The 72089-nt window shown below is 45.1% G+C and overlaps 3 protein-coding genes across 4 annotated transcripts in view; 1 reads left to right on the forward strand and 2 right to left on the reverse strand.

Annotated features, from left to right (window-relative positions):
- Positions 1-12799: 12799 nt before the first annotated feature.
- Positions 12800-27120, forward strand: ZKSCAN2 (zinc finger with KRAB and SCAN domains 2; the record flags this gene model as incomplete). Its single annotated transcript, XM_080830442.1, has 7 exons — positions 12800-13204; positions 14206-14392; positions 16738-16832; positions 17165-17291; positions 20242-20928; positions 23361-23852; positions 26198-27120. The coding sequence occupies 7 exons, from the start codon at positions 12800-12802 to the stop codon at positions 27118-27120; spliced, it is 2916 nt and encodes a 971-aa protein (XP_080686568.1).
- Positions 27121-33683: 6563 nt separating this feature from the next.
- On the reverse strand, positions 33684-39662 carry AQP8 (aquaporin 8; the record flags this gene model as incomplete). The annotated part of the gene is made up of 5 exons (XM_080831044.1): positions 33684-33732; positions 34947-35081; positions 36522-36736; positions 38387-38513; positions 39421-39662. 5 exons carry the CDS (start codon positions 39660-39662, stop codon positions 33684-33686), a joined length of 768 nt encoding a protein of 255 aa, XP_080687170.1.
- A 22949-nt stretch (positions 39663-62611) lies between these two features.
- LCMT1 (leucine carboxyl methyltransferase 1) overlaps positions 62612-72089 on the reverse strand; it is a 50286-nt gene continuing 40808 nt past the window's right edge. The window contains exons 8-11 of one of the 2 annotated variants that reach the window (XM_080830519.1): positions 69905-70006; positions 68677-68768; positions 64653-64750; positions 62612-62835 (exon numbers count right to left, since the gene is read on the reverse strand). In XM_080830519.1, the coding sequence (XP_080686645.1) occupies positions 62813-62835; positions 64653-64750; positions 68677-68768; positions 69905-70006 (315 nt within the window). In that variant the 3' untranslated portion in view covers positions 62612-62812. The remainder of the gene's footprint in view (positions 62836-64652; positions 64751-68676; positions 68769-69904; positions 70007-72089) is intronic. The other variant, XR_013968429.1, reaches the window with a different exon arrangement.

Consider the following 72089-nt stretch of genomic DNA (forward strand, 5'->3'; position numbering starts at 1 on the left):
TCACAGACTGTATAAACAACAATTCGAGTCAGTCAGACAACTCGCTGAGTCAATCCTGGAACGGAGCAGCAGGCACGGAGCATCTCCAAAGGAGATTTGGAATCATAGGTGCTTGTGTTTCTTGGAGAAACCAAAATTGAAAACCTTTTCAAGGGTTTCTGGTAAAAAACGTTCTCTTTGCTTTCAAGATCAGCCTTGTACCGAATCCTCAGTCTTCCACTGATTACCCATAAGATCTCTACAAAGTACCTGAATCTTCAAGCTGCCCTTTCATCATCTGCCAAATGGAGATAATTTCCAAGTCATCTGAGATAACATGTAAAATACTCATTTTGCATATTAGTCAGAATTGTTTGGGTTGTTAGTGCAGAAATTTAATTTAAAACGGCTTAAGCAAAGCGAGAAATGGAGTAGCTCAAAAAATAAAGACCAGGGCCTCTGACTTCAGGTGCTGTTGGATCTAGATGCTCAAATAATGATTTTGGAACTCTAGGACACACTCCCCATTTGGGGGCCCTGTCTTCCTCCGTGTGGGCCTTTTTCTCAAGCAGACTCTATTTATGGCGATCTGCTATACTAACCAAGAGCCTCACACATACATTGTACCTTCCCAGCAACTGCAGAGAACTGGTATGGACAGCACCTCCCCTGGGAAATGACCCACTAGCCCACTCTCAGATCACATAGTTCAGGTGTGGTCAGGGCGTACTTACTTAGACCCTACTTGAATTCCAGAGACAGGCACAGAACCAGACACATGTCTGGTACATGAAGATGCAGCTAGACCTCCGGCCTCAAAACCAAACAAGACAGTTTGAAGGACAGCCAGCCCTACTTGACAGTATTTGAAAGGGAAAAATCAAGGGTTCCGACATCAGGATCTGAGTTCTGGGATTGATACTCAGTCTTCCATATAAGCAGGTGTACTGGGTGATGAGAGAGAGAAGTTTGCTTAACTCAGAGAGAGGAGTTGGTCAGCCCTTCCTACACATACTCACAGAAGATGAGTCCATTTCAGTGCTAGGCCAACAGGGTAAAGTAGGCAGTCCACGGACCCAAAGCCAGATACATTTGGCTAAGGTAACAGTTTGCCATTCTCTGTTTGTAAGCCTCTCTGAAGGCTTATGGCACTTCCTACAAGAAATTCTCATAATATCCCCACCAGCAGTTCTGGTCTTCAAAGTATAGGACTCATTACTCATTATCCTACCTAATCACTTAGCCTTTTTATCCTGTTCTATCCACCAGTGGGGCAAGATGGGATCCTCTGCCCCTTCATTTCCACTGTCCCTCTTTGATTTCTCCTCTGATAGGAAGAGGGTCCTTTAGTGTGATAATACATCAGGTATCCTATAAGAGTTGATCAATATGAGCCATATGGGTTTGATGTCTTTGGGTGCCTCGCTCTAAAAAATGGGAGAATTCAAAGAAAATGGGTCTTATCAGGACAGATGAAGGGAGCAGGTGCGAAAGAAAGCTAGCAGCTCTTGTTGGAAAAGGATGGAAGGATAGAGATCAAGATAAAGGGGACTTGCTGGTGCCCATGAAAGGCAAACTTAGCCTGCCTGAAAGGTAATGCACATAAAACAGAAAGGAAGTGTTGGTAGCAGCCTTTGGACTCTGAATCTCTTCCTGACTGGCTGGAGGAGCATTAAAGTCCTTTCTATAATGAACTGAGCTTATTCACCTTTCCAGTCACTGTGGGTTAAAGAAACAGAGCTAGACACAGCACAGAGTGATGGTGAAGAGCACGGACTCTGGATTCAGACCATCTGGATTTGAATCTAGGATCCTACACTCTGTAAATAGGACACCCTGGGCATGCTATTTAACTTCTCTGAGCCTCAGTTGGTGAGGCTGGTGAATAAATATAATAATGGTATCTACCTCCCAAGGTTGGCATGAGAAGGAAATTAGTTAATATGTGCATAAATTATTTAAAACGGAACCTGGTTCATGATAAATACTGAATTTACATATTAGCTTTATACAGACAGCAATCTGGACTCCCTTCCTTCAGGGAACCCCCTTGTTTGCATGTACATGGTTGACTGGGTGAATACCCCAGGACAAGTGTTAAGTCTCTCTACAGATTCATAGAGGCAAAGTGGGGGTTCCCAAGAGCGGTGTGGCTGGCACCCAAGGAACTTTGATTTGTTCACAAACTGTTACTTGCTTTTGCTGTACTTGATTTTGATGAGAAGGTCTTTTCTTCTGTTTGGCAGTGTTGGAGCAAGCTCTTCCATAGGCTTACTCTGAAAATAAGAAAAGGTCTGCAGTGAAATTTTCTTGCTCTAGGCTGAAAAGACTCGGCATAATCAATTACAAGGGTGAGCTGGGTTGGTCACAGGAGGACTTAAGTGACATCAGCCTTTGCTAACAACTGGGAAGCAGCATCACAGGCAGGCACTGGGGCCAATAACAGGTGTTCCCAGAACTCCAGATGCAAAGGCTGGTTAGAACCCTGAAGGGTTATTACCCGGGTTTCAGAGAATCAGAGATGAGAGTAGAGATTGCACTACAGGCTGGCTCCAGCATGTTTTTCCTAAAGTGTGCTTGCAGCCATGGTAGCCCACTGTATCTTGTCAAGGTCTTTATATTCTTTAATCTTTATATTCTGGCATCCCCAATCTCCCTCCTTCCCCTTTCACCAGTTACCCACTCAAGTCATTTTGCGTTACTGCATATATTCTATTCCCACTCATCTCTAGAATACCTTTTCCTTACCAACCCAACTCCTGCTCACTCCTCAAGATAACTGAATTTCACTCCCTCTTGAAGTGTTGCTTTGACCACTTCCAAACCCTCTGAACTGATACTCATTACCTGATACAATCATGTGGAATTCTATATTGCCTTATGACACCTCTTCAACTAGGGCCTTGTAGGGTAGTAAACATCCATTAGTTTTACCTGTATAGCATCCTTCATTCGTTCTGCTGGTAGTAACACCTACCCAATTTTTCTCTGGGGGAATTAAAAAAGCCCTTCCAAATTCTTGGTCCCTGGGACTCAAAAGGCTCAGCCTCAGGGACACATGTGTGACTAAGACCTGACCAATATTGTATTCCATCCCCCTGGTCACAGTGACTGGTTCAGGGATGGGCACATGACCCAAACCAACTCCAGGAGTTTCGGCTCCAGGAATTTTGCTGAAACCACTGAAAAAAAGAGGAGGGAGGACTCTCTCGCAAAAGACCAGCAGCCTTTTGGAGAGAAACCTCCTGAAAATTAGACCACTTAAGAAAAAAGCAGAGCTGATGAAAGGAGGGAATAAGGTGCTAAGTCATGATCTGGATCTCTGGATATAGCTATGTCTGAACCTAAACATCTCCTAGACCTTTCAGTTACATGAGACAATAAAATCCTTCATTCATTCATTCACTCATTCGTTCATTTGACAAATATTAACAGAAGACCTACTGTGTGCTGGGAACTGCTCTAGACACTAGAATACACGAGTTTTTTGTTTGTTTGTTTGTTTTGGTTTTTTTTTTGTTTTTACTTAATACAATATAAGCTATATTTCTTTGCTTGCAACTGAAATCACCCTGGTCAATGAAGTCTTCATGTTACTTCAGTCATGCAATGTTACATAACCTCCTTCATGTGAATGCCTTTTTCCCAAGTAGATCATACATTCACTGAGAATAGAAACCACACATCATATTGCTCTATATTATCAACTGTGTTATACACAGTAAATAATTAGCAAATTAGTTGTTAAGTCCATAAAGAAAGGCTACATTTATTGGGAGCTACCACTCGTGGTATTGATTCAAATAGCACAATTCAGAAGACATGTCTAAGGAGATTTGCCAGCGAGTTCTGATTAGACCCTGGCAGCCAAAAGATATCTGTGCTCCATGAGCACACACATGGCATGATGATGGGATCAATATTAATCCACAAAAAAGGAATATATCAGAGGACTGACTTATGATGTCAGAACATATGCCAGTACCTATCTCTGCTCCTAGTCCAAATTCCCTGAAGTGGCCCAAGAAAAGATGTTGTTAAATAATAAATATATAACAATGATGAAGATCAGGAAAAGATACACAATGGACCATAAGTTCTGAACAGAAGAAGAAATGAAAACATGTGCAAAAGGGGACTGGTTGTGAAGATGGGAGTGGTTCTAGGGGAAGTCCAAATTCAGAATGGCAAGCAGTGGGCAGTGAACGGTAAAGTAATTGGAGAACTGAGTTCAGAGCAACGGAATGGTCAATTCAGCCATTGACACTGTATGGCCATGGGGAAGGAGGCAGCAACTACCTTTTCCTACAGAATAAAGCAGTGACTATGGACACAAAGGAGGAAGGCACAGGACACTGCCACAAGCATCTTGCAACTCCTAGGAAAGGAAAGATTCAAACCAGAAGAAAAGCTATCAGCTCGCTCTAACTGGCAGCATACCTACTCCCTTCTAGCAGCTGAATATAATCAAAATCACAAAGAGGTAAATATCTGTCTCAAATATGAAGAGTGGGAGGAACAAGAATCCCTAAATACATTGTAAAATCTAATCTAATGGTCCTTTCTTTATTCTCCTCTTTTTAAAAGATCTATTTAATTTAGAGATAGAGCAAGGGTGGGGAGGGACAGGGAGAGAGGGAGAGAATCTCGAGCAGACTCTCCACTGAGCACAGAGCCCAATGTGGGGCTTGATCTCACGACCCTGAGATCATGAACTGAGCAGAAATCAAAGGTCTAACACCTAACTGACTGAGCCGCCCAGGTGCCCTATTCTCCTCTTATTTAATCTCTTAACGGCCTTTAATAAAAATGACTACGCCCTTCTTCTTGCAACACCTGCTTTCCTTGGCTGCCATGAGTTCACATTCTAGTGGTCTATCCTTTTACACCCTCATTATCTCTACTCAGTCTTCTACGTGTTTTCTAGAGCTGCCATAACAAAACACCACAAACTCAGTGGCTTAACAGAAGTTTATCAAGCTGCCAGCAGGTCCATGCTCCTTCTGAAGGCTTTAGGAAAGGATCTCTCCCAGCTTCCTGTAGTTCTTTGGCTTGTGATAGCATAACTCCTATCTTCACATGGCGTTTTCCCTATGTGCATGTGTCTATTTCCAAATTTCCCCTTTTTATAAGGACACAAATCATACTGAATTAGGTGTCCTACTCCAGTATGGCCTCATCTTAACTAACTACATTTGCAAAGAGCACATTTCCAAATAAGGTCTGAGGTACTGAGGGTTAACACTTCAATATATGAATGGGGGGCACAATTCAACCTAAAACAATTCTCTTCCTTTACTGTCTACTCAACAATGGGGTAGTGTTCTTGCGGCATGGGCCTTCCTTCTCCTCCCTTGTGTATCTGTGCTCCTTCCCTATATGTTTTCATCAAATCTGATGGCTTTAAATATATGCTAACAACTTTCAGATTTATATCTTCACTTCTGACTTCTTCCTTGAGGTATACCCAACTGTCCATTTGACTCTTACATATCTAATAGAGACCTCAACATTATGGAATCCAAAACAGAATTAATAACTTTCACCACTTCTCCACTCCAACAAACAGGACCCCACTAGATCTCCCCATATCAAAAACTGTAGTGCCATCAACCAAGATTCTCAGATAAAAAACAGAGGATCCTCCCTTTCTCTTGAGCTCCATAACCAAGCTATGACAAGTCCTAACAGTTCTGCATTCAAAATATGTCGAATGCATCCATTTCTCTCCACCTCTGTTGTCATACCCAAGTCCAAGCCATTACTAACCTTTGCCAAAAGTAAATCCACAGGCCTCTATCTGGCCACTCATCTTTACTCTTAACCCCCTCTAACCCACCCTCAATATCAGTGTGATTTTGATAAAGTATACATTCGGTCATGTCACTCAGTAGTTTTAAATCCCTAAATGCCAATATTTTAGAATCAATTACATACTCCTTACCATAGCCCATAAGGCTCTTTGAATGTTGTCTGGCCCTTGCCTACCTTTATCCTTCCTCTGGACCCTTCCCTCCTCTTGCTCATTATGCTCCAGCCACACTGGTCCCTTTTGGTTTGTAGAACACTTCATGCTATTTCCCACCTCCAGGCCTTTCCATACTCTTGCTGTTCCCCTTTCCAGGAGGGCTCTTCCATATATTCTGCACATATATCGATCTTTCTCATGCTTGAGACTCCAGCTCAAGTATCAAACATTAGAATCTCTTCCGTGATCAAATTTCCTAAGGTAACCCCTGCCTAGTTACTGTCTGCTTTATTACCCTATTCATTTTACTTCTAGTATTTCCAACGATCTGAAATTATCCTGTTTATTTATATGTGTACTTGTGTATTATTTGTCTTCTCCAATCTCCACTAGAATGTAAGCTTCTTAAGGGCAGGAATCAAGACTATCTTTTACCACTGTGTCTTCAGTACTTAATACTTCACCTGAAACATAATTAACTTCTATATAAATATTTAACGGATGGGTGCATGAATTTAAAAAAAAAAAAAAAAAACGGCCCTAGAAACCCTCTTACTCAAATCCCTGTAGGCTGAGTGTTCTCTTAGCACACTATTTCCAGGAGTCTACACGAGAGAGAATTTTTTTTCCTAGAGACAGAGAGATGCCTCCACTTTCTTGTAGCAATACTTTGTTTGCATCGCATTTTCTTTGCACTGCCTTCATCATAAAGTCCAAATTCCTTCCAACCTGTCTGCACAACTTCATCTTCCACTACTTCCTTCCCTTATAAGTTCATGGCCCACTCAACTTCCTATCATTACATAAAAACACCACTCAAGCCTATATTACCTCTCTTTGGAATGCCTTTCTTGCCCCTCCTGCTAAACATGCTTCATGATTGACTCCAAGAAGCTTTTCCTGGTAGCCAAAGAGGCTATTACTCTGTCATGTCAGAGGACTTCATACATACCTCTACCACATTGACTTTAATATATGACAACCCAACACCTCAACATAGTGAAGCTTACAAATTACAAAGATAAAATCCTGAAAGCAGCTTGGGACAACTGGTCCTTAACCTACAGACACATAAGGCTAGCAGCAGACCTGTCCACAGAGATGCGGCAGGCCAGAAAGGACTGGCATGATATATTTGACATGGGAAAAATATGCAGCCAAGAATGCTTTATCCAAGAAGGTTGTCTTTCTCTAAGATAAAACAAAAATTAAAGGAATTTGTGAACACTAAACTAGCCCTGCAAGAAATATTAAAGGGGGCCCTTTGAACAGACAGAGAGAGAGAGACTAAAAGTAACAAAGACAAGAAAGGGACAGAAAAAATCTACAGGAAGAGTGACTTTATAGGTAATACAATGGCACTAATTTCACATCTTTCTGTAATTACTCTGAATGTAAATGGACTAAGTGCTCCAGTCAAAAGACACAGGGTATCAGAGTGGATAAAAAAACAAGACCCATCAATATGCTGTTTATAAGACTCATTTTAGACCCAAAGACAATTCCAGGTGAAAGTGAAGGGGTGGAGAACCATTTATCATGTTAATGAACATTAAAAGAAAGCTGGAGTAGCCATCCTTGTATCAAACTAGATTTTCTTTTTATTCTACTTTTTTTAGAGATTTTATTTATTTATTTGAGAGAGAGAAAGAGAGAGAGAAAACATTATAGGGGGGAGGGGCAGAGGGACAAGCAGACTTCCTGCTGAGCAGGGAGCCTGATGTGGGGCTCAATCCCAGGACCCTGACTCATGACCTGAGTCAAAGGCAGAAGCTTAATAGACTGAGCTACCCAGGCGTCCCAGATAAACTAGATTTTAAACCAAAGACTGTAATAAGAGTTGAAGGATACTAGATCTAATACATGACAATTCTATGATTGATTTTCCCCATTTTACTCTTAATACTTTGAGTAAAAGGGTTATGTCTTATACATCTCCCACTAGTACCTAGCATGGTGCCTCATAGATATACAGAAAAAAAAAATTGTTGACTACTATATATGCATATATAGTTGAAATTTTTTCATTATTGTTTTGCTTAGTGGAGTGAAAGGAACTGGAACATTTTAACAGTTGTTATTCTGTCAGCTATTTGACCATCATTAATGAACCAGTGGGACAGGTGATTTTAATTTGTGAAAATGAAAACTATTTCAATTAATTATGGCTTGCTTAATAAATCATATTTGATAATATCGTATCTAAAATAGGTACACCAATATACAGACTCAGCCTTTTCATGTCCACTTTTCAATTTTTAAAGAAATGGATAAAAAATTCAGGGCACTAAAGAAAGAAATGAGAGGTAACTGGCATTACTAGGAAATTCTCTAGGTCAGATTTTTAAAAGAAACTTAGCGAAAGCATAGATAGCACTTCTTAGATCTATTTAATGTATAGTTAATGTTTACTTTTGTGGTAACCTTACTTTTTGGTCAATGGGATTTAAAGCAAGGTATAACCCCTATGGTTGCCAGCCAAAGGGCTTGTGGATCAGCACCTTGGACAGAGGAATGGTCTGTAAAGGTCACTCTAAAACGGCTTATACAAAGACAGCTGCGATGTCAGATATACTATTAAGAAAAGACTGTTGTGAACATTCCTCTAGGGATCATTTGAAGACAGTGGTCCTGGATGTGGGTAAACTCAGGGAACAAAGTCTTATGAAAATAACCACTCTTCTTTACTTGTCCTCAAATAGTATGATCTGCTTCATACTTCAGATTTTTTGACCTATATTGATTCACTATTTTTTCAACAATCTGATCTTCTCAAGTCACCAACATTTTCACTCCAAAGTAAATGTAAACACCTAATTAGAAAACATGGAGGACATCTGTTCTTTTTACCCATCCAGCATCTATGACCCCTTTTTTTTGGTAAACAACCTTTCAAAAAAATAACTGTTTTTAAAAGATGGTATTAAGGAATTCTTGATGTTAACAAGCATTTGATGGTACTGAAGTTATGTTTAAACCAAGAGTCCCTATCTTTTAGCGATACACTCTGATAGTTACCAATGAATAATGTGATGTCTGGGATTTGCTTCAAATTATCCAGGATTGTGGGTGGGTGGGTAGAGACATAGGGAAGACAAAATTGGCCATGGGTTGCTAATTGTTAAAACTGGAAGATAAGAATATGAGAGTTAATTCTACGTTTTTATATTTGATGGGGCACCTGGGTGGCTTAGTCAGCTAAGCCTCAGACTCTTTATCTCAGCTCAGATCTTCTTTATCTCATGGTGGTGAATTTAAGCCTCATACTGGGCTCCACACTAAGCATGGAACCTACTTTAAAAAAAAAAATACTGGTGTGTGTTATTGAGAGACCACCAAACCAAACCAAACCAAACCAAAAAGACAACAAACTACTCCTAAAGATCTTATGATCCTACATCTGCGAGATAATGAACAAGGCCCAGTATCCTCTGCTCCAAGAGGAAAGTGAGGAGGTTAGGCTTTAACTTTCCCAGTTAATCATCCGCAGATCAGATTTTGTCTTTTGGAAGTCCACGTTATGGAATAGAAAGTTCAGATGTCTACAGATGATCACTTTCTTGAGGAGCGAGATGTTTCAGGAAAGCAGTTTCTAAGAAATGAAACTTTTCATGCACCACCCCTGACAAGAAGCAGCTGGGTGGCCTAGAATTGCAGGACCTGAGGCTGAGTGTGGGAGGTGGTTGTGATGGTGGGCTGAAGGTCAATGCACTAAAGTCCTAAGTCAGAACAAAAACAAAACAAAAAACAGTTTAAATATAAAATGGGCTAAATAAGTAGAGGGAACCAAGATACAATGCCAAGTGCATTAGGATGGAGAGGAGCTAAAATATGCAGAGCGTGGAGAGGTACAAAAGGAAGACATACCTAAATATTTGGGGAGGGGGCATTAAGGAGCCAAAAGAGAGGGTGGGTGATAAAATGAGAAAAGGAATGTAAGTGCTTCAAAATTTGTGAAAGTGTGCACACATGGCAAGAACTACTCAGAAGCTGTGGGCAGCAGATGAGGTCAAGTGCCTACTCTGTGAAGCACTGCTCTAAGCACCTGGCACATACGGCTTAAAAAAAAAAAAAAAAAAAAAAGTCCTGTTGAGCTAACATTCTGGTGGGGGGAAACAAATAAATGTATTTGCTAAGTGTGTGGATCCCACCTGGCTGTTTCACTTAGGCAGAAAATGTGGCCTCTAGCTTGCTGCAGTCCCCACCATTCCCCACTGTCTTATATTGTGCCTACTTCACTCATTAATGTTACCTGCCTGAGCTCTGCAGGCTTGTGAGTTTGCGACCCGTGCTCTCCGATGTCCCTGAGCTGCTTGTGATGCTTGCCTCTCCTAAAACCACCAAATGGCCCAATGAGTACATAAAGGACCATTTTCTTATCTGAATCTGAATCCTGAGTTGCCACTAACCTGAAGTTACCTTGGGTGGTTACATCACCACACTGATATCTCAGTGTTCTCAAATGTAAGGTGGAGACATATATCTGCCTTATAGGGCTATATGAGGACTAGACATTGCCTAACCAGCCCTTACTCCTCCTTGGGATCTCATCCTTAGCAACACTTAAAGAAACTTACCCAGACCTCCTGACTATGTCAAATCCCTCTAATATACATAGATCCTTCCACCATGTTCCTCTTCTGGGTAGTACCTGTTGCAGTTACAATTGTACCTTAGTTTATTTTGATTATTTGATTAATGCGGGCATTCCCAACAGACTGGAAGTGCAACAGTGGCATGGATCCTGCTTTTGCTCACCCCCTTCATCATGCCTGGCACAAAACAGATGCTCAAAAAGTACAAAAGAGAAAGAAAAAAAAAAGTAAACTGTGCAAAGACAACCCCTGGCATATACCAGGTGTCCCATAGATTCTCTCTGACCCTCCCTCACCTAATGCCTGTCACATAAACGCTACTCCTAGCTTCTGAGCTGCTGGAATTTGTAGACCGAGTTTTAACTAAGACTTCTGCTAAGAAAGGAAAGTCACTAAGCTTTCTCTTCTAATAGGCCACCTACTCCTAGAACGGGGATTTCTGTTTTGCCCACTGATGTATGCTAAGTGCCTAAAACACTGCCTGGCACCTCATCAATAAAGGGATGGATGGGTGGGCGGCAGGCGTTGCTCTGAGTTTCACAGAAGTTGGGAGGCGAGGACAGCTCCTCTTAGCAACCACAATGGCCGGTGGGAGGGAGGAGCGGGGACTCTGGGCCAAGACCCCCTCCGTTCACGTTCAGCCACATCAACTTCCCCAGAGCTAGGGCAGTAGGACCCCCAGACAACGGGGTGTCCCCACGCCCGCCCAGGAGTACAACATGGAGCCAACACAAGCGCTCCCGCGGAGGAGGGCGGGGAACAGATGGGGCGCCCTTGCACTGCCTCTGGGGATCTGGATGGGGCTGCCCCAGGTGCTCCCACATGGGGGGACAGACGGGACGCCCCCGCGCCGCCCCTGAGGGACGGAACGGGGCCACCCAGATCCTCTCGCAGCGGGGGACAGATGGAGCGTCCCTGCGCCGCCCTTGAGGGCCTGGGTGGCACCGCCCCAGACGATCCCCTCCGGGAACCAACAGGGAACCCCCACGCTGCCCCAGGTGCTCTCCCCTGGGGGACGGATGGGGTGGCCTCGCGCCGCCCCTAGGGGACGGGACTGGGTCGCTAAAGTGCTCCTGCAGGGGGACACCAGGGACCGAGCCCCTTAGCGAGGGCAGCAGTCCGCGACAGTCGCCGGCCTCAGAGGATGCCTCAAGCCTGCGTGAGCCCTCTGCGACAGACCCCTCCGCCAAGCAAAGGAGTCCCCTCTCCCTCTCCCGCTGCAGAAAGGCCTTTGCGCCGCCTCCCCAATAGTGTCCTTCACCTCAGAGACGTCTCCCCGCCTCCCAGACTTCACTGCTGAGGGAAGCCTCCCACTCTCCTTTTCCACACTGTTCCATCTTCTCCCGCAAAATGTCTGCTCGGCCTCGGACTGTGTCCCTCCGCCCCGCGAAGCTTCTCCGCGCCCCTCCTCATTCTTAAAGTCCCTCAGCGGCGAGGCGCTGCGCCGCGCGCTCTCGCGAGAGTCCACCACGCCGCCCTCTCCCTCAGCCCCTCGCCCGCGAGGAAGCCTCCCCGGACCCCGCGGCGCGCGGTCGCGGGCGGCGCATGCGTGGCCACGGCTCCCAGCGCCCCCCGCGCAGTCCGCGGGCGGAGCGGACCAGGCCGCGCGCGGGGCCGACGGTCGTCCCCTCTGAGGTCTCGCTGGGTCCCGCGGTTTCTTTCCCCTCAGGGGCCGAACCGCCTTGCGACCTTTCCTTGGCGTGCTGAGGGTTCGTGAGGACGGTCGGGACCGCCTTGGGCCCAAAAGAGCCCGGCGCTTGCCCTCGGACACGGCCGGCCCCACAGGCCACCCGCAGCGGCCTGGGCGCGCCGCCCGGGCCGAGCCTCGCTCCTCGAACCCCGAACCCCCGGCCGGGCGGGGCCTGCACATCCGGCCCCTCCCACCCGGGGCCTCGCCTCCCCGGAGCCCAGCCCCCTCCCGGCCTGCCGTCCGCCCCCGCCCACCCCTCCTTCTGTCCCCCTGATTTTCTCCCGGTTCCCTGGCCTTGCTCTTTCGGACATTGCATTAAGAGAGATGCATCCTGGAAAACCACATCTTGTTTGGAGAAGAGGCCGGGTTTGGGACCTTAGGGTACACATTCTCCTTTTCAAGCGTCTAGGATGGATTTGATTAATGAACCCCGAGTACCCTGTTGCGGCTGACTCTACCGTTTTTCACTTCCTTACCGTCCCACTTTCAAAATCGTTAAGCAGAGAACTCTCGGAGGTTTATGAGTCTACTTTGAGCTAGATGTGAGGTTGACCACCTGGTTGGAGCATGGCTGCATCCCTGGACCCTCAGATCGATGCTCCCTTGGAGGTTGAGGGATGCTTAATAATGAAGGTGGAAAAGGACTCCGAGTGGACAGCGGAACCCACTCTGGAAGGATCGGAGGGCTCTGAGGCCGAGACCTTTCGCAAATGCTTCAGGCAATTCTGTTACGAGGATGTGACTGGACCCCATGAAGCTTTCAGTAAACTCTGGGAACTTTGCTGCCGGTGGCTGAAGCCCGAAATGCGTTCCAAGGAGCAGATCCTTGAGCTGCTGGTGATTGAACAGTTTCTCACCATTTTACCGAAGAAGATTCAGGCGTGGGCACAGAAGCAGTGTCCGGAAAGCGGAGAGGAGGCGGTGGCCCTGGTAATACATTTGGAGAAAGAGACTGGAAGACTAAGACAGCAGGTGAGAGAGGATTTTCCAAATAGTTGTATTTAGAAGGAGATGGGTAAGTGCAGGGGGGGTGGGGGCCAGGGATGCCTTGCAGATAGGGCTTATGGAGGGAGAAATGGTACTAATGAGATACCTTTAAAGTGAATCAAAAGAGGATCGGAATTTCATATTAAATCGGGAGGAAAAAAAAAAAAAAACCTTGCTTGAAATAGTGTTTTGCAAATGAAGTTAAACATTATGCATCTAAGTGTTTGTTCACGTCTTTGGTGTAATGTTTCCTCAAAATTATATGAGAGAACAATACATTATGCTTTGCAGGGTTGGACTTTTGCAGCCTGATTTTCAAGAGGGCTGTTTTTGCAAGGAAAGCAAGCACAAACTTCATCAGTTATCCCAGGGTCCTCTCTAGTCCTTTAATATTCCAATGCGTGTCTCCTGAGGTGCCCTTGATGCCATCATCCTTGTCACTCTTCTCTAGTTTAACCAGCAGATCTTCGTTTGTCAGTGGTATTTTATGGTCTTCTAGTTGTTTTCAACAGCCCTTTCATTAACCTCATGAAATCCTGCAAGATTTGCAGTTTCACCTTGTTCAGGATTTGCATTCTTATAAAGACTTATCAGCAGGCTGCTGTGTTGGTCAGGGATATACACTACATGTGGAAATTAATTTTATATTTTCAGTTCACTAGTGAATTTATTTCGTTGCTCTGTGAACCTAATGGATGCAAGGACTTAGTATCTATTCTAATAATAAGGAGGCTGTGTATTTTACTCTTGACAGATGTTTCCCCCCTCTGTGTACTAATAAAGAGCACTCTCCTGTTGCCTTATCCCTAGACTTCTGGACAGTACTGTTCACCTAATGCCCTTGGACACACCTTTGGGAATGGAGTGAAATTTTCATTCCTTCTCACATCTTCTAGCCTTATTTGATATCTTTCTGGGGGAAGTTTGGCCCTCTCTGGCCCTGTTTTCCTCCCTCTTTCCATTATGGCATTGGCTTTATTTCCCAGGTTAGCAGTCCTGTGCACTCGGAGAAGCAGGTCCCACTGGGAGCAGCATGGGAGGTAACAGACTTTCAGCCAGAGCAGGTGGAGACCCAACCCAGAGTGGTGTCTCTGGAGGAAGCTAGAAGCCTCCACTCAGGACATGAAGAGCAGCTGAACCGAAAGAGAGAGCATCGGCCCATACCCAAGAATGGTAAGAAGAACTCGGAGCATTCCCAGTGCAGAGACCATGGCAGATGTATATTATAACCCTAACACCATGACTTGCTTAGAGTAGGATCTCCTTAATATATACTTGAAAATAAATTGAATATTTGGGGAGCAAGGGTTCATTCACTTCAAGAGTTGGTAATATGTATAACATAAGTAAGAGACATCTTAAAGATGGACTCTGGGAAAACTTAGCTTTCCCAGACTGGCCTCAGGGTCTTGCTGTGAAATTTAAGAATCTCCATTCCATAACCAGCTTGTGTTTTTCAGTCCTGCTGTGTATATGTGTCTGTGTTTTTGGCTGACTATAAATAACTTTAAAAACTGTTTGGAAAGGGAAACAAGGTTTGTTTTTTTTTAAGATTTTATTTATTTACTTGAGAGAGGGAGAGTGAGAAGCAGACTCCCTGCTGAGTGAGGAGCCCAATGCGGGGCTCCATCCCAGAACCTTGGGATCATGACCTGAGCCAAAGGTAGAGACACTTAACCGACTGAGCCACCCAGGTGCCCCAAAATATTTACTTTAAAAAATTGACTCCCAAGTGAGACATCACAGAAGTAGCATATGAGAGCAGTAAACAATAAGATTTCATAGAGGAGGGAGCACAGGCTTCCTAGCTGCCCTGGACATTAATAAGTCATGTAGGAGGAAATTGAACACCTGGGGTACTGTGATCTCTATGACCCCAGTCTCGTGTCAGGCTGAGAGAGAGGGATGGGAAGATCACTGAACCTACAGTGGAAGGCTTGGGTTCATATCTTTTTGTCTCTGTATCTCTGTTTATCTGTACTTGGGTAAGTAATATGGAAAGGAGCATTAACGCACAGAGGTTAAGCGATTAGGCAGACAACCAGGACACAAAACCTAGCTCTGCCACCCATTTTCTATGTGGCCTTGGTCAAGTTACTTCTCAAACTTCCTGTTCTGTCATCTGTAGAAGGAAAATAATAAGGGTGTTAATGTAGGTTAAAAGAAGCAGCGTAAAGAGGCCAGTACATATAGTGGTCAATAAATATTAGTTCCCTTTCTCCCATAATGGCGCAATTATTTTTAAACTTCACATCTCAGATAGATTTTACACACCTCTCACCAAGGGGCAGGATTTACTGCTGTGTACTCAACCTCCTTAGCTTTCCTGAAATTCATATTGTGATAGAAATCATTGTAAAGATTAAATCCAGATGTTTTCTGGATTTCAGAGTTCCCCTGGATTACATGCTCTCAGTTACTTTAGCTGATAAGCTTAGTCCAATAAATGTATGGTGTTTCTGGATTTCGCCATCCCAGGGTGGCAAGGAATTCACAAAGTGAAAAAGTGTGTTCTGTTGAGGTGCTTAGCGGGACAGGGCCACTGTAGCCGTGCCACTCCCCCTGCCTCCGTAACAGCTCACTAAGAAGCAGACACTGAATAGTATCTGCGCTTTTCACCTTTTTTTTTTTTTTTTTTTTGGCAAACGTGAAAATCCTTTTTTGGATTTCTTTTAGTTAGCAAACATAGTGGCATAACAGGAACTTTCGAAAAGCAGGGGATATCTGTAATACATTTCCAGGGAAGTGATTCAGTTTGCTTCTTTAGAAAGTAGTGGAGCAAGCTCTTGAGTTCTTGATCACAGTAATATTCATTCTGGAAGTTTTCCCTAGATTGCGAGTTCCAGAGTAGAAGTTAGACCGCAGACTGTGCTATATGTATGTGTATATATACTCCTCCTACCTTTTGAGGGAGTGTACTATGTATTTGCTTCTGTGTCCAGGACTATGTTATCTATGTGTGTTAACTTCTTTAGCATATTAAAGAATTGATCAACTCATACTAGGGATTGCAAACTGATAATCACGTGTCAAGTCAGACTTGTGTTTTACCTACAGAGGGTAGATTTTATCATTTGTTGGGGTTTTATCATTTGTTCATTTGGAGTTGTCAGGGTTTAAAATTTTTGAGATTTTATACAAAAGTCCAGATTTCTGGCTTCTCCTGAAAATATGAGAAGCTCTAACAATAGCAGGCCCAGTGTTTCCCAATGAAGCATTAAGTGGAAGTGGGTGTTGGCTATATACCCTTTCAGTGGTGTATGTGCTCTCCAGTTCCCCCATTCCTTACCTGGCCCCCTTCATAATGCACTTTGTCTACTAACTCCTTAGAAGCATTCGCACTTGTGAGCTCTGCTTCAGGGTACCATGGTTCAGGCATTGTTCCGAACTCATTGATGAAATGATCAGTTTATACTTGTTGGTGTTTTTTTAATGCATCTTTATTTCTTAAAAGGAGAGGCTGCGTGAATTAAAGGTCCAGAGCCCAGAACCCTGATTATTTCTTTCTCTTCTTACAGCTCGGCCTTCTCCCTGGGTTCTTGCTTCTCCTGCTAATGAATGGAACAACATGGATCAGGAAGTAACAACCACACGACTACCTGTTGTGTCTCAGGTACATTACAAATCTTCTCTCTGCCTTCCTAGGGTATTCAGTCCCAGCAATCTCCTGTGCTTTCACTGTCTTCAAACTTTTATACTCCTCCAAGAGCTTATTCCCCCTTGACTCCTTTTACAGAGAAGATTGGACCCAGACTTCTGATTAATGAGACTCCTTGCTGGATATGATTCTTTATAATATCTTCTGCTTCATTTGGCACATCATACACACTTGGTTTCCTGATTTTAATTCTTCTTTGGGGCCCTTCTTTGTTTCCTCCATGATCATTCATCCTTTGAAGACCCGTGTGGTTATCTTGGTAGTCATTGCTGTTAGTGTTGTTACAGGGACCAGTGAAAGATGTCCACATGGCGAGAGGTTTTTCCTACAAAAAGAGCGTACATCAGATTCCCGCTCACAGAGACCTGTACCGGGATATTAGGAAAGAGAGTGTTGGGAACATGGTCTCCCTGGGTAAGGATTCTTTCCCTTTTCACATAAAAGATTTGGGGATTTTTGATATCTTTATTTCTACTGATGATACAATAGTTATAACTGTCAACACCTAAAGGACCTCCATGGATTGTCTAGTCATTTCTGTGGCCAGCTCACCAGACCTAGTAATCACTTGTCTATGCTCTCTTCCTCATTCCTTCCTTTCTTCCAGTTTAAAATATATACGTATTCTCCTCACTTAGGGATGAAAACATTGGCGAGGTGTTATATACAACTTTCACATTCATACTACTTAAATATAAGCTTACACATACCCATTAGACTAAAAGCTCTGTAAAGTCACAAGGTCTTTGATGATATGCCCTTGTTTAACTGCAGTAACCCAACACTTTGCATACAGCTAGATGCATGGGTGGAGGGCCAGCAAATAATTGTTGAATGGATAGAAATCTTATGGATGGAAGGAAAAAGATAATTTCAATACAATAACCTTGGTAGTGTGTTGTGAATAATTTAAATAGCACAAAATCACAGGCACACATAACCACTAGTGTGTCACTTTACAGGCAAACTTCTGAAGGATTTGTCACTGCATTAGTAGTGGACATAAGTACAGTTCATTCATATATAAGCTAAAAGTTGAAGACTGCTTATTAATAAAATTACAGGCCTAAAATGTGTACTAACCCACACTAGAGAGGCTATAGACAGGTACTAATAGGGTAGCCACTAGCCACACAGGGCAATTTAATTTTATACAATTAATTAAAATTAAATAAAGTTAAAAATTCAATTCCTCAGTGGCTGTAGCCACCGTCAGGATATGTATTTTTTTTAAAGATTTTATTTATTTATTTGACAGAGATTACAAGTAGGCAGAGAGGTGGGGGTGGGGGAGGAGGCTCCCCGCGGAGCAGAGAGCCCAATGTGGGGCTCGATGTGGGGCTTGATCCCAGGACTCTGGGACCATGACCTGAGCCAAAGGCAGAGGCTTTAACCCACTGAGCCACCCAGGCGCCCCGCCACCATCAGGATATTTGACAGCTGTATTGAACAGCACAATTACAGAACATTGCTGTCATCCCAGAAAGTTCTGTTGGACAACACTACGTGTAGATACTAAAGTATAGAGACTATAAAACAGGCTGTGCCAACTCAGCAAATAAAAATACACCAAGGATTATTTATAATTAGAAGGCAATTAAGGCAACTAAAAACAATGAGCAACATAGGGTGGCACTGATGACACAGTGGTAGCAAGGCGGCCATCCCAGAGTGGCAGGCATCCCAGCCGTCTGCCTGGGTTGCACACACGGGCTCTTCCTAGCATGACCTCAGCTTACACGGCACCCAGACCTAGCAGCGTGCTGCATGAGAGTCCTGAGTCAAGTGTGGGATCCCTCTAGTGGGATGGGGATCATCCTCGGAGAATTCAGATATAGCCCAGCACCTTCACATGTACAGTCTTCAACAAGACCGTCTGAACTGTGTAGATCCACTTCTACATGGATTTTTTTTTTCAGTAAATACATATAGAACTGTGAATATATTTTCTCTCCCTTATGACTTTTTAAATAACATTTTCTTTTCTCTAACTTGCTTTATTATGGGAATACAGTATGTAATTACATATAATATACAAAATACATGTTAATGGACTATGTTGTCAGTAAGGCTTCCAGTCAATAGTAGGCTATTAGTAGTTAAGTTTTGGGGGAGTCAGAAGTTATACACGGATTTTTGACTGCATAGGCTTGGTTGCCTAACCCCGCCTTTGTTCAAGGGTCAACTGTGATGACATGTAGAAAGACCCAGGCCAGAGACTCCTGCCCCAATCCTTTATCATAGGTTGTAAACTAATGGCTTATGGGCTCAGTCTAGCCTGTACACATATTTTGGCCTTGCACAGCGTTTTAATTTGCTCTTAGTTTATAAATCTGGATATCCTGTATCTCTTGAAAAATCAAATGTCAGACACCATGGGCCCACCTTCTCACTGTCTGCCTGGCCTTTATAGATATTCAAACTTTCATTAATCCTACACTTACCTCTCTCATGTAAAAATAAACGGCAAATCTCCATCCCCAGGGTTCTTTCAGAAAGGATTTGATGTGATGCTTCTTCTCTCGACAATTCTGTGAAGCTTCTGTGTGTGTTATCTAGAAGAAAACCAAATTTTATTACATACCTGTTGGGCGTTAGATACTTTTTAGACGATCATTTATTTAATACTCCCAGCATTTCTGGGAATAGGGGCCAGCATTCCCTAGGCAACCGAAGCTCAGAGATTAAGAAGCTTCCTTCTGGTCCAAAAGTAAAGCAGGGTTTACTAGGGTCAGGGTTCACATTTAAGACATGTTGATCTCCACAGCACCATGAGGCAACAAATTATCTTGTATGCTTCCTTCTCCTTCCATCTCTTTCCTATTAACCTTGCCACATGTATCCCCAAATTCTTGATGTATCTCTCCTAGCCCCAGTGTTTGTGCGTGTGTATGTGTGCACACACACATGTGTTGGGGTGGGGGTGGGAGTATGTGGGGACCAGTATGAGCACACTTGGTTCCATGAGTAACAAATACTGGTTACAGCCGATGCTGAACCCTGCACAATGTTAGACACTGAGAGGGAATCAAAGGTAATAGAATGTATGTTTCTTACCCTTAAAGGTCTTCCCTTAAGAACCAGCCAGAGAAAGAAATGGTATATATGTGAGAAGTAACCTGATAATGTAAGTTAGTAGATGATTGTGCCAAAGAAGAGAGGTGTAAGGGTAACTATAACTATACCATAGGTAGTAAGAATAACTGTGCTGTGCCCTGTCATGGTTGAGGAAGGCTCTAGAAGAGAGGGGACAAAATGTTTCGAGGATAGGCGTGGACTAGTGTCCAGGAGGGCCTGCTAGAGCCACAGATGAGGGCACGCAGCTCTGACCTCTGGTTTAGCATGAAATGTGTTTCTCTTGTAGGAAGTACTGTGTCTGTGTCTAACAAGATTGCCCGGCTGGAGCAAAGAAAGGAGCCATGGACCCTGGGTCTGCACTCTTCTAACAAAAGGAATATTATTCTACGGAGCAACCACATCAAGGAGAAGCCAGTCCACATGGCTCAGATCCCTGCGCGCAGTGCGGGGAGAATGTGGGGCGAGCAGCAGCACTGGGGTTTAGAAGATGAGAAGATAGCGGGCGTGCATTGGAGCTATGAGGAAACAAAGACTTTCCTTGCCATTCTCAAGGAGTCTCGCTTTTATGAGACGCTGCAGGCTTGTCCCCGAAACAGCCAGGTGTACGGGGCTGTGGCTGAGTGGCTCCGTGAGTGTGGCTTCCTCCGAACGCCAGAACAGTGTCGCACCAAGTTCAAAAGCCTCCAGAAGAGCTATCGGAAGGTGAGAAATGGCCATGTGCTGGAACCCTGTGCCTTCTTTGAGGACATGGACGCTCTGTTGAACCCTGCAGCCGATGCTTCATCTGCTGATAAGCCAAAGGAGATTCTCTCTCTCCCCAGACTAAAGAGAGTTGATATCAGTGCTAAAGAACGGATCAGTTTGGTGGAGGAGGAAGATGCCGCAGAAGAATCTGATGGTGATGAAATGGGCGTTGAATTTATCCGGAAGTCTGAGATTCGTGGTGCCCCTGTCTTGTTTCAGAACCTGAGTGGTAAGAATTGTGCTCTTTCCTTCGGGTATGAAAATGGATGATGTGGGCTTGTAGTAAATAGAGTAAGTAGACCAGAGGCAGCCAGATTTGGGGAGTGCTGCCGTAAGCGCCTTGCCACTAATCACTGAACATACTCTCAGGTGTTTGCTGCTGCCCCTGGTGCAGTCTGAGCAGTGGCTGTGACAGTTCTTTCTTGGGCTAGAGCACAGCATGGATTTGAGTATTTGGAGCCTGTGGAAGGAAGATAAATAAAGTCAAAGGACTCCGGAGAGCCCTCATCTGAGGATTGGTAGAAACTAGCCAGTTGTGTTGAATTATAATAAGGCAAAGATATATTGTTATACTATCTAGGATGACCAGTAAAAGACTATATAGCTGGAGAAAGTAAAAAATTATAATTGTAGTAGAAGACAAGAAAGGAGAGAAAAAGGAACACAAAGTAGATGAGTCTAATGGAAAACACAGTAAGATGGTAGACATATATCCAAATATGTCGTTAGTTACAAACTTAAAAGACCATCAATCATTAAAAAAATGAAATATTGCTTGCAAGAGATATGTGTGAAGTATGTGTGAAGAGACCTTGAAATTAAAAGATGGAAAAAGATATACCATATATGATATAAACAAAAGCTTATGTCGAAATTGGGGACATGCAGAACTAACCCAGCAGTTAACAACTGGGTGACAGTAGACACATCCTATAAGTACTTTGAAGTTTAGTATTCTCATCAGTAAAACTTGACAGGATTCCAGGATCATTAGTGTTAAATGAAGTAATAGATAAAAATTGAGGAAGGCATTCTGCAGATGTTAAACACAAACATCTCAGTTCTTTGTGATATGCATGAAAAAAAAAGGATAGGCAGAGGCAAAATGAGAAAGAGAGACTTTATTCTGGTGAAATTCAATGAGACCTAGCCAGGTGTCACTATTATTAGGAAAGTTTCTCCACTCTACCTTGGGAAAAGATGGTAAGTTCTAGGGGCTTCTGGGTGGCTCAGTCAATTAAGTGTCTGCCTTCTGCTCAGGTCATGATCCCAGGGTCCTGGGATCAAGCCCCACATTGGGCTCCTGCTCAGCAGGGAGTCTGCTTCGTCCACTCCCTCTGGCCCCCACTCATGCTCTATTTCTCTCTCTAATAATAATAATAAACAATTTATTGTTATGAATTTTATATTAATATGATATATAATTTATTTTTTTTTTTTTTTAAAGATTTTATTTATTTATTTGACAGATAGAGAGATCACAAGTAGGCAGAGAGGCAGGCAGAGAGAGAAGGGGAAGCAGCCAGGCTCCCCGCTGAGCAGAGAGCCCGATGCGGGGCTCGATCCCAGGACCCTGAGATCATGACCTGAGCCGAAGGCAGCGGCTTAATCCACTGAGCCACCCAGGCGCCCCGATGATATATAATTTATAATTAATTATAATATATTATGTAAATATAATTATGTTTATATATTATCTGTAATATATAAGGTATGTATTACATATAATAATATAATTCTATATGTAGTTGTATATAAATATAATTATATAATAATATAAGTATAATATTATAAGTTATTATATCTAATAATAAATAATAATCTTTTTAAAAAGATGGTAAGTTCTTAGAATGGAAAAATAAATCAGGCTAGGAGAGCTGGGGGTCCACTCATGACTATATCTATTCAAAAGAGATAGCTCAGGAAAACACAGGGAAGATACATCGTGCATGGACAGGTGCTCCCCAATCTGGAAATCCATAGACAGGAGGGTGGTCCCAAGCTAGGCCTGGAGGAGAGCACGGGTAAGACTGAGGATAGAAGTGACTTCTTCCTACTTACAAAACAGACAAAAAGCATGGTTTAACAAACTACTCAGACATGTCCTGAAAAGTTTGATTCTGCCATTGACACAGAACATCTGCTTGTCTTGCAAGTCATTTCATCTCTTACAGTAGAGGACTCAGTGACATCAAAAATGACTCTAGATGTAGTTCTGCTCTTCAGGGAAGACTCATTAAAAAAGTGTCCTAGTCTGTTAGTTTTAACCATTTAGAAAAGACCTGTGTATCCTTGGCTAATCACCATCGCAGTGGCAGATCTGAGGGACTACGTTCTTACTCTACCAAATAAACTTTGAGATCAGTTTAACAATTTCAATTTAAAAATCCTGTTGGGATGTTGACTTTATAGATTCATTTGAGAACTGAATCTGTACAACTTGAGTCTTCTTATCCAGAAACATAGTGTCTCTCCATTTTTTCTAGTTAATTTATGTCTTTCAGTAAATTTACAGATATTTTTATATAGACCCTCTCATTCTTCTCCCCCGGCAGGTCATGGTTCCTGTTGCCACCATGAAGGGGATCTGTTTTCTTTTACCCCCTTATGTTTCGAGGCTGCTTATGTCTTATGTCTTTGCACTTTTTCTTTCCATGGCAGGTGTGCACTGGGGGTACGAGGAAACCAAAACTTTTCTTGATATCCTCCGTGAGACTCGGTTTTACGAAGCTCTCCAAGCCTGTCATCGGAAGAGCAAGCTGTATGGGGCCGTGGCAGAACAACTGCGGGAGTGTGGCTTCCTCCGGACGCCAGAACAGTGCCGGACCAAGTTCAAAAGCCTCCAGAAGAGCTACCGCAAGGTGAAAAACGGTCACGTGCTGGAGTCCTGTGCGTTCTACAAGGAGATGGATGCCCTGATTAATGCTCGGGCCCCTGTCCCTTCCGCCAGCACTCCAGAAGAAATCCCATCACCCTCAGGGCAAGAAGGAGAGGATACTGAAATTGAACCCCAGGAACCTACAGGCTGGGAACCCGAGGAGACCTCACAAGAGGCGATGGTAGAAGATTCTGGCAGTGAGAGAATGAGTGAAGAGGACATTGTGCAAGAGTCGGAGTTCCAGGGGCCTCCAGGTCTACTGCAAAGCCCAAATGGTAAGGACCATCGAGGGGGAAGGGTGATTTACTGAAGAATCGGTAACTCTCTGCATATCGCCCATGAGTATTTATTCCTTAAACAGGTGTTTGAGGAGCCTGTGCTGTTTGAGGAATGGGGGATCTAGCAGTGAATAAAACAAAGTGTCTTTCTCGTGGTGCTTCTATTCAAGGAAGGAGCTGATGTTCTAGTGATTCAGTCCTTGGGATCTCAGCCTCGGTTTTTGTCTGTATGGGTCAATGTTTCATATCATCTGAAAAAGACAGTCAGAGGCAAAATGAGAGAGAGACTTGACTGCACATTTCCAACAGACTGCTGGCGCCCTCATGGGCATCTGTCCCCATAGCAGCCCAGACTTAAAATTTCACAACTAAAATCACGGTCTTCCTTCCTGCACCTTGGCTCTTACCTGTGTCCTCCCACATCCAGATTTAAAACTTTAGAGACGTTTTTGATGCTTTCTCTCTCATTATTTACATCCAAGCAGAGAACACTTTTTTCTCAGCTGTTGTAGAGCTTCCATCTGTCCCCTCGTTAGTCACCACAGCCACTACCTGTGGTGAGAGAGGTTTAGCCTTTCTCTTTCTCTTGTCTAGACTTTTGTAAAAGTCTCCAAACCGGGTTTCCCCATCAGTCTTGTATTAAGGTTCCACAGCCATCCTCGGTCTGAGCTCATCTTATCTTTCTGTCCTTACCTGTTACGGTTTCCTTCTACACTGTCTGCTCACTCAAAACAAACGCTGAAGAGGCCTACATGAGCTTTCTGCTAGTGTTCATATGAGAAATCATGGTTTGAAGGCTGAAATCATTAAGTCCTGTATAACCCAGGTTTTGACTCCTGGAAACAAAGTCTTTTGGTACCATCCCTTGTGAGTCTCATTTTGTAAATCAAGCTGCAGACCTGTCACTAAATCGTCAGACTCTGTCTGAGCCAACCACGAAGCCGGGACTTCCTTCAAATCCCAGGACAGTGTTGGACCCAAAGAGAATGCTTCAAAAGAACTGCTAAATGAAAGATGGCATTGTTGGGACTTTCATTTAACTTAACGGACTGATTGATGACTGCCCTCCTCTCCCCAACCCACACCACAGCCACCCTACTTGGGTTGGGAGGGCGGAGGGATATCAGCAATTTCAACTCAGTGTATGCAAGGACAGGAATGTTAAAACTGGCAAGTAGAAACAAGGCAGCATAGCAAAATGCTAAGCCGCCTGGGTGGCTCAGTGGGTTGGAGCCTCTGCCTTCGGCTCAGGTCATGATCGGGTCATGATCCCAGGTCATGATCCCAGGGTCCTGGGATTGAGCCCCGCGTTGGGCTCTCTGTTCAGCAGGGAGCCTGCTTCCCCCTCTCTCTCTGCCTGCCTCTCTGCCTACTTGTGATCTCTGTCTGTCAAATAAATAATCTTTAAAAAAAAAAAAAAAAGAACAAGGTTTGGGGATCAAACAGACCTGGATGAAATAATACAATGTTGAGAACTTGATTCAAAATAATCTGGGTAGAGGGAGCAGAAAGTGGGTGGGAATAGAGATGAGACTAGATTGGCCACGAAGAGATCATCACTAAAGTGGGGTGAGTGGTTCGTGGAAATTCGTTTTACATACTATAGTCTCAGCTTTTCTGTATGTTTGAATTTTACATAATAAAAAGTTTATACAAAACCACATTTAATAAGTGGCCAGGATGGAATCAGAACCAGAGCTGTGTGGTTCCAAAGCCTGTCAGTCTAGAAGACCTCCTGGAAAAGCTGGCATCCAGTATGCACCTTGCAGTGAGCATGGGACATAGATGAGAGTGAGGGGAGGATAATTCCAGTGTGGGGAATGGTGAGAGTTAAGTTGAATCCAGGTCTGTGTGAGACAGCTGGATAAAACAGGGCCAAGAACATGTGAGGAGAAGGAGGAAATAGCCTTGGGTAGGATATGATCAGATATTGATGAACTTAGAAGTCATTGAGGAACTAGAACCTGATCACTAGAATCTGCTATGAACACCGGGACAGTGTATTGTTGCACAGATGTGAAATTTTGAAAGCAAGGTGAGTGGGAGTAGAACTTCAGGGAGAGAGCTAAGTTGGCCCCCTTTTACTCAGGGTCTGGATGGGGAATAACAGCTTGGATTTTAGTTCCATTCAGAAAACATTTCTGAAGGCCTACTATGTACGAGGTGTTACTGGCTGTTCATGGCACTGAATGAAAAGAAGGGACGATGAATCAGAGAATGGTAACAGGACCCGAGAGGCCAGAGAAGTACACAGGCATCCCAACACACAAAGCCTTGTTGGCTATGTTGTTTATGTTAATACAGGACTGGTCTGGAATTTTTATCATCTTTTTTTTTTCCAGATTTTGAAATTGGAGGAAGTATCAAGGAGGATACAACACAGGTAATATATAAGGACATAGAGCAGCATAGGGCATTAATAGAAAAGTCTAAAAGGGTTGTTTCCCAGAACGCTGATCCAGGTAAATACCGTAAAAGGGAATGCATCTCAGGAAGACAATGGGAAACCCTCCAAGGCATCAGACAGGGAAAGCTGACGTCTCAATCAAGAGATTTAGGGAAAGCTGTAGGGCATCTGAGGCCTTTCATGGGGAAGAGACCCTACCGGCTGCTCAAATACGGAGAAAGCTTTGGAAGGAATGCTCGTCTTATGTGCCGGATGTCCCACCAGAAGGAAAATCCTTATAAATGCAGTGTCTGTGGGAAGTGCTTTGGTAGAAGCAGGAGCCTAATCAGACATCAAAGAATCCACACTGGAGAAAAACCTTTTAAATGTCTTGACTGTGGGAAAAGCTTTAATGACTCCTCCAACTTCGGTGCCCACCAGAGAATCCATACTGGGGAGAAACCCTACAGGTGCGGGGAATGTGGAAAATGCTTTAGTCAGAGCTCGAGTCTTATCATACATCAGAGAACCCACACTGGAGAGAAGCCCTATCAGTGTGGGGAGTGTGGGAAGAGCTTTACCAACAGCTCCCATTTCAGCGCCCACCGCAGGGTCCACACGGGCGAGAACCCCTACAAATGTGTGGATTGCGAGAAAAGTTTCAATAACTGTACAAGATTTCGAGAGCATCGGAGGACACACACTGGAGAAAAGCCTTATGGCTGTGCCCAGTGTGGCAAACGTTTCAGTAAGAGTTCTGTCCTCACCAAACATCGGGAAGTTCATTCCAGAGAAAAGCTTCTGCCGCACCCACCATCTACATATTCCCCAGAGAACCTGCCTAAGGGAAAGACTGATGAATTCAGGAAAACTTTTTGACGTTGACCTCTTCTCCTACGTGCCCCATTAGCCATTTTACCCCAGCCTCATCCTTGGAAGCAGTCTTTTCTTAGCTATGAAGTATAATTCCTAAGACAAGCTTGAGAATACAAATAAACTAGGAGCCCGCCTCGTATTCTCACCTCCACCTCTAACTTGACCAGTCTGTTCCTCTCAAATTCTCCCTTAGCAAGGTGGAGAAGACATCCTGTCTGGCTTCAGAATGACAGTCCCTTTGGTATGTCAAGGCCTCTGCCATAGGACTGCCAAGTCCAGCAACATTCAAGGTCCCTCCACGTAGCTGAAAGTTGTTCTCAAGCAGACCCAACATGCTGAAAGTTTCCTGTTGTCCACCACGTGGAAACCTGGATGCAGCTCAATCCCAGATTTCTTGAGGGGGTAGAACTTTCAGGGTCTGATCAGGACGACACCACATGCATCTTGGCTTTGAAGATACAAGGGATAATGAGATCTTACAGCTTCCTTGAGAAGTCTGTTGCACGATACACTTTTGTGTCAAGTTGATTCCCACAGCTAGGGTGGAGTCCCTATATTGTCACTGAAGCCAAATGTGGTTTGCCTGGCCCTCCATAGAGATGAGAAGCAACTGATTACCCATCGTGCTGACCTCTGGACCGAAACCTCCTTGGCTACTGCTTCTCCAGTCCCTAAATAATTCAATTTTTACCATTTCTCGTAAGTCCTACACTTACCTCTTAGGTGTTTTGGGTGCTCTCATCTGACTCTCCTGAACTACCAGGCCCTCTCCAGATTAAATAGGATGCATGCCCGTGGTGTGTCTCATTAAAATAAAGTAGAATCAACTCAGACACGTTCTACCCTACTGCTCTTCTGGTTCTTCCCTAGAACATGACTGGCATGTTGGCATATTTTATGCCTCCCTACCCCACATTTAGTATAATGTTCTATAATAATAGTTTTCTCAAACATTAAGGAAGTAGGGAAGAAGTGCGGTAGAAACCAGACACCTTCACTGTTTCTAAGACCAGTCAGACTCCTTAGGCCTGCTCTAGATCAAATAGCCCCCTCATTCAGACCACCACCTCCAGGGCTGTTTGTTAAATACATCATCCTTTTCTGAGCCTTGTAGTTGGCCCCCGTTCATAGGATCATCAACCTGATTGTAGAGCCCAGAGTAATTTATATAACTCTATAGCTTACTGAGTGAAAGTGGAAAGATTTACAGAAACTTCCAATCTAGAACACTTGTCATTTTCCTCATTTACCTATTTGTCTAAAAAATCTCTTTGATAATCCCCTAGCACTAACCCAACAGGTATTGAAGGAAGAGTCAAAATGGGGAGGGGAAAAGCAGAGAGGTAATTAATTCATTTCTGGAAGTTACTCATAAAACCACGGAATCTGGTCTTCCAAGGCTGATTGCTCCAGGACGAGGCCAGTGACATTTATACCATTACTACATAGGTAACCTGGGGCGGCTTTGCTTTGGGGAGGGGAAGTCCTGAGTTTGGTGGAAGGACAGCCAGAGTCAGGGCTGTGCAGAGATTCTTCTGATCTGATCTCTCTCCTCCTTTGTCAGATGTTCTCTTATTTGAAACCCTCTGGAGATCTTATTTTTCCTTTGAGTACCTTTGAATCTTTCGAAGCCTGTTCCGCAGAGTTCCGAGGAGGGTAGGCAGTGTAGAAGGAAATTCAATTCATGGTGCCAGAATAGGGTGTGGCCTGCTGGAAGGCAGGTGACTCAGGTACACATTGATACATGTTTGTGATTTATATTTGTTGAAGATGTTACGACTGTTCACACCTCAGTAGGTTGATTTCCTGCGTGTGGTCTGAATTATAGACTTCTAATGGTTAAGTGCAGTGTTACGTCGTTAGTGTGCCTAGCACAGTGAGATGCGTGTGGTGCCCATGGGCGTGTGCTTGTATCGTGTAGATGTTCTAAAAATCCAGTCCTAGAGAAGATGCCCATGAATAGAAATCACCATGTAGTAATACATACACAGGATTGATAATTATATGGAAGCATGATTCAGGAAAGTAGATGATTTATTCCTAAGTATTAAGTACTGTTCCGTGTAAGGCCGTGTTCCAGGCACAGGTATTGAAGGAAGTAAGGGGATGTGAACATAGAGACGTGGTGCCCGTGCTCAAGGACCTGGCAGTGCGACAGAGGAGGCATTGCAGTAAAGGTAATTAATGCCAGTTACCTTCGTGTCACTTGCAAAATGTCAGTGACTCCACTGTGAGAAGATCACTATCACCTGCAAAAGCATTTTTCTGAATTGCCTTGAATTGTATACCTCTGCGTCCCCAACGTCCCTAATGGCAGGAACAGTGCAGGACCCATTCCATCTCAAGTGGGGCAGACCAAGTCTGTGTGAGCTTCATTTGTCTGGGGCTGCACAGAGGTAGAACCCAAGTTCCCCTGCCGGTGTTTCTAGATGTGGGTTAAGTTGCCTTCACGAACTCTGTCTCTGTGCCGAAGAAATAGAAGGTCCTGCCCACCAGCTTAGACCAAGACGACTTGCATCTTGTCTTTTCTCAACTGGAGCATGAAAGTCAAAATGAATAATGTATCTTTTATATCACATAGCATTGCCTTTATGAAGATCCATAGGAAAAGTGTTTTTTTTTCTGGGTCTCGGTACCAGGGAAAGCTCTGACCCTAAACAGGAAAAAAAAAAAAAAAAAAGGATTTACAAACACTGTGATTTTTATAACTTACTGCTTTTTTCTCTTTGTTCTGGCTGCTGGAAAGCTCAAGAAAACATACAAGCCACCTCAACCAACTACCTAAAACCTCTATTTGTTTAATCTCATCTGATTTCTTTGAAAATTACCCCAATCCTATTTTTTAAAAGCAGTATGAACAACTGGACATTTTATTCTCTGACATCTTACCCAAGGCATTAGGAAACTGGCTTGTATTCCCTGCCTACACTTGCTTTGTTACCCCCACAAATACCTCCAGTTCCTACCAGTGATTTTATTACACATACAACCTTACTTGTCCATAAATCTTCTTTAAAGAAGGAAACTTCACACATACGTTTAAACTGCTATGGGCAACCCGCCCTAGGGGAGTGAGCATCAGACCAGAAGCCGAAAAGGACACATTTCAGTCTCGTCGCTATCACTTACTGAGCATTGTTTGACAAACCTCAGCCTCTCTGGGCTTGTGTTCCTTATCTGGAGAGATGTTGAACTTGATTGCCAAGACCGCTCTGGCTCTAATGTTTAGTGAGACTGCAGGTTATAAGACCAGGTAGCCAGCCTGGTCCGCCGTGGCAGGCGGCATCCAGGCCACACCAAACCCACTTCATACTTTAGGAAGAGGGAGGCCGTGAGCAGCCCAGGAGCTTGCACAGTGAGGAGAAAGGACATCACTCATGTTCACCCTCGGGCAGCCCCTGGAGCTCCTTGGCAGCCGATGGCAAGCAGCTGGAGTGAAGAAAACCCATATGCGAGATCTGGTGCCCAGTGACGGACGAGACTCCGCTAGGAAGGAGATGGGGAAGCCCCAAATGCAAGGCATGTGTGAGCAGCTTGTGCAGCTGTTAGCTTTGGCCTCTGAGTACATTCCAGGTATAAATGTATGTCTCTTCATTGTTTCGTACTCAAGTTCACTTAGATGTCCACTTGAAATCTTGTCTGTGAAATAAATGTCAAAAATAAATGACTCGCGTGGCTTTTGTCATAATTTGAAGGAGGTTTTCCGTTAAAGGAAAAGAGAACTTATCCAAGAGGTCACAAAAGCAGATCCCAGTAGCTTTGTAAATAGAGTCTCCGTGTGATCCCAGCTCCCTGCTCTCCCCACGTCTCCCAGGACCCTTTGAGAGTCCCCAGCTGTATGCGTGCAGCAGACCTTGGAGATATGCCTCCACCAGAGCTCCCAGCAGCAGCTCTCATTCTAGTGTGGAGTTCACCCTGGATGCACGGAGCTCGTGGGTTCTGGGGGAGGCCCCCACCCACAGCCTTTCCTGGTGCTTTTAAACCAGTCTCAAGATTTCCCCAAAGAAAGCATGGCTTTGGGTTTACTGTTTTTGTTCAAAGAGTCCTAGTGGCTTGCATTTCCTTGTTCCCCTAACAATGTCAACTCCATAGGCCAGAGAGTCAAGCGGAGCGTCGGCCACTTGGTGAGGGTGTATTTCCAGCTAAACTGGCAGGCACCGAAGAAGAACCACCAGGTGGGTTTGGAGATCCATTCACCCGAAGCTGGGGAAGATCGCATGTGTCTCTCTCGCCTGGGCTTTACAAGCCTCTGCTCCATGCACCCAGCCGCAACAGAACGCAGCACCCTCAAGAATCACAACTGCTCAGAGTCCGTGTTGAAGAGTCACTGGACATGTTCTAGGCTTTCCGTGGGTAAATCGCCACAGCTTTTTGGGAGGAAGTGAAGATCATGGCCCGGACACTCAGGTGCGGTGTTCTGTCAGCGTTGTCCCAGATGACCTGGCCTCCGTTCACGCACAGACATTTAGGTCTGTGAACTGACTCACATCTGGGAATTGGATGAGAGACTTTAAATCTCTAAGGGAAAAACAAATGTTTAAGGGCTACAGATTTTCAATTCCTATAAACCAGTTACATCAATTAGACTTTAAGGGAGGAGAATGAATGTTTCTGTGTTTAAGAACCAAAAAGAATGCAGCTGGGGAATGTGAAACATCGCCTCTTGGTCCTCCGTCTGTTCCTCTGGAAGGTGAGAAGGGTCAAAGTACCTGTCCGTGTTACTTTCCTGGGGCTGCTGCGCAAATTACCCCAAACTGGGTGACTTAAAACAACCGAAATTTAATCTCCCACGGTTCTGAGGCCACAAGTCAGAAATCAGGGCATCAGCATGACCAAGCTCCTTCCAAGGCTGTAGGGGAAACCCTTCCTTGCTGCTAGCTCTTGGGGACTCCTGATCCTGGCATGTGGCATCATGACTCTAGTCTCTGTGCCATCCTTCTTCCACATGTCTTCTCAGTGTCTCTCTGTGTCCTTCTCTGTCTCTTCTAAGGACTCCCGTTGGATTTTGGGCCCGCCCTAACCCAGCATGATCTTACCTTGATTGCTTCTTACCTTAATTACATTGCCGAGACCTCATTTCCGCATACAGTCACATTCTGAGGTTCCCGGTGGACGTGGATGTTGGGGGGACACTATTCAACCCACTGTGCTGTCTCAGGGTCGTTGTGGGGGTAAATGAGATAATGCACATAAAGCAGCCTGCATAGTGCCAAGTACATCACAAATAATCCATGTTAGCTGTACACATGTGTGCACCCATGTGTCTGTATGTGTGTATACATGCATGCATTTGTGCATACAGGTGTATATATGTGTGTGCATGCATGTGTGTGTATATAACCATCTTGTTATTTACTAGATTTACCAAAGCCTTATTTCATTGCTTATTTAGCCAAATGAAACAGTAACTTTTAATATTTTTCACTCTTTATAAGTGTTCTAATTTGTTTTTCTGGTTTTTGCTTTCATATTATATCCTCCCTTTGTCTTTTTCTTCTTTTCTTTTTTAGGTTTATTGCAGTTACTATTATTTGTTATTTCTTTTCCTCCAAAAACTGCTCTGGCTGTATGGGCATGTAGCATGTCTGCTTTCTCACCAGGCAGCCTCAAAGCATGCTGGTGATTTTCTCCAGTGAGCATTTTCCTCTTTATTTCCTGTTATTAATCATGATATTCATATCTCATCCAAAGACCACTGTCTCTCCGGACCCATGTTATGCTACATTATTGATTTCTTCAGGAGAAACTTGCCGCTCTGGCCTGCCCCGATCCCCACCTCACCCCCAGCAGAGTGCCCTGAGTGGACTGGTCCATGTCCTAGGTAGTACTGGGCACTAACCCAGACCCTGGACTCTGTGTTGGGCATTTCAGCAGGACCCTACATTGTGTTATCAGAGACTGACTCTGAGTTCCTGGCAGAGCTCCGAGAGGGATCTGGCTGAGTAAGAGACGGGCTCTGGGGTGGCCTGCATCCTAAGTACCTACCTTGGCAGTGGACTCTAAGCCAGACCCCTGATAACTAGACTCTAGATGGCTAAGGCCCAACCCGGACTTCTGCGTTCTCTCCAGAAGTGCTCATTTCTGAAATGAAAAAGCAAGTCCACACCAAAGAAAATACTCGACTATTTATTGCAAAGCTAGACTGGCAGCTCAGGGAGCAAGGAAACAGAGCACAGCAGGCCCTTCTGTAACAGAGGAGTCGGGGACCAGGAAAAGGAGAAAGAAAGGGGGATGGAGAAAGGACCTCATACGTAAACAGCCACCTCTTCCAACTGCTCTTCTGCTCCTGGGAGCTTCCCGATCAAGAAAAACCCCTCTGATTTGCGGTGCTGGGCAGGGCTGGCAACGTGCTCCATAGGCTGATGTCTCTGATGAGCACGAAGGTATTCAGAGAACCTAGAGCATCCTCAGAACTTGGCAGCGGTGTGTCATCTGGGAGGCCAGGCACACGTGGGGGGAAGGAGGTGGGCAGCTCCTCTGGGCCTTTGCCCCAGCAGGAAATGCAAGAGGTGGCCTGTCTGTAACCCGGAGGCCACCTGGGCCACAGGAACATCACCGGCTTGGAGTCAACGTCCCTTTAGTATTAGGCGGGTCTTCCCATCTCCAATGAAGAGCCTACAGAAAAATGGCCCAGTGAGGTCTCTGGGCCTCTGAGGGGAGAGACCCAGCCCTTCACCAAAGGTCTCCAGGCCCAGAATTCTCCAGAGAGATGCTTTCCTTTCCAACCTCAATAGTCAAATTCCCTTGGGGAAAGGGAGAAACTCCTTCCTGTGTTCCAGCTCTTTCCCTGAAGATTGTCATCTCTGCCACTCCAAAAGCAACAGACAGACAATTACCAGGCTTAGCCAGGACTGCAGATGGACGGTGATGGCAGACACCCTACACCAGCCCAGCAACTGTGCTCTCCCAGACTGTGGGAGGAAGGTCCAGCTTGTATCAGATCCAGACCCTAGTCCCCACATGACCTGGAGCAGAAACAACAGGACCCTACAGACTTTGGAGGGTCCCAAGAGGAGAGTTCAGGGAGAAGCAGTCAAGCAGATATGATCCTTCTGCTAATAGCAAACTCATCACCCACCACATGATGCTATGGAGCACTGTTTATACTGTAGGTCATGTGAATGGCACCTACTAGCAGGCATGCTCTTGGAGGCACCATGTACATGGTTTTCGCTGTGGATGGGGCTCCCTGGAGTTGTACGACAGCCCTGTGAGGAACCACTCCTCCCCCTCTCTTGGTGCACAGGCTTGTGCAGGGAAAGCTGATCTTGTCCTGACTCCAGACACAGCCAATAAGCGTGCCTGACCCTCCCCCTCCATGGCTCCAGTGATGGATTCAGAGGTGGACATGACCCAAGCTGGGCCAGCCCAAACCAGTGAACACCAAACACCAGACCCTGGACTTTTGCTAGAGGCTTCGTTCTAGTTCCACTGTTGTCGTTAAGCTGCTGGGATATAAGCCTAGAGTTCCTGGTGAGCATCTCAGCTTCTCCTGGAGAACTTCTCAGAGCATGAGCCCTGCTCAGAGGAGAGGAGAGCCCATGGGAAAGAACAAGGCCTAAAGACATGGCTTGAGCACCCACCTAAAGCCAGAGCTACCTGTGAACTTTTCAGTTCTGTGAGCCAGTCAATTCCCCCTTGTGACATAAACTGTGTGGAGAGGGATTTCTGTCTCTTACAACCAAAAGTCCCAGAGCCAAAATCTTTGCCTCTGAAGAAGCCTCCCTCTTCCCTTCTTTAACCCCAAGTGAGTTTCTAGCTCTGGACACTCTGGGAATCACCACCAGGAGCCCATCAGAGGGGCTAGTGACCCAGGGTCACCCTCCTACCTGATGAGCACTCCTACAAGCAGACTGGCCAGGAGTGGGCCCAGCCAGTAGATCCAGTGGAAGTCCCAGTGATTGGCCACCACGGCAGGTCCAAAGGCACGGGCAGGATTCATGCAGGCTCCAGACACGGCCCCCCTGCAAACACCCAGCCACTCGGTCACCAGGATCCCGGCCAGGCCCCAACTTACATCAAGTTCATTTTCCCAACTAGGCCTACATCACAGAGCACCCAGGAACTCTCTTGAAGCCAGCATATTGTGGGGCTCTGGGGGGATCCCAAAGAAGGCACAAGTGAAGAGACTATTAGCACCAGGAAGTGAAAAGCTTGTCTGTCACTCCTCACACACCCTTCTAGAACTATGGCCAGCCCGAGAGTGTTCAGAGATGACAGGCAGAGAAGATGAATATAGGTCCTTGCAATGCTGAAAAAGCAGCTGTCAGCCATGTGAACTTTGGGGTCAAGCTGACCAGGATTCAAAATCCAGCCCAGCTATTTCTAGCTGTGTGGCCTTTACTGAACCCCTCTGTGTTTCCATTGAGGTAAAAGGACCCACCTCATAGACTGTCACCAGGAGTGAATGAGGTCATGCCTTTACGACCTGTGACTCACGTGTAATTCGTGTACAAGTGTTTCATCTGGCTAACCCAGTTGAGACCCTTGTTATGCTACAAGCTTGGGGCCCAGAGTCTCCTACGACAAGCAGGGCTGTTCTCCAGGAGCTCCTCTCCAGTTCTGGTGTCTGTATCCTTGCCCCATTCAATCCGCGCCCAGCCACCGAAGTCGAAAGGGCGAGTCAGTTGGCTTAAAATGAACCAATGGCCACTAGGAGGCAGCAAAGCACCGCTGTAGCTTTACATATACCTTGCGCCCTTCTCCCCCCACCCCCAAACCCACCCCGTTCCCCAGACTCCGCCTCCCAACCAACGATGGCAGAAGGGTGTGCGGCCAGAGCCAGGAAAGGCTAGACTGTTCTGCGTCCAAGAGGAAGGAAGGAGGTGAACATTAGGAAGGGACTCCCTTGTCCCCTTTACCGGGAGATTTGGGCTCTTGTCCCACATCTGTCCCTTAATTTGCTGCTGTCCACGTGTCCTCTCTGAGCTCCTCATATATAAAATGGGAGAAATAATCCCTGACCCAAGCTTGTCTCCTCAGCCCCTTCCCGGGTCCCCCTGAAGGGCTCAGCCTAAATGAGTTGAAGGGTATGGAAGCTCTGTGTGAGTCTGAGGCGAAAGCCTGGCTGCCCATTGGTTGAACAAATAAGCCCATAGAAACGTTTTATTGATGCGACAGAAAAATGGAAAAGCTCACATGAGAAGGCAGGCTTCCGACTTCCCTGGAATGATGTTGGAAGGGTCACCGGAGACCCACATTCCCTCACAGCAACTACTAGAGGTGAACAGTGGCGCCTCCTTCAATACCCCAGGCCTCACCACTCCCTGTTGTCTGCAAATGCCTGCCTACTTCCTCCTGTTTGCATCACCTCCGTGGCCCCTGTTAGCAACCGAGTCTGTGACCCTCAGGTAAGCGCTGCAGACCTGACCTCCTCCAGGGCCAAAGGTTGGCCCATAACTCACCCTGCCAGGATGTCCACAGTGACGGCAAAGCCGATGGAGAATGGAGCCAGAGGGCCCTGTGTCCTCTCGTTGATGGCGCCCATGCATACGGCCAGGGCCAGCAGTGTCGTCAGGATGAGCTCCGCCACCACTGCCCCCGCCACCTGCCCCGACTCCTGGACTGTGACAAAGGCTGCCCCAGATGCATTCCAGAACCTCTCTTCAGGACTCACCGCCTGTGGAGAGCAGGAGCTGACTCAGTGTGGGCAAGGAGCAGGCTGGGAGCCGAGGGGAGGGGGCTCGAAGCGCATGCCCCCAACCCTTAGAGCAGTGACAGGGTCTGTCCCATCCGCTCCAGTTTTTACTGTGCGGCTCAGTGAGGGCCACTGGACTTCTCGGAGCTTCCTTTCGCTCATCTGTAAAATGGGATCTCCCAGCAGTAGCTGCAGGCATTATGGGCCCGAAGCTTAAGTAACTAGATGACCCTCTTTGAGAAAAAGAATACAAAAATGACTTACTCAGCAAACTTTGCAAACATCTCCGGCCAGATGAACCCACTGCCGGTGCCCCCATCAGGCCCCTTGGAAGGGATGAGGGAACCCTGAGGCCAAAGCCCCATGAGCTTCACAGGAAATGAGCCTCAGGGGTCATCCTGGCCCTTGGAGAGGGAAGATGGCAAAGCAAGCTTTTGGATCCTGGACCTACATCTGGACTCCACTGCTCACCAGTGTGGCTGAACTTGGGCCAACGACACACTACCCGGTGCCCGCGTTTCCTCCCCCATAAAGTGGGGGCACTGATAATCAGAGCTCCCAGCGCCAGCAGCAGGCAGTGGGTGCCCTCTAAGAACTGACTGCAGCTTCCTGGGACATCACCGGGAGATTTACCAAAACAAGATGTGCAAAACCAATTCACAGGAAGGGTGTGCTCGCTGCCCTGCACTGCTCACTCTTGTGTGGGGCAAGTTTGCAAGTGGCCCAGCCTGAGGGAGGCCTGGGAGATGGGTCTCCCTGGAGGATCACAGCGGGAAGGTCCAGGCCCCATCCCCATTCTGCACAAGGGGGCGGGGGGGGGGTGTCTCAGAGGGAGACATGGAGAGACCAGGGCAAGGAGATAGCAAACCGGGACTAGAGACCAAAGACTGCAGTGGGCCAGTGCTTAGAGCTACAGACCAAACCCTAGCCAGGCTGACAGGAACCCCTTCTCCCCCCGTCCCACGCCCCCTAAAATACATGCCCACAAGGGCTACATTTTGAAGGGGCCCTGGTTGGATGGAGACTTAGCAGCAACAGGGAAGAAATTAAGAAAAGGGAAGGAGGGAGGAAAGAAGCGAAGGACAGAGGAAAGGAGTCCATCCGTGGAGTTATGTTTGGAGCTGTAAAACCTCTGTGGCAGGGAGGAGAAGCCAGCTGTCCTAGTGGGAGAGGTTCCAGACATAAACTGAATACTATCTCCCATCACAAGTAGAGGAACTCTGTTTAAAGGTAGGCAACCTGGAGAACAGCCAGAGAAGTTAGTCCGGGAGTTTCTGAAGGAGAGTAACCCTCAGTTTGTAGAATGAATGAACTGGAGAATGAACGAATGAATGAATGAATGAATGGAAATACACTAGAAACATTATCCAAAGCCAGTCCAAAGCCAGAAATGGTCTCAGGAAGAGAAACTTCATGCCCCAAATTCTTCTTCCTGGTCCGTCCAGGGAAGGGCTATGTCCAGAGATGAATAGAACAGGGTGTGTTTGGAGAGAACCAAAGTCCCCCTTCCTGGGAGAAAAGGACCCACCCAATCCTGCTGGAGGAAAGTCCCATGGGAAAAGAGCTGGGCACCTCCCACTCCCCACCCTCTCACCACACTCCACCAGCCCAGTCCCCATGCAAATCACCCACCTTGGCCAAGGCAGCCCCGATCAGCCCCCCGCATAGCTGGGAGATCCAGTAGGGAAGGAGCATCACCAGGTTGAGGCCTCCGATCAGCGTGGCCGCCAGGGACACCGCAGGATTAAAGTGTCCACCACTGTCACCCGCAAAAGCAGAAGGAAGCCTTGAGACCAAGGTCTGGGCCGGCTCCCCCAAGAGAATGTATCCCAGCTGGCACCCCAGGCTGGCCTTGCCGTGCGGGAGTGAGTCCAGGACCTCACCCGAGGGGAAAACAAGCCCCAGATCCCACCCATTTTCCCTGAGGTGCCAGGTGGTGGGGCAAGGGATGTGGGAGAGGGCCAGGGAGGAGAGGGCAGCCCCCTTCCTGCCCTACAGCCAGGCCCCATGGTGCCCAGAGGAAGAGCATGGTGGTTGACCATCCCTCTACTCCAGATTAGTGGACACAGAGAGGTATCCTTGCCTCCCCTTAAAAAAAAAAAACTCCCAAGTGGCTAAACTCTGATTGTCCCCAGGCTGGAGTAAAACCCTTTCCCAATGTCGACCACGCAGTGACCAAGCACTTGGTGTGGGCTAAGCTCTTTATGTCATGTAATTCCCATACCGCCCCGCTGGGCCTTGCCTCCTACCTCTGCCACGTACTGACCACAGAACCTTGGACAAGTCACATTGCCTTTCGTAGTTACACCAGTAAAATGGGAATAGTAATAGAAACTACCCCCAAGGGGTTGTTGTGAGGATTCACTGAGTTCTGTGACTGGCCCTTGGCTGCATTGACTACGTGTGGGCTTGAGAAAAAATAATGTAAAAAAAACCCTCTCTTCTTCCCTTATTTGGGGTTTGGAGGGGGACTTACCCAAAGCCACAGAGTTCATAGGCTGCAGAGATAGGATTCGAACTCGGGCGGTCTGACTCCCCGCTGCATACTCCTATCTACAGTGCTCTTAGAACCCCGGGTACACGCCCAGGGTCCCTGCCGACAGCCTTGCTCCCCACCCCCAGGCTGCTCAGGTTAGCCCAGACTGACGGCTTGGAGCTGGTCTCACCTGATATTCCCCAGCGTGGCGATGAGGAGGCCCAGGGCCAGCCCGTGCACCAGGGCCGGCTGCAGCAGCCCTGTGTCTGTCCCATTCTCGATGACGGACAGGCAGCCGATGAAGATGAAGAGGGAAGAGCCCAGCAGTTCCACCAGACAGGGCTGCAGGAACCGCTCGTACCAGGACCCACGACACCTGCCTCCCATGCTTAGCTCCTTCGCCTTGCCACTGCCAAATTCAGGGTCACACATAGTCACAGCTGCCTGTGGTAGGAAAAAGGGAGAGGGGGCACAGGTGGGAGGAGAGCCCAAAAAGAAGCCCCCAGCGCCCCAGCTTTGAATCGAGTCTCAGCACCCTCTTGCACGGCCAGGTGGCAGGGGCAGCAGCCAGCAGTGGCTCACCTCTGCAGACATCAGGGCCAAAGTGGCCTGGAACCTGCTCGTGCCTGAGCTGCCTGGGAAACCTGCACCTGCTCTTTTGGACACTCTTATCTCCGGGACCAGGCTGCTGATCTTGCTTCAGACTCTGGCTCTTTTAAAGGGCTGCAGAGGCTCCCCGAGGGTGCCAAGAAAGCAATAAAGCACTGTGGGAGGTGGCCCTGGGGCCCAGAAGAGGATTTTTTTTTTTTTTATCTTAACTGGGCAGGGCCATGGATGGTCAAGGATTGTTGAGGTTTCTGCCAACGAAGGGAAAAGGCACATCACCTGGAGAGCGCTCCAGGCCGTCCCCAGCAGGCGATGGAGGGCCCAGTGCCCCTAGCCCCCTGTGGTCACCATCAGGGTCCTCCAGCATGTGGGCAGGAGGAGGACCCCAGTGGGTTGGGACTGTGCATGGGGAACACTGGCGAGATAATCTTCAGTGACTTTTTCCAGGGATTCCCTCAGACACCTCCTCATATCTCAACCCCTACACTCACTCACCCTCAAAGCCTGATCCAGGACTGAGTGTGTGGACGGATGACGTCCCCTGACGGTCAGAGGCAGCTGAGGTGACACTGTGTGCCATGGGATAGCCTGCGGGCTTTGGAAACAGGTGCCTGGATTGCAGTCCCAATTCTGCCGTCAGGTGGTCGTGAAACCTTTCTGCTGTGGATGGTGTTGCAGTAGGAGCAGCGTGGGATTGTTGTGTGGTTTGAATGAGTTAACATAAAAAAGAGCTTATGACAGTGCCAGACACATGAGCAACACAATAACAGCATCTACTAATTAAGAATATAGATTTATGGGGGAGCCTCAGTGGCTCAGTGGGTTAAAGCCCTTGCCTTCGGCTCAGGTCATGATATCACTGTCCTGGGATTGAGCCCCGCATTGGGCTCTCTGCTCAGCAGGGAGCCTGCTTCTCTCTCTCTCTGCCTGCCTTTTTGCCTACTTGTGATCTCTGTCTGCAAATAAATAAATAAAATCTTAAAAAATATATAGATTTATGTTTATATATTTCTATCTATTGAGCAATTTCTACATGCTTTCTACCTATGTAGTATCTCATTTAAACCTCACAGCAACCCTGTGAGGTGGGTACTATTATTATAGCTTGTTATACACGGGGAAGTGGAAATTCAGGAAAGTTATGTTTCCCAGGGTCACGTCGGTTTTGTGATTGCAAAACTGGTGGGTTAAGTCACAAAGGACAAATACTGCATGATTCCACTCATACAAGGTCCCTGGAGCAGTAAGATTCATAGAGATAGAAAGTAGGTGGTGGTTGCCAGGGGTTAGGAATTGGGGATCTGTTTAATGGGTACAGAGTTGCAGTTTGGGAAGATGAAAAATTTCTAGAGGTGGATGATTGCACAATATGAATATAGTTAATGCCACTGAACTATATACCTAAAAGTGATTGAAATGGTAAATTTTATGTTGCGTGTATTTTACCACAATTGGGGGCGGGAAAAAACTTGAGGGTTAAGCCACTGCAGTCTACTGACTTTCTAAGATGAATGGGGGCACGGATGGATGGGTGGATGGATGGTGGATGAAAAGAAAGAGGGAAGGAAGCAAGGAGGGGGAGAAGGAAGAAAGGAAGGGAGGGACAGTGGAAGAAAAGCAGAGAGATGGGTTTCTTTATTCATCACTCAATAAATATTTAAATTCCTACCGTGAACTAGTTCTAAGAGCTAACTGGAAAAGTCGCTATGGCTAAGACAGGCAAAGTTTCTTTCAGTGCTCATAACTATTATCTCCATGCCTTTCTGTACAGATAGAGATGCATGGAGAAACAGGTCAGTGATAAAAGAATTTTATGAAAATGTCTACTGTCTATTGGCTACACACTGTGCTAAGCCCCCCACGTCTATTCACAACAACCCAGTGATTTCTCATCCCTATCTTCAGATGATAAAATCAAGGCACGGAGAAGCTGAAGAAATTGCCCAAGGTTGTATAGATAAAAAGTATCTGTTTCAGGACAGAGAAGACTCATCAAGGGCATGAGAGTTTGCTGAAAGCTGTTTTCAGCCGGAGGCTCCAAAATGCAGCCCCTCTTTTGAATATCTGCACATCTCGGAAAGTTTAGGTTGATTACCCTCCCTCCTCTGTACCCACAGCACACTGTACGAGATGTCTCTTAGACGCTTCCTCCTGTGTCCCTGCAAATGGCAACACGAGACAACAGTCCAACCTTTGGCTTCCCCCATCTTCTTCACGCTTTGTGCCAGTCCTGCCAAGAGCTGCTTCGAGAACATTCCTCTCCTGGTTTCACCCAGGCCTCCATCAGTTCTTGCTTAGTTTCTTGCGGGAAAAAAAAAAAAAAAATCACATGGTCGTGACATAGCTGCCAGGGTCTAGGCCCAACACGGGACACCTCACATGCACTCCGTCGCTTAACATTTACAGTCATTGCAGGAGGCGGGAACTCCCAGCTGGGCCTGCTATAACCCCTCATCTGGACCCCTAGCTTCACCCCATTTTAATCTGTTCCTCTTGTACTGGGAGCCAGAAGGGCACAGTTGGGCACGTGGGTCCAGGTGGGGGGTCAGCCCTCTCTGCCTTCGCCTGCTGGCTTCTCCGTCAGCCTCAGCGTTTTCTTCTTGAAAAGTGGGCTAATGGTGCTCCCCAACCCCACAAGGTAGTTGTGTAGATTAAATGAGACCGTGCCCCGAGCACAGCGTCCAATTCAGAGCAGGTGCCCCATCAATAATCCCTATGATTACGGTTTGTCGGAGTACCTGTTCGTCAGAGTCGGCTCGGCGGTGCAACAAAGGGCCCAAGTTTTGATGGCTTCACGTAATGCATATTGATTCACGGTTGACAGAATAGTTCATAGCAGGCCCTTTATGACATGGTGACTTGGGGATCCAAGCCACTGCCACCATGGGGACCCACCATCTAGGTCACCAGCTAGCAGATGGGGAAAGGGAAGACGTAGGGGGGGTGTGCAGGACGCTTTTATGAGCTAGGCCTCAAGTGGCAAATACCATGTTCATGGATATTGGATTGACTAGAACTCAGTCCTGACCTCAAAGGAGTCTGGGAAATGTAGTCTAACCGTGTGCCCAGGAGGCAAAAGAAAGGTGTTTCGTGAGCACTGGAAATTTTTGTCCCATGACAGTTACTGTTGCTCCCCAGACTGTCCACCTAACCACGTCCTTCCCTCCACTGAAACCTTTCAGCCCTTCCTGTGACTTCCAGGACAAAACTAAACTCCCAGAGCTAGCCATAGGCACTGTGAGTCCTGATGTGGGAAACAAAGGCAGAAGAGAAATTATTAAATTTCCTGACTACCTACAGCCCACTGACAAGTCCTCAAAACAGGCAGAGTGACATTCCTCTAGGGGCTCAGCTGCCTCGATGTTGATTGCTGAGGGCAAAAGGCAATCTTAGTCCAAACCCCACGGACCTGTGAGTCTATTTTAACATACAAAAATTCCTTTGGAAACGTCCTTTATCTCTACCGCCCAAGACGCATGCTGGCAATCATCTCCCAAGCATATGACCCTCTGATACACATCTGAAGGGTCTCATGATGGAGTTTTTGTTAAACAGTAATAATTGACCTTTTCCCAACCATAGCTAACCCCCTCAGGATCCTGGAAACCTTGTTTTCAGAATACCTGCGAGACTTGCACTATCCCTAACCCCCTACCAACTTGGAAGTATATAATGGGTCATTCCTCATGACCCCAGTGCTGCTCTTTCTGCCCACAGGTCTTGTCCTCATGCTTTTTTTTTTTTTAATTTTTTAAAAAAGATTTTATTTATTTATTTGACAAAGAGAGAGAGCACAAGCAGGGGGAGTGGCAGACAGAGGGAGAAGCAGGCTTCTTGCTGAGCAGGGATCCCGATGCAGGGATCGATCCCAGGACTCTGGGATCATGACCTGAGCTGAAGGCAGAGGCTTTAACCCACTGAGCCACCCAGGCACCCCCCTGTCCTTGTGCTTTAATAAAACTGCCTTTTTGCACCAAAGACATCTCACGAATTCTTTCTTGGCCATTGGCTTTGAACCCTAACATATTTCCTACATCAAGTCCTACCCCTGGCTCATCTCCTGCCACATGAGCCCTAAACAATATGTCGGATGAGCCAGGCGCCTGCACTCCTCCCTGTGCATGCTGTTCCCCCTGTTTGGAGTCCTGTTTTGCCCTGTGGGTCAGCTTCTACTCCACACTCAAATCTCAGATCAGGCATCCAACTTTTCAGTCTTCCAATCCCAGGTCTGGTTGACATGACCAAGGCCTCTCAATTTGATCCCTGTTTAGATCCCTGCTTAGTTCAAGAAGTCTCTGCAACTGAGACACCTGTCTGCCATCCACCACCAGGTCCAGATGGAGTATAAAAGCAGTCTATTTTATCCCGTTGCACTGTCCTTCTTCCCTTTCTCACTTTGATAGCTGCTCTGTGGTGCAAGAATGTGATGTTGGCACCATGGCAGCTATCTTGAGACCATGAGGTACAACTTGCGAGAAGGGCGGATCTTTGATGATATCACCAAGCCCCCAGACTAACCCCAAGATCAACTACTTCTGGCTTTCTTGTTAAATAAACCTGTACTTCCGGGGCACCTGGGTGGCTCAGTGGGTTAAGCCTCTGCCTTCGGCTCAGGTCATGATCTCAGGGTCCTGGGATCAAGCCCCGCATCGGGCTCTCTGCTCAGCATGGAGCCTGTTCCCCCTCTCTCTCTTCCTGCCTCTCTGCCTACCTGTGATCTCTATCAAATAAGTTTTAAAAAAAAAACACAAAAAAAACCAACAAAACAAACAACAAAAAAACCTGTACTTCCCAGATTGTGTACCAGGGCACCCCAGAGAGCTGCACTGAACTCACAGAGGGACTATGGGGGATTATAAAATTTCAAAGGAAATATAATCATGCTCAATATCTGTCAGACAGCACGTGAATTACTAGCTCAAGGTTGTTCAAAGTTGTAATATTAAATGGCCCTACATTCCTTCCAATAGCATCATGTCTTTGCAAAGCTGGTTTTATGGTTTTTTGCCATAGTAAAATGTAAGTACCACATAAAAATCAGTGTGGAAGAGGAAAGATAAGTGGTAGTGTCCAATCTGATTTCAAGGGCATTGTGCAGTGCCTAAAGGTACACACATCCCACCTGCAGTATGTAAGAATGGAAGTTATTTATGAACTCAATTCAACTGAGTTATTTACAGTCATTTGAGAATGAAATAAAAATATAAGTAAAATGTTTTTCCTTTCAATATATGTGTATTAATTTTTTCAAAAGGCTACCAAGTTGTTTGGACATGAATACTTATACTACGTTTTTGGGACCTGTTCATTTAATAAATAGGACTACTAGGTCTTCCCTTCGGCCCAGGAATGGCATAAACCAAGAAAGTTTGGGAGCCTCTGAAATAAACAGTGTATGTCCTGCTTTGAGAACTGGGAGTTGAGTTTCCTATCACTGGCAGCGGAGAACGTTTCCAACTGATACACTCCCTCCCAAAATCCTGACTAAACTAGGCTTTCAACTTAATAATTTCTTCTTGAAACCAGCCGCTATTTATAATGCAGATGCTTGACAATTCGGGCTGATCCTGAGACGGGCAGTCATTGCAACTTAGAGTGGAACCTCTCAGCCTCTTCTGAAGCAGTGGCTTTTTTTCTATCGAAATCAACGTGCTGCCGTTTCAGCGTACAGTTACTTGGAGCTCAGGGCAACATACTTGTTGGAAAGGAGTCTAGTCTGTGCCGTTTCTCTCTGTTGAGCGGCGGGTTTTGTTTGAACCGGAGCCTGTTCTTTTCTTATAGTAGCCACCAGCACCCTGTTTTCTCCCTGACAGCTTCAAGTTCAAATATTGTTGTCTTTTTTAAAGATTTTATTTATTTATTTGAGAGAGAGGGAGCAAACAGGGGGACAGAGAGGGAGAAGCAGACTCCCTGGGAAGCAGGGAGCCTGACCCGGGACTGGCTCCCACGACCCTGAGATTATGACCTGAGTGAAAACCAAGAGTTGAGTCTTTACTGACTGAGCCACCCAGGTGCCCCCAGACGTTGATGTCTTCTGAGTCACTGGTAACCAGACATCGGACATGTTGGTTATTTAGAGCCTTTTACAGCAGGAGGGCATCGAACTACGCACCCTGCGAAGTCTCATTGGTAAGCATTCATTTGTCACCATCTGTTTATGCCCAACAATAATTAAAATGGTAGAGTAATGGCCACCACTTACTAAGGACCTCCTGTGAACTGGGACCTCGCGCTTAACCCACACGCACGATCTTGTCTTTTTTTGCTCCTACTGTTATCCTTTTGTCTACTCTCCAAATTAAATATCTCTATAAGAAACGAAAGCCAAGGCTGCCTGGGTGGCTCAGTGGGTTAAGGCCTCTGCCTTTGGCTCAGGTCATGATCTCAGGATCCTGGGATCGAGGACCGCATTGGGCTCTCTGCTCGGCGGGGAGTCTGCTTCTCCCACTGACCTCTCTCTCATTCTCTCTCTCTCTCAAATAATTAAGTATTAAAAATACCAAAATTATATTTAAAAATAAGCAAAGGACGGGGCACGTGGAGATTTCCAGGGCGCTGCCACCTTCTGTCTCTTGATCTGGACCCTCCCAATGGGGTGAGCTCACCTTAGGAAATTCACTGAGCTGTTACAGGATGTGTGCTTTTCTGTGTGTATATGCCACTTCAATAAAAAGTTACAAACAAAACCAGTTTGTGTTTAGGAAGTCAACTTCTGGACAAAACCAGGAGGAAGGTCAATTGTGGTCAATTGTGGCCCCTAGAAGACAGCATGGAATTCAATCTCTTGGTTGTGGGCTGTTACATTTTATGCCTATAAAATAGAAGAATATGCCCATGGAGAAATTGCTTTTCAAAAAAAAGATCAGAAGGCTTCACGACCCCCTTTATTATTCCAGTAATTGAAATTGTTCTCAATAACAACAAAGGTTAGGGGTCAGGGAGCCCTATCCCAGATATCATAGGGAGCACTTAGCAAACATGACCTGCTAACTCCTCACTCTTCACGGCAATCTTGTGAGGCAGGGACTGTCCTCATTTGGTGGATGAGGAAACCGAAATTCAAAGACCTGGGAACTCACTGAAGGTCGTAAGTAACTGCTCTCAGAATCAGTTTGCTAACTGGAGAGCCTATACGTTTCATCTCTCAAAAGGTAAACTATCTCAAGGTGCCTGGATGACTCTGTTGGTTAAGTGTCTGTCTTCAGCTCAGGGTCCCGATTTTAGGGTCCTGGGATCAAGCCCCACATCAGACTCCCTGCTCAGTGGGGAGCTTGCTTCTCACTCTCCCTGTCTGGTTTGTGCTCTCTCTCTTGACCGCTCTATTTCAAATAAAGAAATCTTTTTTTAAAAAGAGGTAAGCTAGGGGCGCCTGGGTGGCTCAGTGGTTAAAGCCTCTGCCTTCGGCTCAGGTCATGATCCCAGGGTCCTGGGATCGAGCCCCACATCGGGCTCTCTGCTCAGCAGGGAGCCTGCCTTCGCCTCTCTCTCTGCCTGCCTCTCTGCCTACTTGTGATTTCTGTCAAATAAATAATAATAAAAATCTTTTTAAAAAAATAAAATAAAATAAAATAAAATAAAAAGAGGTAAGCTATCTCAAAGCAGAAACCAGAAGTATCTTTTGGATTTTTAAAAACTATTTCTTACCCAGCTTTACTAAAGTATAGTAATTTATAGACAATAAATTATACACATCTCAATGTATTACATAAATTAAATTACACACATTTAAAGTAAACAGTTGTTTTGACGTAGGTATCCACCCATGAGACCATCATCATAAAAACGTATGTATCATCCCCAAAAGTTCCCTCATGACCCTGTTCTTGTCTGTAGGCAATCACGAATCCGTTTTCTGCCTCTATAAATGAGTCCAAGAAAAAAAAAATGAGTCCGAATTTTCCAGAATTTTCCGTAAGTGAAATCAACCAGTATGTGCTCTTTTTTATCTGGCTTCTTTCCCTGGCTGTATCTATGTTAGATTTTTCACATATCCAGCATGTACAAAGTCCTCTCTATGATTATACTGCAACCTCTTACCCACTTACCTGCGGATGGACTTGGTCCCAGCTTTGAGATGCTGCCAATAAAGCTGCTACGAACATTTCTGTCACAAGTCTTTTGGTGACGTGTGCTTTCATTTCTCTTGAGGGACTACTAAGAGCGGAATGGTGGGTGTGAATTTAACTTTTAAGAAACGGCCACGCTGTTTTCCAGAATGGATGTACATTCCCACCTGCAGTGTCTGAGCCTTCTGGTCCCTCCTTATTCTCACCAACAGTGGGAATGACCAGTCTCTTGGAATTTAGACATTCTATTTTGAACCAATTATGACTCATTTTGTTGAACATTTTCTTCTTCCAGGAGCCTACTACCACCAGCATATCTTCTTTGCTGAAATGCCTGTTCAAATCTTGAAAGCCCATATTTAAAAACTTTGGTTCTTCATTTTCTTATTGAGTTTTGGGAATACTCTGGATACAAGTCCTTTTTCAATTTTATGTGTGGCAATATTTTCTCCTAGTCTGAGGCTTGTTTTTAGCATTGAAAATTTACCATTTTAACCATCTGCAAGTGTACATTTCAGTGGTAGTCAGTGCATTTGCATTACTGTGCAGCCGTCATGACTGGCCATCTATGGGATTTTTTTCATCTTCTCAGACTAGCTCTTTACCCATTAAATAGTAACTCTCCATCCTCCCTGCCCCTGACAACCGGCATTCTCCCTTCTGTCTCTATGAATGGGACTACCCCAGGTACCTCATAGAAGTGGAATCATACAGTATCTGCCTATAAGATATAAGTTTTTATGTCTGACTTATCTCACTTAGCATGAAGTCCTCGAGGTGCATCCATGTTGCAGCAGGTGTCAGAAGCTCCTTCCTTTTAAAGACTGTTCCATATCCCATTGTATGGATAGACCACATTTTCTTTATCCTAATTCATCCATGGATGGGTTGTTTCCACCTTAGGGTTATTGTGAATAATGCTACTATGAATAGGGATGTAATAGTGCTTTCTTGATTGCTAACCAAAAAAAGGAGCTTTTTTCCTTAAAATTATAGAAGTTCCCTTTTTCCTCTGTGTCAGTGGTTGGCTTCCTTATTATCTCTCTCTGTCTCTCTCTGTCTCACCTGCTCTGTCCCTGTAATGGATATCTGGCACTAATGTCTGCTTTAAGAGCTAATTCCTCTTTCTTTGGGTGACAGCCTCTTGATTTTCCTGGGGAAAATCACAGGTCTTCTACTGGCTCTCGGTTCACACAATCTGGGTAGAGCTGGCAGCCTCCTCTAATCATTCGGCTTCCCAACCTGTCTTCCCAGCCTGTCCTCTCCACCCCTTCAAAGGCTGGACATTGTCCTGGGTCCAGCCAAGCAGACACTCCAACCCCCAGGCCATCTTGACTGGCTCAGGGATGAGCTTATGGTCCATGTGACCATGAACATGAAATTCTGGGGATTTTTTTCTGGATATTTTTGGGAATGAGACATGCTCTTTCTCCAGAGTTGCTGGGCTGGGGTGGGGTGGTGGTAAGACACCAGAAGCCACCAACAGCCCTCTTTGCCACTGGGAGGGATGAGCCCAAAGAGAATGGGAAGCACACAGAGGAAAAGAGAGTGAACCGGGAGAACAAGGCGGGGGTGATATCTTTATGATGCCCCCTGCTACCTCCCTCACCCCCGAAACCAGCCATAGCTGGACTTTCCCTGGCTTTTTCAGGTCTTTTTCCTTCCTCAGCCCTGTTTGAGCTGGGGTTCTTTCCCTTGCAAAAAAAAAAAAAAAGAAAGAAAGAAAAAAAGAATCCGCGGAACACACTCTATTTTCCTCCACAGCTTTCATTTCAGAATCCTGAGATCTGAGCAAGCAAAGCTTTCCTTTGTGTTTCAAGACCACAGACAATTGCTGGTGGTGGGGGGGCAGGGCAACTCCTGTACGGTGGCCACCTTTCCACCTAGAGTAAAGGTGATTAAGAGGTAATCTCTCATGAACTCTACAGTCAGATCAGGGAGATGTGTCAGACACATAAATAACTGTTACATAAGGCAAAACGTGAGAGCAAAAGTCACCTTCAGAAGAACGACACTGGTGTTTATGACTGCCACCATGATGACCAGCCCCTGGACCGTCAGACACCTTGTGCCCTCTGTCACAATGCCAGAAATTCTGACAGTAATAGCAAACATTTCCATTCCCAATCATCCTTTCTGGGAATGCAAATACCTCACTGTGAGTTAAGTATCCTCAAGGGAAAGGGAAAGGTGGCGGGACCAAGTGGGATCCCAGCCAGCAGCCCCATGGAGAGGGCTCAAAGGACATGGTGACCTCTGGTTGGAGCTACAGGGTCACGCCCATGGCTGGGTCAGACTTTCTGAGCTGGGGAGAGAATGGAAGTCAAGTGGTGCTGGACTGTAATGGGCACAGGACCCCTGGGGCACTGGGGTAGGGGTACACAGGAACAAAGCCAAGGTCAAGGACTCAGCTAAGTGTACTCTGCAGTCAGGCACTGACTTGTTCAATAAAAAACCAGAAATTAGAGATGTCAGTGTGAGATGGGGAGGAAGTTAAGACCACAGGTGTGAGGGTCCTTGGATAGCAATGGTTAATCCCAGTCACAGCAGATTCCTGCCTTCTTCCTTGAGTCCCACCAACAACTGTGTGAGGCAGGTGCTCATTATTAGCCCATTTTACAGAAGAGAGAGCTGAGGCCCACAGAGGAAAAGGGCTGTGCTCAGGGTTGCACACCTGTGCAGCTGGAATTCAGACAAGACTGCATCTGAGTTGGTGCCTTTTTTATTTTTAAACTTGGTGAAATGTCATCCTACTACCTTTTTTTTTTTAAACTCTTTAGGTTTTGTGATTCATTATGTAAATATTTTGTCTGTAATCATGGTCACACGTACATACAAAGTACAAATGCAAAGCACTGATATAGTTAACATTTCTCAGTTCTAAATAATTGTGTCCTTCTGCTCAGGGGAAACAAAAACAATCCTATCAACTCAAATAATAAGAATTTTATCTTTGATATGCAGATTGTTATCTGGTAAAAAACTTCCAGTTAAAGATAAAGCATACATTGTTTTTCACAGAATTCTTCACTTAAGGCATGGAATGAATAAATTGTTAGAATCAAAATACTCAGTTCCTTGTTACCTTGTGAGTTTTTTTTTTAATGAGTCCTTTTAGGCTCAACTTCCACATGGAAATTTATACTGGGGTTCAAAATCATGGATTAAAGATATTTAGATAGTGTTAGGAAAACTGGCTAGCCTTAGTCAAAAAATAAATAAATAAATAAAGTTTGAATCTCTGCTTCATTTTGTACCTGAAAACAAATTCTAAATAAACCTAAGGTTAAAATGTAAAAGAAAGATCATAAAAAAGCACTAAAATAAAGCACAGGCAAATGCTTTCATAATCATAAAAGGGGAAAGGCATGGCACACATACTAGACACATTTTAGTATATAGTAAACGGGTCTATCAACCTAACCAGATCAAATATGGGACTTCTAAAACAGAAAGGAAAAACGATGACCAGAAATAAGAAAAATGAAAAACCGGGGGAAAATATTGCACATAATTATAAAGTGTTCCTCTCCCTACTATGTAAAGAGATCTTACAAATCAGTGTGAAAAAAATCACAGAGAAAAATGGACAAAAACACAAACAGGGAATTTGTAAATAATAAATTCACAATAATATATGAAAAGACAGCCATAGTAAGTATAAGAACATCAGTGAGATATCATTTTTTTCAACTTATTGGACTGACAAATTAGAAGTTTGATAACATCCAGTGTTGATAAGTACGTGGTAAAACAGCCTCTGTAGTACATAATTGATGAGAATGTATATATAAACGAGAATATTTTTTTTAAAGATTTTATTTATTTATTTGACAGAGAGAGAGGGACAGAGAGCACAACCAGGCAGAGAGGCAGGCAGAGGCAGAGAGAGAAGCAGGCTCCCCATTGAGCAAAGAGCCCGATGCGGGGCTCGATCCCAGGACCCTGAGATCATGACCCGAGCTGAAGGCAGCGGCTTAACCCACTGAGCCACCCAGGTGCCCCTAAATGAGAATATTTTGACAATACAAATCACCAAGTAAAATATCATATGCTCCAACCTATCAATTCTATTTCTAGGAATTTACCCTTTGGGAGTAAATAGATAAGTATGAAAGGATTTACACATATTGTTGACTGCCACAGTATTTATCACAGCAAATCAATATGGAAGCCATATAAATGTACATTAACAGAAAACTACTTAAGTAAGTAGTTATTTTAAATGCTGATGAGTACTTGAGGCTGGCAACCTGTAGCCTATAGGCCAGTCCTGGCTGGCTGCCTGTTATTTTATTGACTAAAAACTAAGAAGTTTTTACATTTTAAATAGTTACTAAGGACCTCTGTAATATTCTCTTGACCCACAAAGTCAAAAATATTAACTATCTGGCCCTTAAAAGTTGTCAGCTTCTGTATATAGATCTTTATGTAGTGTAGAAATTTTGGATGGTATAAAAGATGTTTTAAATTCTACCTATGGCCATAAAAGAGGGCCTAATGATATAGAAAGACATTGTGTTCCATACTGTAATGATATTAGTTCTCTTTGAGTTATGAATTTAATGTTACCCTAAGTAAGACAATAGGAGTTTGGGAGAACTCGGTAAGGCGATATTAAATATGTACTTGTAACACTAGCTGTTGTGACACATAAACTTTTCATTTCGGTGGCTAAACACGTTAAATTATGTGGTGGGTTTGTTTTTTTTTTTAAGATTTTATTTATTTATTTGTCAGAGAGAGTGAGCACAGGCAGACAGAGAGGCAGGCAGAGGCAGAGGGAGAAGCAGGCTCCCTGCTGAGCAAGGGGAATGTGGGACTCGATCCCAGGACCCTGGGATCATGACCTGAGCCGAAGGCAGCTGCTTAACCAACTGAGCAACCCAGGCATCCCTATGTGGTGGGTTTTGTTGTTGTTATCACCCCTGAGTGTTCAGCAGAGGGCCATGTCTGCAATGAGTCGCAGACCAGTGGCTTCCATCCTGTGTCCCCACGATAATAAATTTTTAGCTTCCAAGGTGGTCAGAAAAGGAGAACAGGAAAGGTAGAAAGGAGACCCACTTCTTAGACATGTCAAGGTCAACAAGACCCGTATCATTTCCCTCACACCCCATTGGCAAGAACTCGTCACATGCCCACATCTTAGAGGCAAGGGGGGCTGGGAAGTGTAGTCTGAGGCTAGCTGGCAGCTTTCCCACCCTCATCTTCCCAACACCAAAGAGGAAATGAATATTTGGGGAATAGGTAACTGAATTTGCCAGTGAATTTCCTAAGGAAAATTCACGTGAGACTATCCAGGAGAGAAAAAGGAGAAGTAGACGGAACTGGCTCTACCAGGTACCAAATAACAATAATCAAAATAGAGTCAATAGTTTAGACATAGAGAAGAACAGACAAGCCACTGGAACTGAAGGAAGAGCCTAGGAATAGCGACAAATATTTTTAGGAATTTAGTTTATGATAAAAGTGAAGTTTCAAATTGGTGGGAGTACAAGGAGAGTGGAGACTAAACAAGGATAGTGGGGTAAACTTCTGGGAAGTAAAAGAAATCTAGATCATTATTTCTTTCCTACAAAAAAAATAATAACTTTCAGAAGGAGCAAAAATTTTGATGTAAAAAATAAAAGAGAATGTAGATTAATTTTTACTATTGAGGTGAGGATGACCTTTCTGAGCAGGATACAAAATATATGCCACATACAGAAAATGACTGACAGTTTGACAGGGTTGCACAAGCAGTCCAAAGAAAAAAAGGCTTTCCAACAAATTATGGTGAAGTAACTGGACATCCACAGGCAAAATAAGTAAATAAAAATTTTTAAAAGACCTCAACCAAAGTCTAGCATCTCATAAACAATGAATTCAAAATGGATCACAGACTCATATGTAAGTTCTAAAACTATAAAACTTCTAGGGAAAAAAATAGGGGAATATCTTTAGGACCTAGGGTGAGGCAAGACAAAGACTTCTTACTTTGATACCAACAGTATGATCCATAAAAATAAAAATTAATAAATTGGACTTCATCTAAAAAAAACATTTTTTTTTCCTCTTCAAAAAATTCTGTTAAGGGGTGCCTGGGTGGCTCAGTGGGTTGAGCCTCAGCCTTCAGCTCAGGTCATGATCTCAGGATCCTGGGATCAACCCCTGCATTGGGCTCTCTGCTCAGCAGGGAGCCTGCTTCCCCCTCTCTCTGCCTGCCTCTCTGCCTACTTGTGATTTCTCTCTCTGTCGAGTAGATAAATAAAATCTTAAAAAAAAAAAAAATCTGTTGAGAGGACATGACCAGCTTTAGCCTGAGAGAAAATATTTTCAAACCACAAATCTGACAAAGAACCAGGGTCTACACCACATAAAAAACTCTCAAAACTCAATAGTAAAAAAAAAAAAAATCAAAACCAAGAAACCCCCCCCCCAACCCTCAAACCAAAATCCAATTAGATGATGGGCAAGGACACGGGAGAAACAATTCACCCAAGAGGATACCCAAATGGCAAATAAGCCCATTAAAAGATGTTGAACAGTGTTAGACATGAGGGAAATGCAAATCCAAACCACGACAAGATCTCCCTGAATAGCTACCAGGATGGCTAAACTTTAAGAAAAACGTGTGACAACCCCGAATGCTGACGGGAGTGTGGAGACACTAGATCACGGGCAGCACGTCGTCCCACTGGAAAACAGCTTGACAGTTTTAAAAACTTACACATGACAAAAGTAAAATAAAGTCCTATTGTTTTATAAAGGAAAGTATGGAATAAGGATCCATGAATCCATACTGATGTAAATAAATGAAGAGACAAACAAACAAGTGAGGCAGAAGAAAGAAATCTCTCATGCGGAATTATTCCAGGTCATTTCTGTAGAAACCTTAATTCTCAAGGAGGTGAATCATGACTGAGCATGGTGACTTCCTTCTAAAGAGGACAGTATGGGAAGGTGGTAAGAAAGAGGAATTTACAGTGGAAAATCTTTCTCTCAATAAATAAATAAAAAGTTTTAATCGAGCTGACAAGGCTATCATACCCCCTTCCATTTTGTTGGAAGCAAAGAATCCTCCTCATACCTACAGAAGGACTTGCTTCGAGATCCTTGTCATTGTTCACTTTTTCAATGCCCACACCCGTTTTTCTAAGTGTTCCTTCCCCCCAGGTTTGACATCCCAGGGCAGACACCAGGCAGGACTTGGGGTGAGAAGGACACTCTTCTGTGAGGTAGGAGAACAATGGAGAAAGGGAACCAGTCACATGAGTCCCTCAAACAGTTTCTCAACTTTTCTTCACTGTCCCCCCTCTATGGAGATTTTTCAAGACTGGTTTTCTTCCTAATTACCCCTCTATTAGGTTGAATACCACGGATACACTACTTCTATTTATGTTCTCTGGCTCCTCGGAAATGGAGGCTTTGCATTGTATCCGTGGGGCCCCCCGAGAGTGTTCCACGACTCCGGAGGAAACGTGTGGCACTTTGAAGCACGTTGCTCCTCCCAAGTGGCCAGGTTCTCTCCTCAACCATCCAGACTCTCTTCTGGCCAGAAAGTCTCTTCCCGCGCTCTTCTTCACCACCTCTACTCCACTTCCGTCCCCAACACCTCCCACAGCACCTTCTGGCCTTGCAACAAGATATCAAAATTTCCTTGTGCCACAGGGGGATGGTGCTCTGTGAGTGCACAGAGTCAGCATTAATGAAAGCATCGGTTGACTGAGACTTGCCTTCTTCCCTGCAATCCTCCCCCATCCTCCCATACACCTGTCTTGGTTAGCTACTGAGGGGTAACAAACTGTCCCCAGTCATACGGACTTGAAACAATAACCATTCATTTAGCTCACGATTCTCCAAGTTGGCGGGGCGGTTCTGGCCAGGGCTGGCGTGGTGGCTCTCACCTGACTCTCCTAAACATCTGCGAGCAGCTGGGGTGTTGGCTGTGGCCTGAGTCTAGGGAGGGCCTCGTCTGGGACAGCTCATGTCTGCTCCATGTGCTCTTCCCATCCCACGGGCAAGCTGGCTTATTCACACCTTGGTCACCACAGGGTTCCCCTGCAGCAAGAGAAGGAGAACTCCAGGGTGTGAGAACCTTCAAGTTGCTGCTCGCATCTTGTTTCTTATGGCCCCATGGGCCAAAGCGAATCGCCTGGCTACTCCCGATTCGGGTTGTAGAGAGAGACTCGGGAAGACTTGACGACCCTCCTCTGTGATCGGCTACTTCACACCAGCAACGCCAAAGCAAGGCCGGCTGCCCTTTGTAACTTTGTCCTTTACTTGGTTTCCTCCAACGTTCCTTCTAGCATGATTCCGGCAGGATGTTCCAAAAGCCCCATTCCGATTCTCAGTCCTCAAGGACCAGTCCCACCTCTCAGTACCTCGGTGGGTCCCATCTCCTTGCTATCTCTACATTCTCTCCCCTGTGCCCTCTGGAATCCATGATCCACCCTTTAGGGTTCAGACTTCTAGCACTCGAACTCATCCACAAATTGGGAAACAATGGGTGGGTAAAAGCAAACAATGAGCCTTACCCAAGTTCCCAGAACTCTCCCAGGTCATTGTATTACTCAAAGGCTGAGTTTATAACAAGTTCTCTGTTTGTAGAGCAAGGCGATTTCTCCTGCGTTGAGCTTAGCCAGGTTTTGGATCTTGTTGCCTGTTTCTCTCTACAGGGGTTCAACAGCCATTTGGGGTCTGGCCCTGAGAGATGCCTCACATAAGCAGTAACGCATTAGCATTACCGCAGGAGCTGTTGCTCCTGGGGGCGTCTCCCCCTCCCCCACCACTCCTCATGTGGCTCTTTAAGCTAACAAACGTTAAGTAAGAGCCTACCAACTGTCACCATATTCATAACCTGCTGGGGTGGCCATCACTCAGGAGAATGCCTGAGTTCCCCCCATCTGAATCCCAAGCATATTTATCTAGAGTAGCTATAAATCAAACACCTTGGTAAGGTAGGATTGCATCATCCTTCACACCAGGACTACTGAGTCATCAGAGCACTCAATTAGCACAGTAATTATATTGACTTATTTATATGTTCATCGGCTTCACTCTCAGTGCCTGACACATAGAAGGTGCTCGATAAATACTTGTGGAATGCAGAAGAATGATGACAAGCTCGGGGAAGGGCCACGAAGACAAAGAAGGTGCTGAGTTCCAGTAACGGGACATTTACACAGGGCAATGGGGGAGAGGTTTTTCAGGGAGGTAATGTTCCCACTAAGCTTTTAAGGGGGAAGGCTGAGTCGGGAAAGGGAACAGCAGAGGCAGAGTGTGGGCAGGTTAAGGGAAAGAAAGAAGGCAAGGCTAGGAGTGTTGTGGGCAGGAGGAAGGTGGCATGGGATGAGGTGGGAAAGGGGGGGAGGGGCCAGACCACACAGGATCTTGGGCCAGGGGAAGGAGTTGGATTTCATACCAAGGGGAAGAAGGATCCTTGGGGGTTTTCAGGGGTGGGGTGTGGTTGTGAAATGGTCTGTTTTATATTTGAGGCGACTACCTTGGAATGAAGCTCTGCACCTTGTACAGGCTCTTACACTCTCTTATGAAGCCCTTAACCCCTCCACCTGGCTGGCTCTGAAAAGCATTTGGATCTGGACCACTCGGTCAATTTGACCTCCAGGTGTTCGCTGAGGGTTCTGACCTCAAACTCACTGGCGGGGAATCTTGTCTAAAATGTCCAGCTTTCAGGAACAATTCTTAGGCATATCAGTTCTGCAGGCCTCTCTCACTGTCCCCAGATTGTTGAACTTCTACTCTTGAATTGATCTAGCGTCCCAGAGATATAGAATTGGACTGCACCATTTTGGCCCCACTGAACTTCGTATTAAGGCACAAGCTCATGTCAAAGGGTCCTGGGGCAGCAGCTGCACACCCAGGCCCCCAGCATTCACAGAGATTTCACTGAGGATGCTCTGGAGAAGCTTCTCGGGTCTCCATGGAGGAGGAGTTGTGCCTCTTCTGAGCATGGAGGCTGGCTGTGATTTGATGGAAACTGAAGTGTGTTTCCATCCCTGTGAGGACTCAGGGGAGTCAGATTTGCAGCCCACTTTGTGTGAACAATAAAATATGCACAACTCAGGGTCTTTTGTAATTTGTTGAGCTCATGTTTCACTCCCTGAAGTATTTATTTTTGCCTTTTGTGTTGATGTAGTTCGTCAACCCTCTCAATCCCTTTCATGGAACAAGGAGGGACACAAAAAAGAAAAAAAAATATGTGGCCCATGGCAGGCATTTTATTCATAACCATCTATACCTTCCCCCCTTCCAAAAGAAAGTAAAACAACTCTAAAATTAAAATATAGTTTGATTCTGCTTTGAACTTTGTAGATTTTCTGACATTACGTAAACATATTCTCTGTGCAGTACAGCAAATGACCTAAACGCTTTCCAACCTCCTTCTCTCTTGCCCATCTTGGATTACAAAAGCCGGAAATCCAGACATTCTGTTTGCCAGCCCCTCTTGCAAGTAGACCAAGTTCCAGGGTAGCCAGATTTAGCAAATAAAAATAAGGGACACCCAGGTAAATCTGAATTTCAAGTAAGCAACATATCAATTTTTCTGTTAAGTATGTCCCATGTAACGTTACTTATATTTTTAAAAATTCTGTGGTATTGGGGCACCTGGGTGGCTCAGTGGGTTAAAGCCTCTGTCTTCGGCTCATGTCATGATCTCAGGGTCTTGGGATTGAGCCCCGCGTCAGTCTCTCTCCTCAGCGGGGAGCCTGCTTCCTTCTTACTCTCTGCCTGCCTCTCTGCCTACTTGTGATCTCTGTCTTTCAAATAAATAAATAAACTATTAGGAAAAAAAAAAAAAGGAATTCTGTGGTGTTTACCTGAAATTCAAATTTAACTAGGCACCCTCTATCTTATTTGTCAATCCTATCCAGTTCCTACTATAAGATAGAAGGGGAAAGTATATTGAAGAACATTTGAGAATAATTTTATTCTGGATAAACAGATAAAGACTACTGAGGAAAAGACCCATCTTTTTTACTACCAAGAATGCAGCTGTGATGCCTGGCAGTCTAGCAGCTACTTTATGATTATAAGGTAACATACGAAAGATTAAAAGTCAATATCTTGATGAAGACAGAGCACAGAGAGCAAATTGAGGTCTTTAATGATATTCTTCAATATCATTCAAAACCCACTGCGTTTTGGTGGGTTTGTGTTTTGTTTTGTTTGTTTATTGTTCATGGTTAGTAGCCATTTCTGCTACTAAATATTCAGAAGCTGAATAAAACCTGTAATTTTGGAGAAAAAGAGCCACTCTTCATCACTGACATCTAGAACAGCCCCAAAATTAGAAATGAGCCAATCTCATAAATGGGGAAATTGATCAGGAATAGATGAGTAAATGAGACAGCAGGACAACCACACCCTTAAGCAATGTTAGGCCCTGCACTGTTAGGGGCAAGGGTAGAGGGGATACATACAGTGCAGCAGTCCAAAGCACAAGTTCTAGCAGCACCTGGGGGCGGTTAGTCAGTTAAATGTCTGCCTTCAGCTCAGGTCATGGTCTCAGGATCATGGAATCGAGCCCCGCATGAGGCTCTCTGCTCAGCAGGGAGCCCGCTTCCCCTCTTTCTCTGCCTCTCTACCTACTTGTGATCTCTCGCGGTGTGTCAAATAAATTAATAAAATCCTAAAAAAAAAAAATCAACAGAGCAAAACAAACAGGAAAAAAATAAAAGCATAAGTCCTAGAGCCAACCTTCCTGGCTTCAAATCTACTTCCATCATTTATTCGGCTATATGACTTTGGACAAATTACTAAATCTCCATGTGCCCTTATTTCTTCATCTAAAATGAGGATGAAAACGGAATGTGGCATGGACATGTTATAAGGACAAGATGAGTTAATACAGTAAAGCAATTAGAAACGCAAATACATAATCTATTAGTGATCCCGGCTGGCATGCTGGCATGCTCCCTCACACGCGGCTGATCATCTAGCCAAGGCGCTGTTCCCTCACCTCTTTGTGTCATACTTCCTCAGGAAAGCTTCCTTGACCAGCTGCAATGGCTAGGCTACTTCAGTTATGTGAATCCGTGGCTGTCCCGCATGTTTGCCACGCGGGATGGCAAGTCATGTTTAACTGTGTCTTCTCCAAAATGTATGAAAGACCTCAAGTGAAGACCTAAAACTATACAAATGGCTAAAAAGTATTTGAAAAGATGCCCAAGGTCACCAACCATTAGGGAACCACAAACAAAATTACCTTGAGATTCTTCTTCATACCCATTAGAATGCCAATTTGGAAAACAAACCGACCCAGAAAATAACAGGCATTGTGAGGTTGTGGAGAAAGTACAACCTTTACATTAACTGATGAGAATGGAAAACAGTATGGAGGCTCCTCAAAAAATTAAAAACAGAATTGTCACTTAAACTCAAAATTCCACTTTGGGGATATATACTAAAGAGAATTGAAAGCAGGAACTCAAAACAGGTGTTTGTACGCCAATGTTCATAGCAGCATTATTCATGGTACCCGAGAATTAGAAATACCCAAATGTCCTTTGATAGATGAATGGATAACTAAAATGAGGGAGGAGGGAGGTAGAGGGAGGAAGAAGCCTATGGTGACCCATGAACACCAAATCCTGGGCTTCCAGGAAGAGGAAGCACTGGGCACAAAGAGGAGGAAAAAGTATGGATGGGTCGATGGAGGGGTGTCTAGGAGGTCAAGGGAGGGGCAGCGAGATCAACCCTCAAGGGGAGAGCTGGTCACCCATGTCAGAAGTTGCCAAGAGGTTGAGACAGTCAAGCATTGAGAAGCGGTCACTGAGTATGATGGTTGATGAGTTGATGTCACTGATGTCCTTTCTGAGTTAAGTTGTGTGTGTAGAAATGACAAGAGGTTTTAGAAGAGGCGGTGAGTGGCAAGAACTCCTGCCAAAAGTGAGGTTCAAGTTCCAACCCGAAAAGCTGAAACATGTTTCTGAAAGCTGTCTCAGTCGGAGATCTGGAGAAGGGTGGCACGAACAGGACATGAAGGCCGACTCCCAGGGAAGGGAGGAACCCTCTGTCCCTGGCAGCCCTCTGCACTCCCGTGAGAAACCGCGAGATGCTGGAGCCACCTCTCCCCCATGTCGTGCTTCTCAACTTCAGCATTTCCAATGTATCTCCTCTGCAATTTAGGCAACATCCCTGGACTGCATCTGCTAGTATTTCCTTAGTAACCGTCTTTAAATGGACTTCCCCATAAAATGAAATTGGCAGGTACTTTAAGGGACATCTCATAACACAACAGGAATGGTGCATCATTTGCCTTGAACAGAAGGTAATCCACAAAAAATACTAGGGAAAAAAAAGAAATATAATGGAAGCAAAGCAAGGTGTTTTCAATTCTAGCCAGATTCTGCTGCTGCCTCAGTTAGTGAAGTTTGAACACTTCAACCTTAACCTCTGATGAAAACCAAAACCAAAACCAAAACATCAGGAACAATCTAACATGGTATATATCTATATACATAAAAATGAAATAAGTATTAAAAAGCAATACTCCCCTTTCCTACTAGTTATGTGCTAAAATATTTTCTATTCTATATTTTTCTAAAATAGTGGATTTGATCCACTAAATGGATTCACCATCCACTAATGGCTTTCAAAACCATTGGATTAGTGAATGTTACTTAAGTGTTAAAGGCCTACCAGTACCAGCCTGAGAGCTTCCCCTTGAACTTCTTAATACTCCAAAGATTTCTGAAAAGGAAGTAACTTTTTCACAGGGCAATTCATTGTTATTTCATGCAGTATCAGTCAACCCCACCAACAGGCTTGATGTCCCACTCTTTAGAACACGGACCGCGGATTCCACTTGATGGGAGAAGGGACCGTCCTCTCTTTGGGAGGGGAGAGGGCCAGGGGGCGTCCTTACTGCCATCCCACACAGGCAGGATCAGGTACACAGCCCTACCCAATAACCAGAAGGGTCATCAGGGGTGGATGGGCCTTACTTTCAGAATTGCAGGATAAGCGTCCTGGGCCCCATGCATCTGTCCAACTCCATTAGTATCCCGTGATTCCTGTAACAGATCAACACAAACCTTTTGGCTTAAAACACTAACATTCTCTTATGGTTCAAGAGGCCAGAAACTTGGAATCCATTTCAGTGGGCTCAAGTTGTTGGTAATGCTGGTTCCCTCTGGAGGCCCCAAGAGTCTGTTCTCTAGCTCTTCCCAGCATCAGGTGGCCACCTACATGGCTGGTTCGGCCCCTTTGCCATTTCCAACATGCACTGTTCCTCTCTAAGTCCATCAGCACACCTCCTTCTCCTCCTCCCCCCGCCTCTCCTTGTAAGGACCCTGTGATTGCACTGGGCCTACCGGATACCCCGGGATAATCTGACCATCTCAAGGTCCTTAGCTTAATCACACCTGCAGACCCCCTTCGCCATATGAGGTAACACATTCAAAGGTTTGAGGGACAGGAGCGGATATTTTAGGGTCATCATTCAGCCGGCTGCAATAAACCAAGAAGGACTTAAGCAGGCAGGTCCCGGCCAGGGCAGAGACAGGAGCCGAGAAGAGCTCTGGCCTTGGGTAGAGGCCCGGGTCAAGGTAAACCCTCACATGGACACTAGGGCTTGAGCTCAGGCTGACTCATAGGGAGCAAGCCAAGGCTGGAGGAAGATTTGGGATCTTTGGTATCAGCTGATGAGGAGGTAAACCAGAGCCCACCCAGGGCAGTGGGGAGCGGCGGAGGACCAACGCGTGGGCGATTGGCAACAAATGAGATTTATTTCAACCATAAGTCAACGGGCACAGAAGGTGGTGCGACAGGCCTAGGAGCTGAGGCTTCTCGGGGTGTGGGATTAGGCTGACGGGCCAGGTCTGGCCACCACCCAGGAAATGCAGCCCAGCAACTCTGGGAAGGTCAGTGACTTCAGCTGCCAGCTCAGCATGGGCCTCCGAGAGATCAGTAAGTGATTTCCTTCAAACCTGAGGGAAGGAAACACACAGATGCTGTTAAGAGACGCACACCAGAGAGCAGTGCAAGCAAAGGTGGGAGAACGAGGCCCTGCTGGATACCTCCTCACTGCAGCTCTGCTCTCCTGAGTGGTAAGAGGAGATCATCCACAAGAAAGCAAGAAGTTGAATGAGGCTGTGTTTACAGGGATTTTGAAGGGATTCAGAAAGCACTGTCAGGGTTTATGGGCTCTGCGGTTAAGGCTGGAAGTCTACCCACTCTGCAGTGAACCCTGAGCAAATGCAGAGACACGACGATCTTCACCTCGCACGTATAGCTGTCACAAAGCAGCCCCCGACATAAAAATGTTCTGGATGTTCTTAATTTATAAAAACTAAAATCAGCTTAGTAGTATTATAAACAAACTACATTTCCAGAAGTGTGGCAAAGTTGAGTCGATTCGGGCATAGTGTCATGACAGAAGCTTTATAAAGCCATGAAAATTATTCTCACTGAGAGTTTCTCACAGCGAGGGGAAAATGCTGTTATGATACCAAATGGAAAAGATCAGGACTCCAAATACATAAGCGCAGAAATTCAATTCTGCTAAAAATGAAAAATTGCTAGAAAAAGAGTGGAAGGAAAAAGTTACCAGAGATCATCTCTGAGTGACATGCAGCTGATTTTTTTTTCTTCACTGGACTTTTTAGACGTTTCCAAAGTGCACCTGGGTGGCTCAGTCATTAAGTGTCTGCCTTCAGCTCAGATCATGATCCCAGAGTCCTGGGATCGAGCCCCGCATCGGGCATCCTCCTTGGCAGGAAGCCTGCTTCTCCCTCTCCCACTCCCCCTGCTTGTGTTCCCTCTCTCTCTGTGTCTCTCTCTGTCAAATAAATAAATAAAATCTTAAAAAAAGAAAAAAAAGAATGATGTTTTTAAAACTGGAGGGGGGCAGACAACAGTATAAACCCCACTAATACATTCTTTCAAATAGACAAATTTAAAAGGATTTTGTGGGCTGAACTGCTGGGTAAATTTATAAACTACTGGAACGCTAAGCCCCAGGGGGATAATTAACAGCCTCGAGTCAGCATGGAATGTTTGCAAGGAGGCCGCCCCTGCTGTGTCCTGTTCTGTGTTTTGTCTGGGCTCCCTGCCTAAGGCTGTATGTCTTTGGGCGAGTCTGCAGGACACTGCCCACGGGACACCTGAAGGGGGGCTGCTCCAGTTGAGGCTACACTGGGATCTAAATTGGTCTCCACGAGGCCGGGGAAATGCCCAAGAGAAGACCCTGGAGGAAGCAAGACCCACGTGGGGCAGTTGGAAAGGAGGAACTGGGTCAAGACTGAGGAAACGAGTAATACTGAACAAGGATCCACGCTCACGCCACAGCCTTCCTCTGCCAGGTGAGGGGACTTCACCTTAATCACAGAAGGTAAGGGGAGAAATTCGACCCGCAGTTGCATGGGTTTGCTGGAGACGTGCAGGACAATTTGCGTGCCTGGACCCTAGTAAACCTGGTTATAAGGTGATTCAAAAGACAAACACTGGTTACTTTTATTAAGATTATTGCTCTAAACTCTGAAGGTGTTTTCCCTTCCAGCAGAGGAAATGCCAGAGGACACCTCTAAAGGGCTATGGGTTTGTTAGTGTTGGTACACATGATTTGTGTGAACAATTCGTTTGGTTTCTGTGCTATAACAATAGAGGATATGACAGCTCATTTTCCACCTACTGCTCATGGACACATGCGTCTGATACGCCAGTTCTTTCCAGGTATGTCTTATGGCGCTTTGGAGCCAAAAGGTCCCCATTTCTAGGGCAGATCAATAGAAGTAAAATCATGTACCGAGTTCATGTCCTCCTTTGGTTGCCCAACAAAGGCAGTAATGCTGCATGAGCTGTTCGAGAAGCTCCATTTCATCCAGGAATTCAAGTGACTCTATTCTGTGGGGAGAACAAAAGTAGGACAATATCAAGTTCTACAATTAAAAATGAAGATGATGAGCCGAAGTTTATGGATATGGAAAGGTGTTCATATTATACTAAGAGGAAAGAAGCATGACAGTACCTATGATGCGATCTTTATTACAAAAAAATACCATAAAGTCAAAAGACAAATGACAAACTAGAAAAAAAAATTACAACACAAATGACAAAGGGTAGATTTCCCTTCTCTGTAAACAGTTGTTAAACTTCATGAGAAAAACTTTTAAAACTCAGGTTTAAAAGACAGGTAAAAGATACATTCACCAGAAAAGAAAAACAAGACGCTCTCAATCTCATTAAAATATGAGATACTTTTTCAACTATCAGATTGACGAAGATCAAAAGAAGGCTGATATGCACTTTAGCAAGGACATGGGGGAAAGATACTCGCTGTCCTGTGTTTACCAGTCAGATTACAAAATGGTACAACCTCTCTGCCCAGCAACTTGATCTCCTCTATTGATGCTGAAAATGCACATCCTCTTACCAAGCAATTCTGCCTTTTTAAATTTTTTTTATAGATTTTTAAAAATTTATCAGATAGAGATCACAAGTAGGCAGAGAGGCAGGCGGGGGGGGGGGGGGGGAAGCAGGCTCCCTGCTAAGCAGAGAGCTCGATGCAGGGCTCGATCCCAGGACCCTGAGATCACGACCTGAGCTGAAGGCAGAGGCTTTAACCCACTGAGCCACCCAGGCACCCCCAGCAATTCTGCCTTTTTAAAAAAATATTTTGTTTATTTATCTGACAGAGAGAGACACAGAAAGAGAGGGAACACAAGCAAAGAGAGTAGGAGAGGGAGAAACAGATTTCCTGCTGGGCAGGGAGCCTGATTAGGGGCTCAATCTCAGGACCCTGAACCACCCAGGTGCCCCACTCAGCAATTCTGCCTTCAAGATTTTGCCCTATGAGGGGTGCCTGGGTGGCTCTGTTGGTTAAGTGTCTGCTGCAGCTCAGGTCATGATCTTGGGGTCCTGAGATCAAGCCCCGCATGGGCTCTGGCTCCCTGCTCAGCAGGGAGTCTGCTTCTTCCTCTTCTTTTGCCCCTCCCCTCCTCATGGTCTCTCTCTTGCTCTTTCTCTCTCTCAAATAAATAAATAAAATCTAAAAAAAATTTTTTTTTACCCTATGAGTACAAAGATGTATATTCCAGCATATTCACTGCAGCATCATAGCATAAAACCTTAAACCAGAAGAGCTGGGTTAAATAAATTAAAGCACATTCACACAATAGGATAATATGTAGCTATCCAAAAGAATGGGAAAGTCTCTATGTATTGACACAGAACAGCCTCTACCACTCATCATGGAGTTCAAAATGGAAGTTGTGTAGTAAATAATGTGCAGGGCACACTATTATCTATGAAAGAGACAGTGGGGGATACACATGCTTGTATACACATAACTCTCCTCTGTAAAAATACAGTAGAAACTGGTAATGGTGCTTGTCTCTTGAGAGAATGTAGTAGACCAGGAGGGAGGGGAAACAGGATTGGAGGGTTGGTTTTTGTTTTTACTCTACCTTACTTTATTCTGTACATTTTCTTTTATAATGTGCTGGTATGATTTTTTTCAAAAAAGCATTTAAAAATGTAAGCTTTAAAACATACGCACACACAAATATGCAAAACATGTAAAATAGATTAATACATTTGTTTCTGTTAAAATATGGGCACGCTGTGGGAAATTCCAGGCATTTCCAAAAAGTATTAAGAAGAAAATTTAAAATGATCCATATGCCCACCATTCACAACAGTGATTGCTAACATTCAGGTACTGCCATTAGTCCAGGCTGGGGGTGGGGAGAAGTGCTTATGTATGTGCATTTGCTACTTGTGTTTCTGTGTTTGTGTTTTTGTTCCTGTCTTGGTAGGCAGGCCTAAGGGTCACATCTGAACTGAGAGTAACTAAGCATAACGTACTTGGCTTGCTTCCTACCTCCTATCAGAATTCACACAAGGCAGATTTGCCTAACACCAAGTTCTACAAAACACCAACACCATAATGAAGGCTCCAGGATGTTTAGCACCAAGTTCAGTTCTTAGGACACTAGATTGTGAAGCCATTCCCTAGACCGTGAACTCCAAGGCAGGCATATCTTTTGGTCTGTTTTGATCTCTGTTGTATGCTTTGTGCTTAGGAAAGTACATGGTGCATAGCTGGCACTCTGTATTTGTTAAAGAAACAGGCTTGCCTTAGACTTCTTTTTTATACATAGTATCCAGCAGAAGCCCTTGGCAAATGTAGACACAAACTACCAGGTATTCCGAGACTTGGGAGGGCTCTGTGGCCTTGGGCAGACAGACCAAAGCCCATCCCACCTCTGTCAGGGATACACAGTGCTAGCTCTACAAGGCCATGGAAACATGAGACAAATTATGGCCTAGAAAAAATTTGCTCCTGTGATGGCTACTGCTAGTGTAGAGACTCCTCCCAGGGCATCCAGACGAGCTGCCAGAGCATTTCCATTTTAGATGCCTGACCAGGGCTATTCAAAATAGTCACCTTGAAAACCAGCTTGTGAGCAAGGAAAATTCTGGAAGATTTCAGAAAACAGAGACCTGATCACATGGAGACATCTCTTTCACAAACCTTCAAGGTCTTGATGTAAATATTTGGAAAAAGTAGTGATCCTTCTAAAAATTAATATCAACTTCTGTGGAGAAGCAAGGTTTAAAATTCTAATTATCCTGTAAGAGACCTACACCCGTAGGTTCCCACAGGCAAGAGGAAACACAAACCAGGGAGCATAAAGTAACAATAAAACAAGAACTTAATTAAAGCTGGCACTAACAGTGCCTAGAGATAAATACAGTGTTGTTTATAACAGGGAAATTAAAGCACAACAAGAATAAACAATAAGGCACAACTAAACGCCCAGCTCTAGATTCAACTTTTTAACTACTATAAAGTTATTATCACTAATTACTCCATCCACATATCAATAGAAATACTAAGCATCATTGAACAGGACCTGGAAACCTTCTATATGTAGGTATATATTGGTATGTGAAGAGAAATAAAATCAATTGTTAAGTTTCTAAAAGAGGAGGGTGATTTATAGACCAATGCATGTAATATGAATCTACAGATTCAAAAACCAGGAACCTATATATCAATAAATATTCACCTTTTTTTACACACAGAAAAACACACCCCAACTTATTAACAGCAGCAATTTCTGGAGGGGCAGCTGCAGAATGCAGGTTTCCATTTCATGCATGTCATACGCAGCTTAAAAAGTGTTTTCAAACAATTTACTTTATAATTAAATCAAAATTTTGAACAATTTATTTTATAATGAGGGGAGAAGTCCGCTTAAAAATCTGTGAGCAAGGGGCGCCTGGGTGGCTCAGTGGGGTAAGCCTCTGCCTTTGGCTCAGGTCATGATCTCAGGGTCCTGGGACTGAGCCCCGCATGGGGCTCTCTGCTTAGTGGGGAACCTGCTTCCCCTTCCCCCTGCCTGCCTCTCTGCCTACTTATGATCTCCCTCTCTCTCTGTCAAATAAATAAATAAATCTTAAAAAAAAAAAATCTGCGAGCAGACCCTTTGGAAGCCCTTGGACAACATCATTCTGCTCCTCCTCCAAAACACAGGGATTGTGCAAAATTTCCACTTCCAGAGGGTGCTCTGGGAATGTTACAGGTGCGATTGCTTATTCTGACTAAAATAATCTGTGTGGTCATAGACCCTATCTCAGCAAGTGGCTAATGAGTTACTCTCAAGGCGTTATCAATGTTTAGTCTGTAATAGCAGATTAACTTGTTTCAAAGTAAGTCTAGTTAGGGTTTGAGGATTTGTTGTTGTTGTTTTTTTACATTAAAGAGAGTTATGCCTGTAATTCATAGTTGTTCGCCGTGAGGCTAACTACTGCCGATCCCGCACCTGCTCACTTCAGCTTGAGGCAATTTGCTGTACAGTTCCATCATGTCGACTGCTGACGCCGTTTCCCACCCATTCGACAGGAGCCGTTCTTTCTAGAATGTGTGGTGGAGAGAAACGGAGAAGGTACAAGGCACTGGCGTACAAATCCAAGACACTCTTCAAGCACGTGCAATTTCTCTTAGATGACTCCTCTTTTGAAAGCCTGTCCTGGCCCCTACCTTCCTTCTTTTTACTTTTCAATTTTCTACACTGAACGTGCACTGTTACAATGGGAGAGAAGTCCCCTGAGTATATTTAAAGAGAAGTACAGAAACTTCTCCAGGAGCAACAGTTTTGAAAGCATTTGAGTGGTAATGTGACGAAGACCTGTAAAATCTAACCTATTTTATGGAGGCAAAAAAAAAAGATACTTAGGAAAATCTATTCGATTCCGGCGGGGCGCCTGGGTGGCGGAGTCAGTTAAGTGTCTGACCCTTGGTTTCAGCTCAGGCCATGATCTCAGGCTTCTGGGACTGAGCCCGAGTCAGGTTCCACGCTCAGTGTGGAGTCTGCTTGAGATTCTCTCTCCCCCCACCCACCCTTCCTGCTCGTGCTATCTCTGTCTCTCAAATAAATCTTTAACAAAAAGGTTTATTAGATTCTGAGAAACTTAAGGGAAATATCAAGTACAAAGTTTGGACCATGTTTGGATACTGTTTCAAACATACCAAGTATAGATTTTTTTTTTTTTTTTAACAATTCAGGAGATCTGAACACACACTGGGTAGTGGGTGCTATGAAGGAGTTCTGGTTGATTTGTGAGGTGTGGCAAGGGTATGATCCTATGGGTCAGAAAGTCCTTACTGGCACGAAATTCACACTGAAATGTTTATGGGTGGAAAGATATACTACCTGGGATTTGCCTTAAAATATTCCAATGACAACACCAACACAAACTGGGGATAAATAAAACAATTTGGACAAAATGTGAATTACTGAAGCAGGCTGATGGGAAAAAGGGTGTTCCTTTTACCATTCTGTGTACTTTCATGCTGTTTGAAAATCTGTATGATGAAAGTTTTAAATGCTGGGGTATAGAAAATGTCCACATATATTTTCCACATTGAGGGCTTGGCCTTCCCTAGCATGATGAACTAGCGGCCCCCGTGTAGCCCCAGCTTCTCAGATGTGTGAAGGGAAGATGCCCTTCCCTGGGTGGCTCAGGGCAACAGAGTACCCACTCTCTGACCTGTGACTCTAACGACTTGCAGGTCTGCACTCCCGCCAGGTCACACTGTCGCCTCCGTAGGTTCTCGATCATGATCTGTCCAAACCGGTCCTCCATGTTCACCTGGGAAGGGAAAGAGGAGGGTGGACACAGCCAGAAGGGTTTCTCTTTTTCTCGAATATGCGAAACAAGACATCGGCACCCTATTTCTAACCAGTCAAGGCCGACATCTGTTGATACCCAGGGCAGGTCACAGAATTGGGTGCAGGCACAGCATGCAGAGGCGACAAGGGCGTACACTGTGACAGCCTCTAGGAGGACAACTGGATGGGCGGCGCTCGGCCTGGGAGGCGGCCACGCCGCTGCCAGCACGCTGTTCTGTGGGTTCACTCATGTGTGCTCGCAAGGGTGCAAGAATGTTTACGGCAGCATTACGTGGAACAGGAAGGAGCTGGGAAGGGTTTAAATGCCCCTCACCTGGGGTCAAAGAAATTCTAGCACGGTCATTTAATGGAATATTGCATTGCCATGAAACAGAAAAAAAAAGAGGAAGTACATGAAGATATAGACACAGACACAGATATGGAATGATTTCTTAGGTAACAAACTCTTGAAAGGTAAGGTACAGAGAAATGTGTAGAATATGCTCCTATCCACCTTTAAGAAAAAAAAGAACAGCCTTTGTCTACATTTATATATGCACAAAATAATTCTGGAATCTGGCCCTGTTGCTTCCCATGTTAGAGGGCAAAAGTCCAGGGTAGGAGAGAGGCTTGCCTTTCCCTGTCCATCCTTTTGTACTTCTGATTTTTTAAAAAAATTTCACATGTAATGTTACTTCTTAAGAACCATTTTAAACCAGTTTAAAAGACTATTAAAGTGTATATACACACAAATCCACAAAACAGAATACAGTGTACATTATCATAAGGTATATGCTATTACCCTGCCACAAATAAAGTATCTAAAATTCATTGCTTTAATATATAGAATGATTCCCAGAGTTCCGTGACAACATTGCCAGACAAGAACCAGTATTACTCTCTTTTGGTGGATGTGTGAGGGTTATGGGGCACTAATGGTCACACTGCCCACTATTTTTTCAGGATCGAAGGGTGTCTGAGCACACGCTTCGTCCTTTCACTCCCTGGGTTGGAATCCTGGCCCGACACTTTCTAGCTGTGAGGCTGGGCGGCTGTGGGCGAGCTGTCTAATTCTCTGTGCTTCGGCCCCCTTACCCACAAAACCTGGGGGGCTATTGTGATAATCAAGTAAGTTAACATATGCAAAACTTGTGGGATGTGCCTGCTAGCTAGTCAGCAAATTCTACAAAGTTGCTATCCTTCTTATATCAGTATTGACATGCTCATGATTTACGCGGTTTTTGTCATTTTAAACTACTGATCAGAAAGCCATGAAAGGCATGGGAATATTCAATACACATGAGTATGCCGATGATTTTTTATTTGTTAGAAAATTAAGTTAAATGTTTATTATTCACAAAATGAGGATGGGAGGTGGGAACCGCATCAGTTTAGGGATGGCTTGGACAATGGAGTGGAACCTGGCACCTCCCCAGGCCTGCCCAAAGTAACAGGGTCTGTGGTCAAAATTCACATTCATACCCTGTTGAATAAGAGAAAACACGAGTGAGGGGTGCCTGGGCGGCTCAGTGGATTAAAGCCTCTGCCTTCGGCTCAGGTCATGATCCCAGGGTCTTGGGATCGAGCCCCGCATTGGGCTCTCTGCTCAGCCGGGAGCCTGCTTCCTCCTCTTCCCTGCCTGCTTCTCTGCCTACTTGTGATCTCTGTCTGTCAAATAGATAAATGAAATCTTAAAAAAAAAAAAAAAAAAGAGAAAACATGAATGAAACAAGGTGGACAAACCCAGGTGAACACTCACAATGTGTGTCAACAGAAAGCAGAATTCATTTTCCCCAGGCATAGTATCCTGCAAGCAAAGATAGATTCCCAGGATCTACAGAAAAGACAAATGAGGCTGGCTACCATTATACCCATTCACCAGTACTGCAGACTGAGTCTGAGGAGTGCCCCCAATTAAAAAGAGGGAAGGAAGAAAACTCAACCACGAAATACCTAGATAAGAACCTGGCCTATATAAGAACTTGGCACAGGGTGGCAAAAAAGTCAACCAGGTCTAGCCTTAGATCTGTCTGTAGGTATGTTGTAGTGGGCAAGGCCTTTAC

This window comes from Martes martes (assembly GCF_963455335.1).
Source record: "Martes martes genome assembly, chromosome: 18".
In the NCBI taxonomy this organism is placed as follows: Eukaryota; Metazoa; Chordata; class Mammalia; order Carnivora; family Mustelidae; genus Martes; species Martes martes.